At 46.5% G+C, this 72,089-nt stretch overlaps 1 protein-coding gene and 1 non-coding gene across 2 annotated transcripts; both read left to right on the plus strand.

Annotated features, from left to right (window-relative positions):
• Positions 1 to 14,275: 14,275 nt before the first annotated feature.
• On the plus strand, positions 14,276 to 14,382 carry LOC119620411 (U6 spliceosomal RNA). Its single transcript, XR_005236938.2, has one exon. It is a non-coding gene; the product is annotated as a U6 spliceosomal RNA (small nuclear RNA).
• Positions 14,383 to 27,839: 13,457 nt separating this feature from the next.
• Positions 27,840 to 29,057, plus strand: LOC103242248 (short transmembrane mitochondrial protein 1-like). The gene has a single exon (XM_008010038.3). It carries the CDS (start codon positions 28,609 to 28,611, stop codon positions 28,750 to 28,752), a length of 144 nt encoding a protein of 47 aa, XP_008008229.3. The 5' UTR covers positions 27,840 to 28,608; the 3' UTR covers positions 28,753 to 29,057.
• The last annotated feature ends 43,032 nt before the right edge of the window (positions 29,058 to 72,089 follow it).

Genomic DNA, 72,089 nt, shown 5'->3' on the forward strand with positions numbered 1-72,089 from the left:
TCCTCTCTGCTCCTCCACCACAACCCTGAGAACTTGCCCGGGCTTGCCTGCAGAGAATGAGATTCACATGAAGGAGAGCCAATGCCATTCTAGATGGGCCAGCAGCCCACCAGCTGCCAGACACATGAATGAGCCCAGCCTAGATCAGCAGAGCGGCCGGGCCTCCTGCAGCTGACCCCAGACACATGTGCAACAAATGCAATGCTTGTAGGTTACAGAGGATGTGTAGTAATTTTATGCAGCATTATATGGCAATAAATAATAGATCTACTCCTCCAGGTTGTGAAGCGATTGAGTAATAGAGACAAGAAACAGGTAACAAAACAGTTTTTGTTTTGTTTTGATTTTCCTAGTAAGACTTGGTTGGAAAATGCTACTTGAAACTTCTGAACAAAACCTGGATTTCTACCCAAATTGAGTATAGCCACCCGTGACTGCCCAGGTGAGACTATCATATACAGGGGAGGAAGAAAAACTCCTGCAGCCATAGTCAGGCTGGTCAAAAAGAGAGAATGATCCAGAGAAACCCAGCAACTCATGCTCAATCCTTTAACAGAACCTCACGCCAGTCAAGACACTTCTCCCCTAGGGAGGAGTGAGCAGGGGGGTGGAGACAAGGGCAAAAACGATGTGTCCACACTTCCAGGAGGGCTGAAATTCCTATTTTCATGTTTAATGGGCCATGGCAGAAATTTAGGGCAAGAAAGAAAATGGCTCCTGCTAGACAAGTGCTGATGGAGGTGGTGGTGATGGAGGTGGTGGTGATGGAGGTGGTGGTGATGGAGGTGGTGCTGATGGAGGTGGTACTGATGGAGGTGGTGGTGATGGAGGTGGTGCTGATGGAGGTGGTGCTGATGGAGGTGGTGGTAATGGAGGTGGTGCTGATGGAGGTGGTGCTGATGGAGGTGGTGGTGAGGGAGGTGGTGGTGATGGAGGTGGTGGTGAGGGAGGTGATGGTGATGGAGGTGGTGGTGAGGGAGGTGGTGCTGATGGAGGTGGTGGTGAGGGAGGTGGTGGTAATGGAGGTGGTGGTGAGGGAGGTGGTGGTGATGATGATGGAGGTGGTGGTGATGGAGATGTTGGTGACGGTGATGGTGGCAAGGATGCTTCCTATCCACAGGCTACATCCTCTGGTGGTCTTTACAGGTTGGCCAGTCCCATGCAGATGCTTGGCTGAGCAGTGGGGCTTTTTTCCTATTACAGCCTTCTTGGAGTTGCCCAATCACACTAGCATCCCATGCACCTCTGTCTTGGATCATGCCTAGGATATTTTCCCCCATCTTGCCCATCTAGAAAACTGCCACTCATCCATCAAGCCTCGGTTCAAATGCCACCTTTTTGGTGGAGTCATCCTAGGTTCTACTTGACAGACTCAGGTTCTGTATCTCCAATGCTCCTGCTCCCCTTCCTGCATCCCCCAGTTGGAACACACGTTACACTGCCTGCATTCTGGTTTACCTGCTTCCCCACAGGACTCTTGAGGGCTAAGAATGTATCTTACCCATCAATAGATAATTTGTGCCCAGCATTGAACCTGAATCATAGTTAGTGCCTCATACATGTTTGTTAAATATATACATCAGCCCCTCTGTGATCAAGCATAGAGGGAGACAGAGGTAAAGGAAAGGGGTAAGTACCAGAGAGGTTCCAGGTATAAATGTGGAGGCCAGCAGAGTCTGGAATGTGTACTAAAGGACTGGATCAGTGGCTACAGCAACACTGACTCATCAACCAGCTTCTATATTTTTCTACGAATTAGCTTTTTAAAAATGTTATTTTAACAGAAGGAAGCAGGCAGGTCTCACTCGACAGGGTATTGACTTTCTGTAGCACATTTTATTAAGACTCATCAGGACTGCAGGTCTCTGCATCCTCTGAGGGTGCCTGTGTGTTCAGGAGGCAGAGTGATAGGGAAATTAAATGCAGCAGCTGCATCCTTTGGAGCTTTTTTAAGCAGGCAAGGCCAGCCAACTCCACAGCATACAGGCTGGAGAATACCAGATACGCTCCCTTCTTAGCCTTCTACCCAAGCAGAGAAAGATATTTTCTAATTAGCCAAGTTAGATAAATATTCTTCTACCATGCTCTTGTTTGGAGAATAGGTGGATGCTAAGAAACATGGCTGTAGAGTGACTTTGTGTAGAGTTACTCTTCTGCTTTTAGTGGTTTCCAATATTTAAACACACACACACACACACACACCCCACACACAGCTCTGATGCCACACAGCTGGGGAAATTGAAATAGAGGGAATGAAAATAATTTTAAAAGTGGAGACTTAGGTGGTGGTAAGATCCATCACATACTGTGTGGCCAGGACCCCCAAGGAGTTTCCTTCCGTGCGTATCTTCCCCTCTCCATAGTGGACTCTCAGGTACATTTCCCTTTCAGTGGGCTGTGCCCCATTTCATATAGCAAGTCCCAACTCAAACGAGCCTTTGATGACTCCTTGGGATACCTGGAGTAACGTCTGCCTTTGGGGGTGGCGTTTATGACCCTTCACAGTCTCACTTGAACCTGTCTTTCCTTTTGTCTTCTCACGTTCCTCTTCGACTGCACACATCCTGCACCAGTCTCCTGCTGAAACCAATAATCGTCATCACTGTCACCTCCATCCCGTGCATTTATTGAGTGCTGACTCTCCAGGGGTCCCAGAACAGGAGCCTTACGTTCCTTAGCTTATTTCGTCTTCGTAATTCCATGAAGCCGGCACTGGGATGACCCTCAGCTTGATGATGAGGACATTTGGGCTCAGATCTGTTAAGGGACTTGCCCAAAGCTACACAAGTAATAAGTGGCCAACGGTCCCCATCCTGACCTCTTTGCCTTAGCAAATGCTGTTTCTCCCGCTTAGTGGCTTCCTCTCTCCACCTTCTTCAACTGACAGTCTCCTGCGTTGGAGCCCTGGTAACCATTTCTTTCTGATTTCCGACCTCACCTTCTCTGATCAAACTCCCCTAGCACCATGAGCCATTTCCAAACAAATGCCACGTGGTCAAATCCCTTTTCTCAATTGAGTAAATGGGATTTGACCACGTGGCATTTGTTCTGATATGATTCTGAATGGAGCAGTTGTAAAAGGAGTCTTGACAGAATGAAAGGCTGCTGTTCTCCAGAGTTGTAATTCTGCTCTGCCAGTCAACACATCTCTGTTGGGGGCCTGCGCTGTCCCAGGCTCTGTGCCGTGACCTGTGGGAGTCTACATGGAATCAAAGAAGCACCCTCCAGGGTTTCAGACAGATTGGCACATGGTGTTCAGAGCACTCATTTATGGTAAAACATCTCTAGTCTATCTGTGGACATTTTCTTTTTTTTTTTTTTGAATATTGTTCATGTATGCCTTCTCTCTCTTTTTCTGAACTACTGTTACCAAAATTGGTAAAACATTGGCCTTTCCAAGCAACCGCATTTAGTTTTGCTGATGTCTTTATTTTATGTGGCTGTTCTATTATTTGTTTTATTGTTTATTCATTTCTATCATTACCTTCATTATTCCCTTCTTTCTAGTTTCTCTGATTCTTTTTCTAGATTCTTGAGTTGATTGCTTGGATTGTGGGTTACATACAGCTGTTCTAATTTCCTAATAAATGCATTCAACACTATAAATTACTCCTCTAAGAACCAGTGAAACTGCCTCAGACAAGCTGAGATATGTAATGTCTTTATTACTTTCAATTTGAAATACTTGTTAATTTCTGTTATGATTTTCTTTTTTAACCCCTGGATAATTTAGATGTGTGCTTTTAAATTTCCAAACATACACTTAGAACATCTCTTTGTTGTTGATTACTAATTTTATTGCACACTGGAGAGAGAAATTGTAAGTAATGAAAATTCTTTGGAATTTATTGATACTTCTCTTATGGTCTGTGCATAGCCCATTTTTCAATGTGTATCCTCTCTTTGTCAAGTTTAAATTTACATTTATGCAGACATAATTATACATTATTTTTAATCCATCAGCTTCTGGAAAAGATTTGCTAAAAATCGCCCACTATATTTGTTTATTTGTCAACTCTTCTCTCTAATTATTTCAGTTTTTGCTTTGTATATTTCAAGGTTAGTATTGACGGATTCATACAATGCAATACCTGTCCCTAATACTTTTACTACCTTCCATCTTAAGTTCAGTTTTGTCTGATGTTAATACAGTCATGCACCACATAATGACATTTTGGTCAATGGTGGACCAAGTATATGATGGTGTTCCCATAAGATTATAATGAAGCTGAAACATTCCTATTGCCTAGTGAAGTCATAGCCATCATCACATCAGCATAGACAATGCATTACTCATGTGTTTTTGGTGATGCTGGTGCAAACCAATCTACTGTGCTGCCAGTTATATAAAAGTATAGCACACACACAATTACGTACAGCACATAATACTTGATAATGATAATAAAAGACTGCATTACTGGTTTATATACTTACTATATTGTATTTTTCATCGTTATTTTAGAATGTACTTTTGTAGCTTATAAAAAATAGTTCACTGTAAAACAGCCTTAGGCAGGTCCTTCAGGAGGTTTTCCAGAAGAAGGCATTGTTATCATAGGAGATGACAGCTCTATGCGTGTTATTACTCCTGAAGACCTTCCAGTGGGACAAGATGTGGAGGTGGAAGACAGTGATATTGATGACCCTGACCCTGTGTAGGCCTAGGCTAGTGTGCATGTTTGTGTCTTTGTTTTTAACCAAAAAAAAAAAAAAAAGTTTAAAAAGGAAAAAAGGAAAAAGAAAAAGAAAAAAAATTTAAATAGAAAAGATCTTACAGCATAATAATACAAAGAAAATATTTTTAAAGTTGTATGATGATATATATATTTAATGCTAAGTGTTATTACAAAAGAGCCAGAAACTAAAAATTAAAGTTTTTTGTTATTTTTATTTTATTTTATTTTAGAGACAGTTTCACTCTTGTTGCCCAGGATGGAGTTGAGTGGTGTGATCTCAGCTCACTGCAACCTCCGCCTCCAGGTTCAAGCGATTCTCCTGCCTCAGCCTCCCGCATAGCTGGGATTACAGGTGTGTACCACCACACCTGGCTAATTTTTGTATTTTTAGTAGAGATGCGGTTTCACCATGTTGGCCAGGCTGGTCTCAAAGTCCTGACCTCAGGTGATCCGCCTGCCTCAGCCTCCCAGAGTCCTGGGAGTACATGCGTGAGCCACCGTGCCCGTTCTTAAAAATTAAAGCTTATAAAGTAAAAATGTTGCAATGAGCTATGGTTAATTCATGATGGAAGAAAAATATTTTAAAATAAACTTGAGTGTAGTTTAAGTGCACAGTATTTACGCAGTGTACAGTAATGTCCTAGACTTTCCCATTCATGCCCACCGCTCACACACTGGCTCCCCCAGAGCAAGTTCCAGTCCTGAGACCTCCTGCATTGATAGTAAGTGCTGTTCTCTCAGAATGAGGACATTCTCATCACTAGTCGTGGTAATATTCTCAGTTCACAAATTCAGCTGGGCAAAAATATAAAACTTAATTTTTCTATAATTCAACCTAATTTCTGTTTCAAGCTTCCCATTCAGTTGGTATAGACATTTATTTCCTGTATAGAAGTGTCATTTTTTTTGCGGGGGGGGGGGGGGGACGGAATCTCGCTCTGTTGCCCAGGCTGGAGTGCAGTGGCATAATCTCGGCTCACTGCCAACTCCACCTCCTGGGTTCACGCCATTCTCCTACCTCAGCCTCCCGAGTAGCTGCGACTACAGGCGCCCGCCACCACGCCCGGCTAATTTTTTGTATTTTTAGTAGAGACGGGGTTTCACCGTGCTAGCCAGGATGGTCTCGATCTCCTGATCTCGTGATCCGCCCACCTCGGCCTCCCAAAGTGCTGGGATTACAGGCGTGAGCCCTCGCGCCCTGCCAGAAGTGTCATTTTAAAATAATCTTTCATGTCATACTTTTACTGTCTCTCTTCTATGTTTAGATACACAAACGCTTACTATTGTGTTACAGTTGCTGATGGTATTCAGCACGCTGCCACGCTGTCCAGGTTTGTAGCCGAGGGTTAATAGGCTCTATGCTATAGCCTTGGTGTGTAACAGGCTATACCATCCAGGTTTCTGTAAAGTTCACGCTATGACGTTCACACAACGAAACTGCTTAATGGCACATTTCTCAGAGTGTATCCCAGGTTTTATTTTTTTTTATTTATTTTATTTATTTATTTATTTTTTTGAGACGGAGTCTCGCTCTGTCGCCCAGGCTGGAGTGCAGTGGCGCAATCTCGGCTCACTGCAAGCTCCGCCTTCCGGGCTCACGCCATTCTCCTGCCTCAGCCTCCCAAGTAGCTAGGACTACAGGCGCCCGCCACTGCGCCCGGCTAATTTTTTTCTATTTTTTAGTAGAGACGGGGTTTCACCTTGGTCTCGATCTCCTGACCTTGTGATCCGCCCGCCTCGGCCTCCCAAAGTGCTGGGATTACAGGCGTGAGCCACCGCGCCCGGCCTATCCCAGGTTTTAAATGATGCCTGACTACATTTCTTTTGCAGGTCTGTTATTGCTATTCATCGCTTTATTTGTAATATTTTGGTGTCATTTAGTTTTAACTCCTTTACTTTCAAATAGCTCATGAGCTGCTCTTATGTAAATAGTTACACAGATGCCCTTAAATAGCAACCATTTTTCAAAAAAATCAAACTTAAGAATCCCTTTTAATTGGTAAGTTTAATAAGTTTGCATTATTGTAATAGACAATGTATTTATATTTATTTCTGCTGTTTTATTTTGTTTTCCTAACTTTCTATTTTTTCTTTATTTTCCTTTCCTTGTTTTTCACGGGGTTGATCAAGTTTTTTGTTGCTGTTATTGCAGATATGATATTTTTCCTGTGCTGGACTTAAAATTACAGTTTCTGTAACTTTATTAGCAAACACACATTTTTTTTTTTTTTTTTGAGACTGAGTCTCGCTCTGTCGCCCAGGCTGGAGTGCAGTAGTCGGATCTCAGCTCACTGCAAGCTCCGCCTCCCGGGTTTATGCCATTCTCCTGCCTTAGCCTCCTGAGTAGCTGGGACTACAGGCACATGCCACCTCGCCCGGCTAGCTTTTTGTATTTTTTAATAGAGACAGGGTTTCACCGTGTTAGCCAGGATGGTCTCAATCTTCTGACCTCGTGATCCGCCCATCTCGGCCTCCCAAAGTGCTGGGATTACAGGCTTGAGCCACCGCGCCCGGCCCAAACACACATTTTTTAAGCAACTCCAAGCATAAATCTGTAAATACATCCCTCTGGTTGACTGAGATGAAACCTTATCATAGTTTTACTTCCTCTAACCACCCACCCATTTTTCCCCCACCCCACCTTGGTAACATCACCTAGGATTTTTATTTTAAATTGTTGACCACATCCCTTCCACTGTGTCAGCCCTCTGGAACATGGATATACAACCATGAAGACAGACAGGGAGACAATGACAGATTTCTTAACTCATTCAGGCAGCTATAACCAAATACCATAAACTGAATTTTATTTCTCATGATTCTGAAGCCTGGGAAGTTCAAGATCAAGGCAACAGCAGATTCAGCGTGTGGTGAGGGCCTGCTTCCGGGACAATAGATGATGCCTTTTCACTGTGTCCTCACATCGTAGGAGGTGCAAGGGATCTCCCTGCAGCCTTCTTTGTCAGGGCACTAATTCCATTCATGAGGGCTCCACCCTCCTGACCTAATCACCTCCCAAAGGCCCCACCTCCTCATACTATCATCTTGGGGGTGAGGATTTCAACATACGAACACAAATATTCAGACCATAGCAACTGAAAATAAGTTTCTATCCCAGCTGAATGGGACACTTGAGACAGAAATTAGGTTGAATTATAGAAAAATAAAGTCTAATTTGTTTTTGCTCAGCTGAGTTTATGAATTGAGAATATTACCACAATTAGTGACAAGCTTGTCCCCATTGTAAGATGAGAGCTCCCCGGGGTGGAACGATGGCTGTTTCCTCTCTGGACTCCCAGTGCACAGGCCATGGCACAGAGTGGACAAAAGGAAACATCTGGGAATGCTTTCTGGGTAGGAAAGAGGAAAGTGCCCCAGCAGCCGAGAGCTGGGCTGGCCTGCTCAGCTAGGCCTTGGTGCTCTACTGTTGAACACGGGCAATTTTGCAGGACATCAACATTGGACATGGAGACTCTGGGACTGCGACGCCTTAAGACCCAATCCAGACCCCTCATAATCGTGTTTGAACACAGACAACATGAAACTTACCCAAGGGTGCCTGAAAATCACCAAATATCTCCTAATCTGGGCTGCCATGAGGGACCGCTACGTCTTTAGCCATCACAGCCTTTGTCTCTCTCTATTCTCCTCACCATATAGAAAATAATTATTAGATACCAAATACAGAATTACCTTCACCAGCATCCAATCCAGAGCAAAGCTCCACTCCCTTCAACTCTGTCCGCTGTCACCTAACACAAGCCCGGTTCCTGTAAGTCCTCTTCAACCCTCCCTTACTGGGATGCTTCATAGTTTCCTGTAGTGGATCTTCTCCCTTGTTTCAGCTTATGTATTAAACCCAACGTTGTTAAGCTACCTGTATGTTTCTGGTGGTCTCTGGCTGGCAGTCATGAGCTATGGGTTAGGTGGGATGCAATAGTAGTCTGACTGTAGTCTGAGAGTGGAAGTTTTCAAATGCTGGTTGAATTGAGTTGAATTCATGAAATGGGTCCTTAGAGTGCCCGGAAAATAGTGTTGTGAGCTTCGTTTCTGACTGCGTCTCCTTTCGAGACCAGACCCAGCCAGGTCTGCCTGTCAGATACTCCGAGCAGCTACAGGAAGGGCTCTCTTCTTCTTGCAAGGAAGCCTCATATACTTCCCATTTCAGCCTAATAAAAGAAGCCTTCACCCAAGCAGGTCTAGTCTCGGCCATTCCCTTCATCCTAAGAGATGAAAGGTTGAACCTAGAGCTAGAAATATGTTCAGAGGAATCTGCTAGTGGCTTGGCTTGTATGCCCAAGGCATGGAGTGTGGTTACTATAAGGTTCTCAGACTGGGTCCTGGCTACTCACAGCCCTGGAGGAGGCTGATGGAGACCAAGCCAAGGATTCATGAGGAGTAGACAAGGATGGAACTGGTTTGGAACCAGATGACTCCTTCCCAGTGCAGATGGACTGGTCTCCAGCCAGCCCCGTGCCCACAGTCTCACCCAACTTCTTCACATACATTGTGACTCTTCTCTGAGCAGCGACATGGGTCCCAAGGCAATGGGAACGAAGCTGCTAGCCACGGGGACTAGCCCTGGTACAGCTTCTTACTGTCAGAAACTGCCAAAGAGGTATTGAGCGTAATGTCTTCTCACCTAAGAGAAATTAAATTAACTGGCAAAAAAATATCGATCTGGGTTTTGGCAAATAAAGATCAGGCTAAAGGTACACTTCCAGAGTGCTCTCCAATCACACACACACACACACACACCCAGGGGTGTATACACAAACACATGTACACACTCAGTCCCACTGAGACATCTACTCTGTCAGACTTGTGGAGATGTGATCAGAAACTGGCTTCTTCCCAGAAGAACTGAGATGTCACTGAGCCCAAATTTCCCTCCATTTTCGGTAAATTGCTTGATTTCTCCAGGACCCCACAATGTGGTCTTTAGTCATGGAGACTGTGAGAACATCACACAGAGCCAGAAGGGAGTGACTCTCAAATTCACGCACCAGGTCTCGAGGGAGTGAGGGAAGATGAGTAGACCTGCCATCCTTCCCTCCCAGCCTGGAACACCCAGTTCCTTCATAGATGTTGCTCAAATGTCACCTCCTCTATGAAACCTTCCCTGACCTTTTCCAAGTAGATTTTATCACATTCTTTTCTGGGTTCCAGCAGCAAATTGTAACAACCTCTTGTTGCAGGCATCTAGCGTTTTGCCTGCTGGATCTCTTAGGATTTGGTTCAGCTGCAAGTAACAGAGTCCCTCAAACAACCATGGCTTAAACAGAATAGAAGTGTAGTTATGCCTCCACATAAAAGCCCAGGGTTGGGAGGCAACTACACAATCTTCTGGAATCCAGGCTCCTCTGGCCTTTTTCTTCAATTCTCTCTGGGGTGTGGTTCTCGGGCTCTTAGCACAAGATGGTGGCTGGAACTTCAGCCATCAGAGCATATCCAATGCCATAAGATGGAGTGGGCAGGAATCAAAGAGGAGGTGACAAAGGATTCCGCTCCCTTTTAAGAAAAATTTTCAGAAACTGCCACATGGCACTCTACTTCCATTACACTGGCCAGGACCCAGTGACACAGGCATGCCTACCTGCAAGGAATGCCGGGCAATGTAATGTTTGGTCATAGGCCCATCTAGAAAATTCAACTAATGGCCAGGAGCAGTGGTGGCTCACGCCTATAATCCCAGCACTCTGGGAGGCCGAGGCGGGTGGATCACCTGAGGTCAGGAGTTTGAGACCAGCCTGGCCAACATGGTGAAACCCCATCTCTAGTAAAAATACAAAAATTAGCCGGGCGTGGTGGTGCGCACCTGTAATCCCACCTACGTGGGAGGCTGAGGCAGGAGAATCACTTGAACCTGGGAGGCGGGAGTTGCAGGGAGCTGAGATTGCGCCATTGCACTCCAGCCTGGGTCATGAGAGCGAAACTCAGTCTCAAAAACAAAAAAAAAACAAAAAACAAAACAAAACAAAAAACCAAAAAAACAACTCAATTAATATGGAAGAGTATTGATACTGGAGCCAACCATGAGTCTTGACCGGTCCTTCCCAGCATCTCTCCTTGTCTTGTCCTAGTTACAGGATGCAGATCTCTATAGGGGGTTACTCCTTTTCCTATGGATATAGCCTTGGTGGTGCCATCAGCCAAGAGACCCTGAAAAAGCTAGGGGATGGTCCACATTAGACCAATCAGATTATCTTGCAGGGCCTTAAATTGCCAGCAAGTGATCCAAGATGGAAAATGACTGGGGTGACCTTTGCTCCTGAAACTGGAGTCCTGAAGAAACCGTCCATCCTTTCCTGCTCACTGGATCCTTGGACAACTCACTTTCCTGAGCTTTCCAAAGCCTGGCGCTGCAGTGTATCGTTAATTCTATGAGTCACTCCACGTACTTCCAGTGAATTCCTCCTTTTCTTGCTTAAGTTACCCAAAGTTCATTTACATTGCTTGCAACTCACAATCCCTAACTGATTCTCCTCTGTTATGTCACTAATCATGTACCATTTACACACCTGTGTCTTTTTCATATGATTTTTTATTTGCATAGAATTGTTGTATGTATTTTGGGGGTATATGTGATGTTCTGATACCTGCATACAATGTATAATGATCAAAGCAGGATAATGGGATATTCATCACCTCGAATGTTCACACTTGTGTCTTTAACGAGATTAAACTCTCCAAAGTAGAGAGCACATTTGCTCATCTCTGTGCACCTGCCCCAAAGATCAACACTCTCCCATTAGGGACTCTGTAAATGTTTGTAGATAAAATGAATGAGAGATTCTGTGTGATTCTAAGGACACGCTGTGTGAACTTGCAGAAGCCATCCAACTTCTTTGCCTCGCTGTCCCTAGTAAAATACCCATTAGTAAGTGTTATATAGTGAGGGTGAGGGGAATGTCTCGTGTATTCCTGATCTCTCACTTCATTCTCGGAACTCCCAGAACAGAAGGAGTAGAATGAGTTCCACTGGAGAGCAGAACCTGCTGTCAAAGTTATAACTAGCTGCCGGATGTGGTGGCTCACGCCTGTAATCCCAGCACTTTGGGAGGCTCAGGTGGGCAGATCATGAGGTCAGGAGGTCGAGACCAGCCTGGCCAACATGGTGAAACCCCGTCTCTACTAAAAATACAAAAATTAGTCTGACGTGGTGGCACGCGCCTATAGTCCCAGCTACTCTTACAGCTGAGGCAGGAGAATCGCTTGAACCCGGGAGGTGGAGGTTGCAGTGAGCCAAGATCATACCATTGCATTCCAGCCTGGGTGACAAGAGCAAAACTCCATTTCAAAAAAAAAAAAAAAAAAGTTATAACTACCATTGATTTTATGATCATTGCCGAAGAAAGTTTTTCTAAAATTTACCTACTGATACGATGTCAGATTCACACCCTCCTAATTTTTCAGTTTCTTTCTTTATCTCCCTCACTGAACTCAGATGCGTCAGATTTATCTCAAATGACCGATGCGTCAGATTTATCTCAAATGACTGATCACTGCCTGGTAGCCAGGGACCATGAGACCACTTTCTTTCTCAGCTCCTGTCCCAACTCATGGGACAACCATGCTAACACTATGTGATTCTCAGTCCCTGGTGTTAGCTAATTTGAAGCAAGAGGATGCCTAATCCATTGCACATCAATCAGATTCTCTCTCGCAAGAAATTGTAATAGCCCTTGAGAGATGCTGGTGTGAATCCCAGATGCTCTCAGGAAGAGAGAATGTGTAAATATGAGAGGGATCAAGCTTTTCTGTCTGGCAGCCACTGTGTCAAAACATAAAGAAAGTCAATCTGTAGAGAAAGGGGACTGCAGAGGCTGCACAGAGGGAAGCTGAAAGAGAAACCCCGTGGTCCCAGGGAGAGAAAACCAAGAGAAGCCCATCCTTCTGACAGTGGTGGTACAAATGCCAAATCTGATCTCCTGAGGAGTGCAGTGGGATTTTTGCCTTTGAGTTAGTTCTGCAACATGCCTGAATCCATGTACTAAATACTCCTTGATTTTCCTGAGCCACTCTGACATGGGGTCGTACAACCAAAAACCTAACAAAGACAGCTGCCCTAGGTCCGGCCTCATCTTCTCTCTAGAAGACGCTTGTTAGGCTTCCTCACTGACCTCCCTGCCTCCAGTTTGTCCTGGCTCCACCACCAATCCACCTTTCACATGGGTTTCCAGGCAGACCTCACCATGTTAGTGCCCCTGTGGGCAGAAAAGAGATGGCGTTACCATTTTTTTTTTTTTTTTTTTTTTTTTTTTTTTTTTGAGGCACAGTCTCGCTCTTGTTGCCCAGGCTGGAGTGCAGTGGCACCATCTCAGCTCACTGAAACTTCTGCCTCCTGGGTTCAAGCGATTCTCCTGCCTCAGCCTCCCGAGTAGCTGGGACTACAGGCGCACGCCACCATACCTGGCTAATTTTTTGTATTTTAGTAGAGATGTTGTTTCACCGTGTTGCCCAGGCTGGTCTCGAACTCCTGAGCTCAGGCAATCTGCTCACCTCAGTCTCCCAAAGTGCTAGGATTACAGGTGTGAGGCACCGGCATTCCAAAAAAGGCCTGTTGCAAGCTAGTCCTTGGCTGGTGTCTGGGAATGTAGATGAGAGAAGGGTCCCCATCCTAACCGATGTGAGTGGCTTACTCCGCCCAAAATGTTTGTGCAAACAGCTTGGTTTAAGCTAAACACCTGCTTTCCCTCTGGGAGTCTGGACATTTAGTAAGCATTAGACCAAGGGTATCTATGTGACCATCCCCCCAATAAAATCTCTGGGCATTGAGTCTCCAATGAACTCCTCTGAGAGACAGTATTTCACACTGTTGTCCCGACCTGTGGCTGAGGCAACTGTGCACGATTTGTGTGGCTTCTTTGGGAGAGGACCCTTGGAAGCTTGTGCCTGGTCTTCCCCAGACTTCACCCAGGAGCCTTTTCCCTTTGCTGGCCTTACTGTGTATAGTTTTGCTCTGATGAATCATAGCCATGAGTGTGACTGCATGCTGAGTCCCACGAGCACTCCTGGCCAATCATTGCACAAGGAGGTGGTCCTGGGGACTCCAGACACACCGTGCTGGAAACACAAGTATCCTTCCAGGATAAAGCCCACCTCTTCGTTTGACACCAGGACCATTGTGAGCCGGCTCTAATTGACATCTCAGCCTCATCTCTCCTGTTCCCAACCTACCACCTTACGTTCCCATTACACCCCTGCCTCTATTACTCACCACTGTAGGCACCTGTGTTCCATTCACCAGGGCCCATCTCAGGAAGCCCTCCTGGAGGATCCCTTCTATCAGAACCCAGCTGGTCCTGCCTCATGCTCTATCCCACTTCCTAACACAGAGCCTGGAGTCCTAGAAGTTTCACCACACCCATGTCCCCAATCAGGGGTGATTCCTGGAAATCAGGGGCACAGCCCATCTATGGCTTGCATCTCCAGGGACACCACAGGCTCCAGCACACAGTAGGTGCTCAATAGAGGTATTGCAAGCTTTAGCCTCCCTATACAGATGTCTCTCTCCTCTGAAATCAGGAAATCAACCCCCCCGAGACCTGAGACATGTGGCCTTGTACACCTACGATCCTTTCCATAAAGACACTTGAGGGCTCCCTTCAGCAGCACATAGACTGAAATTGGAATAATACTGAAAAGATTAGCCCGGCCCCTGCTCAAGATTGACACAAAAGTTTGTGAAGCATTCCACGTTTTTTTAAACTACCACACTTTAGTCATTATACAATGCATGCATTGAAACATCACACTGTACCCCACAAACATGTACAACTATTATGCGTCAATAATAAACAACAAAAAAGATACCCAAATTCCCCGACTAGGTCTAGATTCCAATTCAGACTCAGCATATACGATGGAGAACCTGGAAGTGGGGGCCATGCACTGAGAGTCCCTGATCTCCATGTTACATGACACTCTCAGAGAAGTAAAGCGACCTAACCGAGGTTGCCCAGCTGGTGAGTGGCAGAGCTGGGACTCAACTCCAGAGCAGGCAGGTCCAGAAGTCCACCCTGTGAACACTGTCCTCGAATCATTGCTCAGGGTGTACAGACCTGGCCTGGGGAGCTGTCCATTGAGCTCCGGGGCCGCCCTGGGTCACTGTCCTGCTCACCAGTAACCTCCCTGAAGGCCAGGACTCCAGGGCTCCTCTTACCCTGCTCCCAGCTCAGGGCAGTGCAAACTGGTGATACCATGTTTACCCCCTAAGCTGCCACTAATTCTCTCCTCCCACGTGAGCCTGCTTCAGACAGGTCTGAAGGTTCTATTCTCCCAGGAGGAGCTCCAACTCCCTCCTAGCTTTAAAGAAATTCACATAAATGGAATCCACGTGGAAAAGAGGCACTTTCACCTCCTTCATGGCAGCCTGAGAGCCAGCTTCAGGGTCCTGCACCCCAGAAAGCTCCAGATTTCCTTTTTTTCCTTTTTTTTCCTTTTTTAGTAGAGATGGAGTTTCACCATGTTGACCTATATTGATTAGATATCAATTAATTGTGAGACGAGGACTAAAGATTTCATAAGCAATCAATCTCACTGTCATGTAATGAACTGAAATTGGGGCAAGTAGTAAGTAAATGCTCAGTGATAATGACTTTCTTATCAATATCAGATATTTAAAACCTTTCAGGTTTTACTGATAATTCAATATCAAGATAATTAGGTATCAGTCAGGCACACTAAATATTGTTTACATTGGCCGTTGTTCTTTAAATCTACGGTAAGACGGCTATGGGGTCCCCAGCCAATGGCTCTTGCTTATTTGGGATGACACATCTAATATATTGACAAGTATTAGGTAAGATAACCTCTGAGGTATGAACTACCATGGAAAGTAGAGAATGCTGAGTTTATTTCAGCTTCACACGCTGGTACCAGAAACGGAAGTCTAGTCTAATATGTCATCTCGGCTAAACTGAGCTGTGGAAGAACTACTGCAAAATCCCTTCCCCTTAATTACATTTTACTGTTAATTAATCGAATTACTTTATCATTACCTTGATGCCAACACCTATGAACCAGATTACTTTAATCATATCGAACCTCTACTTCCTTGTAGGTGTTTCTGATGTATGGAAATCATGATGGGGCCAGAAGCACTTGTGACTCCGGCATGAAGGAAAAAAAAACTATTGCTTCCGACCATCAGGGTTTACGGACATGGACCCAAATCATCTTAATGCGTCCTGAGGAAGGCAGAGGAGGCAAGGCATGAGCGTGTTGAGAAGAGACTTTACGGGAGTAAAAGATGCAGGTGGTAGAGTGGCTTTGATCAATAGACGGAATCATTCCATCGAAAACAAGTTAATCTGGTATATTTAAAAAATTGTTAGAGGTGTTCACATGGGTTATATCCCCAAAAGTCTACATCATAAAGGTGCAATAGGCTCCACAGCAGTGCCAGCCCTGGGTAGAATGCTGTTCTTGCTCTCACGAAGGGGCAAGGAAGAGTGCGCTGGTCAAGAGTGCGGGCTTCAGAGTGGAAGCCTTGAACCAGCTGCTTAAAGTCTCTAGGCCTTGATTTATGCATCTGTAAAATGGGGATAATGATATTATCTACCTTACGGGGCTATAGTGGGGACGACATGGCATCATTCCTTGAACTCCCCAGTACTATGTACACAGCAAGAGTTCAGTAAATGATGCTTATTTCTATGCTTCCTTTTGCTTTCGTTGTGTCATTGTCTTGACCCCATTCAATGTCTTTGGGCCTCAGTCCCACTTTGATATTACTATTTCCACTCCTTCTTCTATGGTTGTGGTTAGGGCTGAGGCACTTTTCCTGACATCCTTTTGCCCAGACCTTTATTTTTTACCTTTCTTAATCATTTTATTCTAGATGAGATTCTGGTAAACAGGATAGAGCCAAGTTTTCTTTCTGGACTCAGTCTGGGGTCTCTGTCTTTTAATCAGGGGATTCAGTCAATTCCCTCTCATGGGAATAATGGGCACCTTTGTTTCATTTCTGCCCTCTTAAGTTATGGTTACTGTTTATCTTACTTCGCTGTTGTTTTATTTTTCCTTTTCCTTCTTACACCTGCTTTGTCAAGTAACCATGTATTCCTGTCCTCTCTACTCCATGATTTTGAAAACTCCCTCTGGCTTCTCAGCTATTAGCAATGACCATTCTCATCTTTACATACATGAAGCACCCTGTATTCTTCTCGTTATGTTAAACATCCCCGTCCTAGCACAGAAGTCCTCTCCCAGCCCTTCACTGAGGTCTACGGAATTTCTCTTCTTCACTCTCTCTCCCTGATTTTTCTCTCTTTGCATTTGGGCCCTAGGTTTTGAGATACTTCTACTCCTGATCTCCTGTCATTATTTTAATTCTCAATAGAGACAATTCTCTAATTAATGTATTCATTTATTATGTCCATACCTCAAGCTTTAAGAACCACTTCTTTTAAGTTTCAAAAAATCTTTACTTCACTCCCACTGGATCTCTTTAAGAGTATTTCTTTTTTGTCCAAGTTGTCTCCTGGATCTTGCCCAGATCTATTTCAGACAGAGACACCTGTCCCAATTCTTCCACTGGGTCAGCTTCCCTCTGGTTCCTGTCCCCTACATCTGTGGATTTTTTCTTTGCCTGCTCATGGCTCCCTGTACCTTCAGCAGCCGACTCCAGCTGTCATAGCCCAACCAGAGTGAGAGGCACATGGGCTTCTGCTCCTCTGGACTGGCAGTGACTGATCTGGCCGGCCTCTGCTAAGACCCTGGAGGATGCCTCCCTGCTCCCGGAGAACCCTGTTAATGGTAGCGTTCCCCCAAACTCAGCACCTGTGAGCAATTCAGCCAGTGGAAAAGGAAAAAAAATGGCAAAATGGCTACAGCAAAATTTAAATTTTAAAAATAATTTGCAAATTGGTCATTGACCAAATTGATTATATGATGAATTGACTGATGTAGACATTGTTTTTGGTAAATTTGTTTGCTTCCTCACAAAAGCACTGGCAACCCAGTTTGCCAGGGTGCTCACCAAAGCCCCTTCCCCGCTTGCTCTGAAGAGGGTGTTGAGAGGCAGTGGGCAAGTGGGAGGTAGGGACAGGTGTTCATGTCACCATCTTCCAGAGTTCTCATTGTGTTGCCACTGGAGTCATCTGCCTCTGCTTTTTTTTTTTTTTTTGAGATGGAGTCTCACTCTGTCGCACAGGTTGGAGTACAATGGCACGATCTTGGCTCACTGCAACCTCCTTCTCCCAGGTTCAAGCGATTCTCCTGCCTCAGCCTCCTGCATAGCTGGGATTATAGGCACATGCCACCATGCCTGGCTAATTTTTCTATTTTCAGTAGAGATGGGGTTTCACCATGTTGGTCAGGCTGGTCTTGAACTCCTGACCTTGTGATCCGGCCTCCTCGGCCTCCCAAAGTGCTAGGATTACAGGCGTGAGCCGTGGTGCCCAGCCTGTTTCTGCTTTAAACCAGGTGAAGTGTACTTGTGGACTCGAAGGTGCAAGTGAGAGTGTGTGTTGATACTGGTGGCTGTAGCTGCAAGCCCTGCAGAGCCAGCTCATAACACAAGTGCCAGCTATTGCTAAGGAGAAGCAAGGCTGACTTGGAGTGTATTTTCCAGAACATGATTGGCAGCTGTGATGCCCTGCTCTGCCCCGTGGGGTGGGAGCCAGGCTGATGGGCCATGTCCCCAGGATGCCAGTGTGGGGAGGGACTAGAAATATCATACTGTAGAAGACTGTGGAGTGCTTTGAGAGGCCAAGGCAGGTGGATTGCCTGAGCTCAGAAATTCAAGACCAGTCTGGGCAACACAGTGAAACCCCATCTCTACTAAAATACAAAAGAATTAGCCAGGCATGGTGGCAGGCACCTGTAATCCCAGCTACTCAGGAGGCTGAGGCAGGAGAATTGCTAGAACCCGGGAGGTGGAGGTTGCAATGAGCTGAGATCGCACCACTGCACTACAGCTTGGGCAACCGAACGAGACTGTTTCAAAACAAACAAACAAAAAAAGACTGTGGACTGGGCTTGTGGACTGGGCTTGGGGGCTGAGGGGTAGGAGGGTGGGGAGTGGGAGTCAGAGTGCTCAGCCTAGAGAAGATGCACTTCCATGGGGAGATGTCCTGGGAAGAGCAGTAGCCTTCTGTGTGTCCCCAAGGGCTGGGACTGAGGCAGCGTGGAGGCTAGGAAGACGATTCTACCATCAGAGCTTACCAGTGATGGACCTGTCTAGAAGGAGGGAGCTCTCCATCATGAAAGGCATGGAGGTCAGACCTGAGAGGTCATTTGATGGAGACAGACTGGGTAATTCCAGAGTTTCTTCCTACCTGGGAGTCTCTAACTCCCAAAATGGCTGCGATGTAATGGTTGGGGGAGCCCTGCTTCTCATCACAGGCACTAAAATTCGTGAACCCTGAGTGCACTGAGCAGAGGAATGGGGAAGCTTTGCTATGGAAAAAGCCACAATACCCTTATCTTTTCTCCTGAGAGTCTTACATCCATCTTGAGGGAATAACCTCTTTCTTTATTTTAGGCAAATCATCATGATGTGCTTTTTAGTAATATAAATACTCACCAGTTGTTCTTGGAGAAAACTGTGAGATCACCATTGACCAGCATACAAATCTTTTAAATTAAAATTGTTAGGGTTCTGTTTGACCCCTCAAGTTGGGGAATGGTGGCACCCAGTCATGCAGCTCTGAGACTCTCTTATCTCCCTCCCCCATTTGGGAAGATATGGAAGTTATAGAGAAATACTTCCAGCTTCTGCCTGAACTGTGCTGCAAATGGGTGCAGATTACCCATTTTCCTGGGGAAATGGGAGTCCTTTTCTAGGGACTTTTTTTTTTTTTTTTTTTTTTTTTTTTTGAGACGGAGTCTTGCTCTGTCACCCAGGCTGGAGTGCAGCAGCGCAATCTCGGCTCACTGCAAGCTCCACCTCCTGAGTTCAAGTGATACTTCTGCCTCAGCCTCCCAAGTAGCTGGAAGTACAGGTGCACGCCACCACATCTGGCTAATTTTTTTTGTATTTTAGTAGAGATGGGGTTTCACCATGTTGGCCAGGGTGGTCTCGATCTCCTGACCTTGTGATCAGCCTGCCTCTGCCTCCCAAAGTGCTGGGATTACAGGCGTGAGCCACAGTACCTGGCCAGGACTTCTTTATGGAAAAGGAAGATCTGACTTCAGAGGGCAGGCTACTGTTACCTGCTCCACTTGCCCGCTGACCCTTCATTGATTCCTACCAGAAGAGCCTGGTGGCCTCTGGATAGCTAGATGTTTATTGCCAAGAATGGGCTAGGTCTGACACAAGGGCAACTGATAACTCCATCCAGGCCCATGGAGTCCAAGGGTGTTCCAGACATCACACCAGGCACAGAGGAAACATAGAAGCAGCATAAGTGAATGATGATAAAGGGAGATACAGGTTTTGACAAAGGTGACCTGGGGACACTGTTGGCCCATAGAGAGCAGAGGAGGTAAGGCCTGGAGGAACAGGGTGGATGCTGCCTCCTCCGTGCCCCACTTGCGAGGCCCATTGATCAGGGAACTAAGCACACGGGAGCAAGGATCTCTGTGTCGTTGTCCTGCGTCAGACGCTGAGCTGCCCAAGAATGGGACCCTCTCTGGTTTCTCTGCTCGCTCCTCTTCATAGGGAAGGGTCAGTCACATTCAAGGTATGCTGTGAGCAGAAAGTGATGGGAGAGAGCAGAGAAGTGGCAGTAGCTCCATCAAGGAGGTCTTGCAATTCCAGTTAAGGAGCTGGAATTCAAGCAGCAGGTGCCAGGGCCAGGGGAGCAGGGAGCGGATCTGAGGGCATGGCGGGAGGCAGCTATGGGGCAGTGGGCTCTGCTGCATCCGTGGCCGTGGTGGGCCATCTTGGAAGGGACCAGCAGGACAGTGGCTGCTCCAGACCCATCCCACCCAAATATGTCTCCTAGAGCAGGAGAGCGACCTGTGGGAGAAGCAAGCCGATATAAATCAGAGCTCACCTGTGCTGATCCCCGGCTCCCTAAATCAAGAACCTGACAGGTTTTCTGGGCGAGAATCAATCTTGCTGTCCCCACAGTAAATACCATAATCCTTTTTCCAGTGTGTTTTAGAGAATGTAACTGCCATGCTCATGATTTATTCGAAAATATTCTGCCAGGTTATGTGAATGAATGGGGGGAGTCGACGTGCTTTTAAACAGGAGTTCAGGGAGCTCCCAACGGGACTGGCACCTCCCTCTTGGGGCAGCTCCAGCAGGCAGCCAGCTTCCACTCCCCCCTGTGGCAGGCCACCAGGACCAAGGACATGGGAACTGAGGGCGGGCAGCAGGACACCAGAATGACCACTCTTTAGCTGGGACGGCAGAGCAGAGGCAGCCAGGCAGCAGTAGGTGGCCGGTCCTCTCAGGGCTTCTGTCCATGAAAGCCATCACTGGACTTCTCTTTTCCAAGTTTTTTGTAATTTATTTGTTACACAGCTAATATAAGAATGCATTCTTGGTCAGGCGCAGTGACTCACGCCTGTAATTCCAGCACTTTGAGAGGACGAGGTGGGTAGATCTCTTGAGGCCAGGAGTTCGAGATCAGCCTGACCAACATGGAGAAAACCTGTCTGTACTAAAAATACAAAAATTAGCTGGGCGTGGTGGCGGGCGCCTGTAATCCCAGCTACTTCGGAGGCTGAGGCAGAATTGCTTGAACCCGGGAGGCAGAGGTTGCAGTGAGCTGAGATCGCACCACTGCACTCCAGCCTGGGTGACAGAGTGAGACTCTGTTTCAAAAATAAAATAAAAGGAAAAGAAAAAAAAAAAAGAATGCATTCTTGTTATGCCTAATTCAAATAATTCAGAAGTTTCCAGAGCAAAATGTGAATCTCCCTTCTATACCCTCCCATGACCCAACTCACTGCGTTCCGGTTTCTTCTTCCAGAGATAGCAGTGGCAAACAGTTACCACCATCTTATATTCATAAACACATATACCCTTTTCACACAAATAGGTTCTTTTTTTTTTTTTTTTTTTTGAGACAGAGTCTCGCTCTGTCACCCAGGCTGGAGTGCAATGGTACAATCTTGGCTCACTGCAACCTCCGCCTCCCGGGTTCAAGTGATTCTCCTGCCTTAGCCTCCCAAGTAGCTGGGACTACAGACACATGCCACCACGCCTGACTAATTTTTTGTATTTTTAGTAGAGATGGGGTTTCACCATGTTGGTCAGGCTGGTCTCGAACTCCTGACCTCGCAGAGGTTCTTTTTTTATGATATGTAGTTTACATTTATAGTTTATGTATTTATATGATATTTTTATATATGCATGCATACATAAATATATATACACACATATACAGTATGTATGGGTTTATACTGCTTCCAGTTGTTTTTAACCTTTGTAAACAAAATCATGATGCATTTCTTTATAACTAAATGCATCTTGGCACATGTGTATGAGTTTTCTTTTAAAATAGATTCTAAATGAGACAGGGCTGGTTAGAGTTCTGACAAACTCTACCAAACTGTCCTCCAAACATAGTATGCCAACGGGATATAAGTGTCTGTTTCCCCACATCACCAGGAATGCTTTCATTTAATTTTTGCCAAGGTGGTGGGCATAAGCCCCTCATTGTTGATTTACCCATAACGGGTTCCTAAGCACGTGGAACACACCTCCCTGCGTTTAGTGGTTTGGTGTGTCTGTTTTTCTGGGTATTGTCTAATCATTCCTTTGTCCAGCTTTCTACTAAGTTGTCTTTTTTTCTTATGGAATTTAGGGATTTTAATCTTTGTCTTTGGAACATATTGCAAATCCTTCTTTTCAGTTTGCTTTGCTGTTAACTTTGTGGTGTCTTTCTTGTTGAGAAATTTTAAATTTTTAAAGCATTCAGATTTGATTGTCCTTTCATTTATGGCTTCCAGGTCTCGTGATTTGCATGGGAAGGCTTTCCTTTCCCAGAAATATAGTTTCATTTTATTTCCTCTATTTTCTTCTAACGTTTTCGCGTTTCTGTATCTCACATTCACTCACAGTTAGCCTCCAGCATCTCTGCTTTCTCCATCACTTTTCTCCTCTGAACCTACACTTCCCCCAGGTAATCATATTCATGCTGTGACTTTAATCAGCACTTTTAGGCTCATAATTCCCTCGTGTGTATCTCTGATCTTGCTTTCCTCTGGGCTCCTGACTTGCATATCTGCCTATCTACAGGATATCACAAAAGTACCACAGACTCTGCAAACCCAAAACTGAACTCACGATCTTTCTCTCTAAACTTTGACTTCTTTTCTACCCTCGTGGATGGCTCAGAAACTTGAGCCTCACTCTTTGCACTGCCCCGTCCTTCATACTCCATGTTGATGCCCTGCCAAGACTTTGGCTGGGACCTGGTCAGTTGCACCTACCAAATTCTTGGCCACTGTTCTGTCTCTCCACCCTCACAACCCCAGCCTAAGCTGCCTTCATGTCTGGTCAGGTTTCTACATTAGCCTGCTAACCTGTCTCTTCAGCGTCACTCTCAACTGCTCTAACCTTTCTCCACACAGCAGTCTTCAAGATACAAATGTGATCATGCAACCCTCTTCGTCTCAAAACCATTAAGAGGACGAACAAGGGTGGCTCCGTGGCGCAATGGATAGCGCATTGGACTTCTAAGAGGACGAACAAAATCTTTCTTGTGGCCAACAGGACTTTGCATGACCTGGGCCCTGCCTGCTTCCCCGATCTCAGTCTCAGTCTCTGTGCACCAGCCATGCTGTCATGTTCTGTTTCTCCAACCGGAGGTCCTTTCCACATGCCTCTCCCTCTACACGTTATATTTTCTCCCTTTTTTTTTTTTTTTTTTTTAGACAAAGTTTTGCTCTTGTTGCTCAGGCTGGAGTGCAATGGTGTGATCTTGGCTCACTGCAACCTCTGCCTCCCAGGTTCAAGCAATTCTCCTGCCTCAGCCTCTCAAGTAGCTGGGATTACAGGCACCCACGACCACACCTGGCTAATTTTTGTATTTTTTAATAGAGACGGGGTTTCATCATGTTGGCCAGGCTGACCTCGAACTCCTGACCTCAGGTGATCCTACCGCCTTGGCATCCTAAAGTGCTGGAATTATAGGCGTGAGCCACCATGCCTGGCCTATATTTTCTCCTTTTTCATACCCCACATCTATTCCTCACTTGAATCCTATTCCTCCTTGCTCTCTCAGCTCAAATGACATCCTTACCATCCCATAGACTAGGCCAGGCCCTCATGCTATATTTTTTCATAGCATTATGAAGCTTTTTCTCATAACACTCATCCCAGCTTATGTTTACGTATTTAAGCATGTGATGCATGTCTGCCAAGGCAAGGCCAAGAACGCTCCCTCTTCTGAGTTGCAACAAAAAGCGAGGACTTGGCCGGGCGCAGTGGCTCACGCCTGTAATCCCAGCACTTTGGGAGGCCGAGGTAGGCAGATCACGAGGTCAGGAGATGAAGGTCATCTTGGCCAACATGGTGATACCCCATCTCTACTAAAATACAAAAAATTAACTGGGTGTGGTGGTGTGTGCCTGTAATCCCAGCTACTTGGGAAGCTAAAGCAGGGGAATCGCTTGAACCTGGGAGGTGGAGGTTGCAGTGAACTGAGATCGCACCACTGCACTCCAGCCTGGCAACAGAGCAAGACTCCATCCAAAAAAAAAAAAAGTGAAGACTTGTTTCTCTTGTTTCTCTTCACCAAGAACCTAGCGAAGCTCTGATCCTGTCTTGGGGGAGAGAGTTAGAAGAAGTAGAAGGCATGGGAGCAGACAAGAATATTGTTTCTTTAGGGAGAGGCTGGAATGGGAAGATGATGTATTGGGATGCACTCACCTCCCATCCTCTGACAAAATCAGCCAAGGAAATTGTGAGTGTGTAGTTGTCTGAGTGAATAAAGGAGAAAGAAAGTATCTGTGAGTGAGGGCCGGGCACGGTGGCTCAGGCCTATAATCCCAGCACTTTGGGAGGCCAAGGCAGGCGGATCACAAGGTCAGGAGATCAAGACCATCCTGGCGAGCATGGTGAAACTCCATCTCTACTAAAAATACAAAAAAAACCCCAAAAATTAGCTGGGCATGGTGGGCACCTGTAGTCCTAGCTACTCGGGAGGCTGAGGCAGGAGAATGGTGTGAACCCAGGAGGCGGAGCTTGCAGTGAGCTGAGATCGCGCCACTGCACTCCAGCCTGGGCAACAGAGCGAGACTCCGTCTCAAAAAAAAAAAAAAAAGAGAAAGAAAGTATCCATGAGTGGTCCTGGCAGTTTGTACTTAAACATCAGACAGAGCCTTCACGGCACATAAGCTGGACTAAGCTAAGATGTATGCTTACAATAATGTCCCCAACCTAACAGTAAGTGTACGACCTGGTTGGGCACAGTGGCTCACACCTGTAATCCCAGCACTTTGGGAGGCCGAGGTGGGCGGATTACCTGAGGTCAGGAGTTCGAGACGAGCTTGGCCAACATGGTAAAACCCTGTCTCTACCAAAAATACAAAAATTAGCCAGGTGTGGTGGCAGGTGCCTGTAATCCCAGTCACTTGGGAGGCTGGGGCAGGAGAATTGCTTGAACCCGGGAGGCAGAGGTTGCAGTGAACTGAGATCACACCATTGCACTACAGCCTGGGCAACAAGAGTGAAACACTTAAGGGAGAAATAACATGAATTCAACTCAAACTCTCAGAAAATTTAAAAGATTATTCCTAATTTATTCTATTAGGCCAACATTACCTTGATACCAAAAACAGATACAAACATTAAAGAAAAGAAAACTACAAATCAATATTTTTATGAATATAGATTCCAAAATTTCTTATAAAATTTTAGCAAATTTAATCCAACTATATATTAAAAGGATAATATATGATGACCAAGTAAAATTTATCCAAGGATGCAAAATGGTTAAGCATTTTTTTATAAAAACAATTATTTATCATGACAACAAACACTTAAAAAGTAAAACTCTATGATCATTTCAATGGAGGCAGAAAAAGCATTTGACAAAATCCCACATCTATTACTGATTTTTAAAAAAACAACCCTAGAAATAGAAGAATATTTCTTCAATCCAATAAAGGAATGAGGCAAAGATGACTGCTTTCACCATTTTTAGTAAATATTCCACTGAAGGTTCTAATCAGTGAAGTAAGTCAAGAAAAAGATATAAAGGCATCCAAATTGGAAAGGAAGAATTGAAATTGTCTTTAGTTCCACATGACATTATTGTCTGTGGAAAAACATGCTATGAAAATCTACCCAAAAAAGCAAGATAACTGAAAAGCGACTTTAGCAAGGTTGTAGGATATAGTCAAAATTCAGAAATCAACTCTATTTCCATATACTAGTAACAACCAGAAAGAGAAATTAAGAAATAATATTACAATAGCATCAAAACATGAAATATAGAGAGATAAATTTGACAAAAGACGTGCAAGACCTGTACACTGAAAACTGCAAAACATTCATGAGAAATATTAAAGATGACCTAGATAAAAGGAGAGATATATTATGTTTATAGATTAAAAGACTCAATATTGTTAAGATGTTAATCCTCCCCAAAATGAACTTTAAAGTCAATACAATCCCAGTTAAAATTCCAGCAAGCTTTTTAAAAGAGAAACTACCAAAATGAATCAGAAATTCATACGAAAATGCAAAAGACCTAGGGGAGTCAAAATAACTTTGAAAATAAAGAACAAAGTTGGAGGGCTAATATTTTCTAATTTCAAGAGTTATTATAAAGCTACAGTCATCAAGACACTATGGTGTTATAAACAGATCCACAGAACAGAATACAGAATCCAAAAATAAATGAACACACATGTGGATAACTGAATTTTGACAAACGTGCAAAGGCAATTCAATGGATAAATGATAGTCTTTTTAACAAGCAGTGCTAGAACAATTGGATGTACATGTGCAACAAAATGAACTTTGATGTTTTTCTTGCACCATATTATGAATGTTTGTGTTGCTTAAAATTTATATGTTGAAGCCTTAATCCCCAGTGTGATGGTATTTGGAGATGAAGTCTTTAGGAGGTTATTAGGTTAAGATGAGATTATGATGATGGGGCCTCCATAATAAGATTAGTGCCCTTATCAGCTGAAAGAGGAAGAGACCAGAGCTCACTCTCTCTCTTTGCTATGTGAATATACAAGAAGAAGGCAGCTGTCTTCAAGCCAGGAAGAGGGTCCTCACCAGAACTCACCATGCTGGCTCTTTGATCTTGGATTTCTAGCCTTAAAACTGTAGATGTAAATGTCTATTTTTCAGCCATTTACAATGTATACATTACAAATGTTCATGTACACATGTATGCATTTATGTTTGTACATTATTAGCATGTAACACACATCACATAGTTAATGTTTAGCCATTAGACATTAACATTATAACATTAGTTAAATGTCTAATACCCTGTCTCTGCTGTTTTGTAATAGTGGCCAAAGCAGACAAAGAGACACCATATATAAAAATTACGCATAATGAATCAAGAACCATAAGGTAAAATCTACAGCTCCAAAACTTTTAGGATAAAATCTTTGTGACCTTGAATTATTAGGCAAAGATTTTGGATTAGTAGGCAAAATATCTTCGCCTATTAATCCAAGGTCACGAAGACTTTTTTAGATATGACACCAAAAGCTCAATCCATTTAAAAAATTGATAAATTGAAATTCATCAAATTAAGAACTTATGCTCTTCAAAAGACGCTATTGAAGGAATGCAAGTGATGTACTGGGAGAAAACATTTCCAAATCATATAGGTAATAAAGAACTTATGTCAGACTATATTAAAGATTCTTAAAACTCAATATTTTAAAAATGAACAACCCAATTTTTAAAAATGGGAGATTTCTGATCAGACAAAATGGCCATAGACTCATTTTTCCCTCCTTCTCCCCACTAAGTACATCTATAAACCCTGGAAATAACATAAGAGGCAACCAAAGGAGAACAATGAAACGTGCAAACAGAAAGAATTGATTTGGGAACCCTGGAAAAACACAGCAGCAGAACATCTGATCATTCCTTTGCCCAACAAGAAAGATAACTCATATCTGATATTTCCCAAACCCCAAAATAGCGACAGAAGGCATTGCAGGTTGACTCTTTCCACTGCTAAATCAAAGTCCCTCCAACAATATGGGTAGCAAGCCTGGTACCACCCACAAGGGAGATCCTTTGGAAGACCTGCTAACAATAATTGACCAGGAGAAGTGCTCTCTTCCCACTGAGCCTGAGACTCCTCTCCTGCCAAGAGATACTGGGGTAGTCAGCAGCACCAGCAAAGGAGTCCCTACCACAACAAACAGCCCAGCCCAGAGAGCCTTTTTATCCTCATGGGCCTGAAACGCTGCTTTTCACTGACAGACATTCAGTAGCCTGGCCCAGGGAAATGCTTTTGCACCATCAGGCAGCTGTAGCAGGAACTAGTGGGAGCAACAGCAGGACCAAATAAACCAACCGACCAAAAAAATACCACAAAAGTTCTGAAAGTTAAACCATCACTGGAACTGTATCCCACAAAAAGTAAGTTAGGACCAGCATGCTAATCCTAAACAGAGTGGCACCTGTTAAAAAAAAAAAAAAATTTAAATAGGACCCAGTGTCTCCTAACATAAATGATGAAATGTGCAGGGTACAACCAAAAATGACTCATCCCACCAAGAACCACAAAAATCACAATCTGAGTAAGAAAAGACAACCAACTGATGCCAACAGTGAGATAAGTCATATGGCAGGATTCTCTGACAGGGATTTGAAAGCAGCCATCACAAAGATCTGTCAATGGTAAATTACAAATTCTCTTGAAACAAATGAGAAACCAAAAAAAAAAATCTCAGTTTTAAAAAGTTATTTAAGAAACAACCAAAAGGAAATTATAGAACTGAAAAATACAATAAGAAATATTTTCTGAGGCTCGGACCAGCCCACGGAGCTGCAGCAGTCCTTCGAGCCCTCCTCGCCCTCCCCACCAACATCATGCTCCAGTTCCTGCTTCGATTTACCTTGGGCCACGTGGTTGGAATGTATCTGGCTCATAACTATGACACACCAAACCTGGCTAAAAAACTTGAAGAAATTAAAAAGGACTTGGATGCCAAGAAGAAACCCCCTAGAGCATGAGACTGCCTCCAGCACTGCCTTCGGGAAACACTGATTCTACTGCTCTTGAGGGCCTCCTTTACCATCTGAACCAAAAGCTTTTGTTTTTGTCTCCAGCCTCAGCACTTCTCTTCTTTGCTAGACCCTGTGTTTTTTGCTTTAGAGCAAGCAAAATGGGGCCCCAATTTGATAACTACCCTACATTTCCAACATACTTACCTCTTCCCATATTCCCTTTCCAACTGCATGGGAGGTTCTAAGACTGGAATTGTGGTGCTAGATTAGTAAACATGACTTTTAATGGAAAAAAAAAAAAAAGAAAGAAATATTTTCTATATGGCCTCAGAAAGTCGAATGTGGATGACAGAGGATACAGTCAGTGAACTTGAGGAGAGATAAATAGAATTCACTCAATCTAAACAACAGGTTAAAAGCTAGATGAAAATACAATAAACAGCCTCAGAGACTCATATGACAATAACAAAAGATTATCAGATGTGAACATTTGTATTATGAGAGTCCCAGAAGAGAAGGACAAGAGTGAAGAAATAATGGAGATTATTTGAAGAAATAATGGCTGAAAGCTCCCCAAATTTGGCAAAAGACGCAGACTTTCTAGTTTAAGAAGCTGAATGAAAACCAAATAAGATAAACCCCCGAGGAAATAAAAAACATCATAATTAAACTTCTGAAAAGTAGAGACAAAGGGAACTAATCTTGAAAGGAACCAGAAAGAAATGACGTATTACTTACAAGAAAATACCAATTTAAATGACAGCAGATTTCTCATCTGAAACCGTGGAGGCCAGAGAGAGTGGCACAAAATTCTCAATAGTAAAAAGAAAGAACTGTCAACTGCAAATTCTATATCTGGTGAAACTATTCTTCAGGAATGAAGGGGAAATAAAGACGTTCTTAGACAAAGAAAAACAAAAATAATTTGTTGCTAGGTGACCTACCCTTAAAGATTGGCTAGAGAAAGTTCTTTTAACACAAAGAAAATTATTTTAAAAATGATTTTAGATCACTATGAAGGAAGAAGGAACATAAAAAGGAGAAATGCATAGATTATCCTTTTAAAAATAAATTTTATAAACCATATTTAATGACCAGGCACCGTGGCTCACACCTGTAATCCCAGCACTTTGGGAGGCTGAGGCAGGCGGATCAAGAGGTCAGGAAATTGAAACCATCCTGGCTAACACGGTGAAACCCCGTCTTTACTAAAAATACAAAAAAATTAGCTGGCCATGGTGGCGGGTGCCTGTAGTCCCAGCTACTCAGGAGGCTGAGGCAGGAGAATGGTGTGAAACTGGGAGGCGGAGCTTGCAGTGAGCTGAGATTGTGCCACTGCACTCCAGCCTCCATCTCAAAAAAAAAAGAATAGAGTGAGAGAGATTACCCTATTCAATATTATTGTTACAGTAATCAAGATAATGTGGTGTGGGTAAGGAGATAGACACACACATCAATGGAACAGAAAAGAGAATCTAGAGATACACCCACAAAAATACGCTCAACGGACTTGTGATAAAGGTGCCAAAACAATTTAGGGGAAAAAAAAGACATGCATCAGCAAAATATTGAACCTCAACCTAAACATCACCATATACAAAATATAAAGTCTATACAGAAATAAACTCTAAAGTTATGGAGATGAGTTTGGGATTGAATGTAAAATTCTGAACTATAAGACTTTTAGAAAACAATGGAGAAAATCTGCAGAATACAAGGCTAGACAAAAATTGTTGGAGCTGACACCAGAACCATGATACAGAAAATTGATACAGAAAAAATGTACGTTGAACTTCATCAAAATTGAAAATTTTTGCTTTGTGAAAGACTTTGCTTAAAGGATGAAAAGACAAGATATGCACTGTCTTTGCACACAATGTATTCAGTAAAGGACTGTTATCTATAATTTATAAAAGAATTTCAAAACTCTACAGTAAAACACAAATAAACAATCCATTTAGAAAATGAGCAAAAGGCATGATTAGACATTTCATCGAAGAAGATATATAGATAGCAAATGAGTACATGAAAAGATGTTCAACATCATTAGCCATTGGGGAAATGCAAATTAAAACCACAGTGAGATATCACTACACATCCATCAAAATGGCTACAATTAAAAAACGGTGACAAAATATAAAGTTCATACAGACCAACACCAGTGCTGGCAACGAACTGGAGAAACTAGCTATCTCGTGCGTTGCTGGTGGAAATGTAAAACAGTACAGCCACCCTAGAAAAAAGTTCAGCAGTTTCTTATAAAATTAAGCGTGCAATCACCACACAACCTAGCAATTGCACTCTTAGACATTTATCTCAGAGAAATGAAAATGTGTTCACACGGAAACCTGTACACACATGTTCACAGCAGCCTTATGCACGACAGCCAAAAACCGGAATCAGTCAACCCAGATTTCCTTCAACAGATGAGTGGATAAACAAGCTGGTACATTTATAACAAGGAATTCCACTGAACACTAAAAAGCAGTGAATTCGGCTGAGTGCAGTGGCTCACACCTGTAATCCCAGCTACTCAGGAGGCTGAGGCAGGACAATCGCTTGAACCCGGGAGGTGGAGGTTGCAATGAGCCTAGATCACACCACTGCACTCCAGCCTGGGCAACAGAGTCCATCTCAGAAGAAAAAAAAAAAAAAAGCAGTGATTTTGCAGTGGATCATGCCTGTAATCCCAGCACTTTGGGAGGCCAAGATGGGAGGATTACCTGAGGCTAGGAGTTGGTTAACATAGTGTGACCTCCATCTCTATTTAAAAAGAAAAAAAAAAAAAAAAAAAAAAAGGCTGGGCATGGTGGTTCACACCTGTAATCCCAGCACTTTGGGATGCCAAAGCAGGCAGATCACCTGAGGTCAGGATTTCGAGACTAGCATGGCCAACATAGCAAAACCCTGTTTCTACTAAAAATACAAAAATTAGCCAGGTGTGGTGGCACACACCTGTAATCCCAGCAACTCAGGAGGCTGAAGCAGGAGAATGGCTTGAACACAGAAGGCAGAGGTTGCAGTGAGCCACAATCATGCCACTGCACTCCACCCTGGGCAACAGAGTAAGACTCCATCTCAAAAAAAATTAATAATAAAATAATTTTTTTTTAAAAAAAAAAATCAGTGAATTACTGATCACAGGCCACACCTTGGAAGAATCTCCAGGAAATCATGTTGAATGAAAAGATCCAATGCCAAGAGGGTATATACGCATGATTCCATTTATTTTGCATTTTTGAAATGACAAAGTTTTAGAAACAGAGAAAAAATGAGTGATTGCCTGGGGTTAGGAATGGGGGAGGAACAGGAGAAAGGAATGTGTACTTACGGAAAGACAAGACAGGGATCATGGTTCCGATGGAATTACTCGGGATCTTGGCTATAGTGGTATCAAATCTCCACGTGATGAAATTGTATATAACTAAATACACACACAGACACACAAATTAGTACGTCTAAAACTGGGGAAACCGCATAATATCGGTAAGTTAGATCAATGTCAATATCCAGTTTTTGATATGGTACCATAATTTTACAAATTGTTATTATAGGAGAAAAATGAGTCTTAAAAAGTACATGAGAGCTCTCCATATTATTTCTTAAAACTGTATGTGATTCTACAATTACCTGAATACAAATTTCGATTAAAAAAATTAAACAGAGAGTCGGGCATGGTGGCTCATGCCTGTAATCCCAACACTTTGAGAGTCCAAGGCGGGTGGATCACCTGAGGTCAGGAGTTCGAGACCAGCCTAGCCAACATGGTGAAACCCCGTCTCTACTAAAAATACAAAAATTAGGCGGGCGTGGTGGTGCATACCTGTAGTTTCAGCTAGTCGGGAGTCTGAGGCAGGGGAATCGCTTGAACCTGGGAGGTAGAGGTTGCAGTGAGCCGAGATTGTGCCACTGCACTCCAGCCTGGGTGACAAGAGCAAAACTCCGTCTCAAAAACAAAACAAAACAAAACAAACTTATCAAACTGTGCTCTTTAATGTGTACTGTTTATTGTGCCTAAATAAAGAAAAGAGTAAATGGATGAGTATATGAATGAGTAAACAAATCAAGAATGGATGTATACATTTAAAAATTGACAAAGGAGGCTGGGTGCGGTGGCTCACACCTGTAATCTCAGCACTTTAGGAGTCTGAGGCGAGAGGATCACCTGAGCCCAGGAGTTTGAGACCAGCCAAGGCAACAGAGTGAGACCCCTATCTCTACAAAAAACACAGAAATTAGCCAGGCATGGTGATGCGTACCTGTAGTCCCAGCTACCTGGGAAACTGAGGCAGGAGAAACGCTTGAGCCTGGAAGGTCAAGGCTGCAGTGAGCTGAGATGAGCTCACTGAGTGAGCCACTGCACCCGCCCCAGGCCCCCAGGTCTATCCCGAGCTGAAGGTGCAGGGAGCAACCTGCCAGTGAGGCGACACACAACTTAGGGACAGCCTCAGATACACGAGGCATGGCACAGATGGAGGATTCCCGAGTGAGGTAAGAATGACGACAGAAGGGAGCAGATGAAGGGGAGATCCTGTGGGTAACAGAGGAGCAGGAAGGGGAATGTCAGGAGGGGTCATTATGGAAGTCAGAGCAGCAGACAGGGAGATGGCTGTGCAGGTGGGAGCAGCTAGGACAGAGACACCCCAGACTGCAACAGCGGGAGGGAGACTTCCAGGACACCAAGAAAAAGAAAAGTGAAAAGGGTCTCCTCTGGGCCAGGCGCAGTGGCTCACGCCTGTAATCCCAGCACTTTGGGAGGTCGAGGTGGGTGGATCACGAGGTCAGGAGATCGAGACCATGCTGGCCAACATGGTGAAATCCCATCTCTACTAAAAATACAAAAAATTAGCTGGGCATGGTTGTGTGCACCTGTAGTCCCAGCTACTTGGGAGGCTGAGGCAGGAGAATCGCTTGAACCTGGGAGGCGGAGGGTGCGGTGAGCTAAGATTGCACCACTGCACTCCAGCCTGGCAACAAAGCAAGACTCCGTCTTTAAAAAAAAAAAAAAAAGAAAAGAAAGAAGGGAAAGAAGGAAGGAAGGAAGGAAGGAAAAAAAAGAGGGAAGGAAGGAAGGAAGGAAGGAAGGAAGGAAGGAAGGAAGGAAGGAAGGAAGGAAGGAAGGAAGGAAGGAAGGAAGGAAGGAAGGAAAGAAGGAAGGAAGGAGAAGATTGTCTCTGCCTCTTTCCTTCCCCTGGGGGAGAATATGACTGACCCAGCCTTTGTCACCTTCTCTGGTTCACACATTCCCTCTACCGGAGACCTCCAGCGTCTAGAATCGATCTGTTTATCACTCAAGCATTGATGACGAGGTCACAACGCAAGCAGTCACTGGTCTGAAGACCCTCCAGCAGCAAGGGAGCTTAAATACTGCCCAGCCCACCTCCTGCTGACATCCGCTCAGCCCGGCCTCCAGTCTCAGGCGATCTGGCCTCCCGAAGCCCCCGGTCCCCTCCCAGGACAGACCTGACCGACAAAGATTTCCTAATGCAAATCTCTTATGTAGAGAAACCTCTCTCTCTGGCCCCTCCAGGCCCCGAGCCTCCCCATGAAGTCCTTCAGATACACGGGGACATTGGCCCTAGGCGCCCCGAGCCTGGGTCTCCTTCCCTTCAGCCAAAGAGCAAATCGGTCAGCACCCCGTGGTCTCCAGCATCTTCTCTACCTCCTGCTATGGGGAGAGGAGCGTGCAGGCTCTGTCTTCAGTGCCCTGGTGTCTGATGCATGCTGCGCACAAGGGATGAATTCACAAGGAAGACGATTTAGAGGTGCGATGTCTTGGTCAAGGTCCTTCTAGCTGCAGATAAGGAAACTGCACTGGAACTGGTTTACACAAATAAAAAGGGCTGATTGGGAAAATACAGGGTGTCTCTCTCTTGGAATAAAAAATGAGGAACATACGGGCCTCAAAAGGAACTGAAACTGCCAGGTGCGGTGGCTCATGCCTATAATCCCAGCACTTTGGGAGGCTGAGGCAGGTGGATCATCTGACATCAGGAGTTTGAGACCAGCCTGGCCAACATGGTGAAATCCCATCTCTACTAAAAATACAAAAATTAGCCAGGCATGATGGCTTGTACCTGTAATCCCAGCTACTCCAAAGGCTGAGGCAAGAGAATCACTTGAACCTGGGAGGCAGAGGTTGCAGTGAGCCGAGATCACACCACTGCACTCCAGCCTGGGCAACAAGAGTGAAACTCCTTCCCCCCCCTCCAAAAAAAGGAAAAATATACAGGCCTCAAAAGGAACTGAAACCAAGAAGCAAAGAGCTGCTGGGAGCTGAGATCACTATTCTCTTTCCTCATGTCTCCAGGACCTCGTGGTCTCAGCTGCCTTCTGTGCATCTGATGTTTCTCTCTCCCCTCCCCTCATCTCCCCTTCTCTTTTATCCTCTCTCTTTCTCTCTCAGTTCTAGTCTGCCCCCGCCCTGGCTTTATATTACCCCCTATGCAAGGACCCAGCTAAAACTGATCACTGACCACTGTCTGCATAATTTCATTTTCTGGGAGGCCATCTGATTGGTCTAGCCTGGGTCAGGCATCTACTGTGCTATGGCTATGACCAGGAAGGCAGCTACACAGGACAGGGCTGCCCAGGGCCCTTACCTGTGGATACTGTTTGCGGCAGGATAGGGTGCTCCAAGAAGGGGAACAAGCTGAGCATCTACACCAGAGCTGGCACCATGGCATGGATGCCTTGTCTGGAGGCCGCCCACTCCCATATCACAATTCTGAGAATGCCGCATTCCCATCCCGGCCTGGGACCTTGTAACGTTAATGCTGGATCCTGGTCTCCTGTTTTTATTCAGTCTGTGTATTATGTCCTGCAGAATGAGGGGAATATGAACATAACTTTTTATTTCCCTTTAGAGGGCATATCTGCAGCTGGCTCCTATCTCAAGGAAATCCTTTGTTGGGGGAGTCTGCAGCTTAGAGGAGGAAGCGCCCTTCTGCGGAAAAGATGGGCTTGAGAGGCGGCAGGGCACGGTGGGAAGCCCCCCGGCTTTGGAGCCGGGCTGCGCAGTGCTGAACACCAGGGCGGTCACTGTCCTAACCTCTCTGGGCCTCGCAGGACAAACCTGCCCATGTTGTACAATAAACCCAGTAATATAGGTCAAGTGCCTAGCTAGCACAGTGCCCGGCTCGCTCATCACAAGCCTTCCAGACCCTCCGGATAGTGACGGGGTAGAAGCCTGTGGACATCGCGAATGTTCTCCCTGAGGAGAGGATATGGCTGAGCAAAGTGTGGATTCTACCTCCGGTGCTGAGAGCCCACCGCATCCCAGCAGTAGGTTTCTCGTTTGAGCACCTAGCTGGGGGTGTTCTGGTGCAGGGGACCTGGAGTTCAGTTTGAGTCATGCAGTCTGCGATCCAGACAAGGCATTGATCGTGAGGAATGAGCTGCCAGGGGCTCCAGCAGAGGAGAGGGGCTGGGGAACGAGGTGTCATGAGTGGAGTGCTAGCCGCTCTCTCTCTGTCCCTTCCCTAAGCTGTCTCCTCGCTGTTCTAGCGGCTCTGACCGCCCCAGTGGAAAATTTTTCTCCCTCCCAGACAGGACCCACCAAAGGCCCTTGGGAGGCACTCAAATGTGCAACTTTTTTATAGTTCACATTTATTCTACTGGAGAAATCAGCCCTCGACCGCAGCGGTGCCCAGGCATGAATCATAATGTCCATGGTGTACAGAAAATGCAGTAAGTCAGCAGTTATGGGGTGGGGCCCCAGGGTTTTCATTCACAAAGAGATTTTTCAATTTTATTAAAATCAATACGAGTTTTATTACAGTATAAATGAAATGAGGTCCCCTTGCTTCTGGGATAATGAACCACATCGCCATGGCAGCGGGGTAGGAGAACCCCTGCCTGAAAGAGACCCTGCTCGGGAAGGCGAATGCTTTGATTCAGGCACCCAGAGTGGTGGCGACCCTGCAGGCCCGGAGAGAGAAGAGCTGCAGCCGGAAGAAACAGGTCTACTGGGAAACTTCCAGCAACATGCCACGCCCCCTACTCTGTGACTCCTTCCTATGTTCTTGCAAATCTTTGCGAATCCTATAAAAATCGCGACATAACGGGTGGGGCAAAATTTTCCGTGGAAACCAGAGGTAGAGCTGATTTTATCATTGAGGTTGACATGGCGCTGAGATTGTCCTTCTATAGGAATAAAGGCAGGCACAGAGAGCAAGCTGGTGTGGAAGCATTCTGTAAACGGTAAAGTGCTGATGGTTTTAACCTTATCCTTGTAGTTACCATCCATAACAATGGGCGCTCTGGTCCTATAAACAGGCTCTTGGGGAAAGAATAACAAGGGCCACCATCTCTGAGTTAATGGTCAAGACCCAAAGACAGTCCCCATGGAAACCAGAACAGAGACGATCACTGAACGCAGGAGATAAGGCGTAAGAGGAGTCCGCCCATGTGTACACACACACGCTCTTCACACTCACATGCACACACATTGCACACTCACATGTATACCCTCACATTGCACACACATTGCACGCTTACATGTGTACACTCAGATTGCACATTCACATTGCACAGTCACGTGCACACACATTGCACACTCACATGCATGCACATATACTGCACACTCATATGCACACACATATTGGACACACATTGCATGCTCATATGCACACACATTGCACACTCACATGCACACATTTTGCACACTCACATGCACACATTGCACACCCACATTGCACTCACATGCATACCTACACATATTGCACTTACATGCACATACACTGCACACTCACGTGCATACACACATATTGCACACTCAAATGCACACACATATTGGACACTCACATTGCACACTTACATGCATACCCACACATATTGCAAACTCACATGTACACACACACACTCTTAAGCAGCTCTCTGGGTGGGTTGTGGAGGGACCTCAGAGCCCAGTCTGGAGCCCCCGGTGCAGACACGGGGCAGGGTCGGGTGGAGTTCTTCTCTGGACAAGGCCCCAGGGCCTAGGTAGCTTGGCCCCCAGGGGTGGCCTAGCTCCCCAGAACAGCTGTGGGCAGTCCGCTCCTGGCTCCTGCAGGAGCTCCCAGTACCCACGCGCTGGCCAAGACTTGAAGGGAGCTGAGTTTGGGTCAGAACCTCAGACTCCTCTAGGTTGAGCCCTAGAAGCTCCTCTCCGGGCTCTAGGGTTGTAGTCTCAGTCCAGACTGCTGAGATGTCCTGGCAGCCCTGGGAACTAGACCAAAGCTGCTTAATTGGGGTTCTGCAGTCATCATTTATCCGGGAGGACAGGTTCTGCCCCCTGGGGCCTGGTGCTATAGAGGTGGCTGGCTCAAAGGCCCCAAAGCTGCTTCAAGTACTGAGGCAGAAGCTTCTGCCAGAGCTCTTGGAAAGCTGCCGGCCTGGATGTCCACCTTCAGAGGGGCGTAGACGTGCCCTTGTTTCATAGGGGCCGGCAGAGCCCAGACCCAGAGAATGGGGCCCCCAGGGTGACCCAGGGGACACCGATTTCAGCCAGGAAAGGGACTTTGGTTGAGAAAGTGCCTGTGATGTGGATCCTACAAGCCTTGGAGGATTTCCTCCCAATTTTTTTTTTTTTTGGCGGGGGGGACAGGGTCTCACTCTGTCACCCAGGCTGAAATGCAGTGGCATGATGTTGGCTCGCTGCAACCTTGACCTCCCGGGCTTAAGCAATCCTCCCACCTCAGCCTCCCGAGTAGTTGGGACCACAGTGGGTTGCCACTATGCCCAGCTAATATTTTAATTTGTAGAGATGGGGTCTCGCTATGTTGTCCAGGCTGGTCTCAAACTCCTGGGCTCAAGTGATCCTCCTGCCTCCGCCTCCCAAAGTGCTAGAATTACAGGTGAGAGCCACTGTGCACAGCCCCAACTTTTAAAAATGAAAACAACAATAACAGCAAGTCATCCCCAAATCTCAACCCTAACAAAGCGATTTTCATTCTTATGTATCTACTTCTTATCCTCGTCTACAAAGACACACATTTTTCTTCATTGAAATGATAATATGTACATGATTTTTATCTACAGGTGGGTTTTTTTGTCTACTTAACAATACATAATATTTTTCATTTTTCCATGCAGTTTTGATTAAATTTAATATCTATATAAAATTGAAATCGTGAAGATGTTTCCCCTATTACTGAGTTTTTGTTATTGAATAAGGCTGCACTGAACATCTTCAAAGGGATTTTTTCTTTCTGGAGGTAAACCAGTAGGTAAATCCCAGCACTTTGGGAGGCCAAGGCAGGCGGATTACCTGAGATCAGGAGCTCGAGACCAGCCTGGCCAACATAGTGAAACTCCATCTCTACTAAAAATACAAAAAATTAGCCGGGGGTGGTGGCGGGCGCCTGTAGTCCCAGTTACTCGGGAGGCTGAGACAGGAGAATGGCGTGAACCCGGGAGACGGAGCTTGCAGTGAGCTGAGATGGCGCCACTGCACTCCAGCCTGGGCGATGAGCAAGACTCCATCTCAAAAAAAAAAAAAAAAAAAAAAAAAAAAGTAGCTGTGTGTGGTGGCACATGCCTGCAATCCCAGCTACTCGGGAGGCTGAAGCAGGAGAACTGCTTGAGCCCAGGAGACAGAGGCTGCAGTGAGCCAAAAGTATGCTATTTGCACTCCAGTCTGGCCGACAGAGGGCCAAAGGACATAAGTATTTTTTGATTCTTATTGCAGATTGCTCACTTAGAGTAACCCATGGTGCCCTCACCCATATCCCACATCCCACACCCCAACCTTGCCGCGGTGGTTTGTTACATGTGTGTGTTTGGAGGTAGGTGTTTCTGCTAGTTTGATAAGCATCAAATAGCACCTCAAGACTGCTTAATTTTAATTGCTCTGATTACTAGCAAGGCTAAACAGTTTCCCAGGTGTTTGTTAACAGACGGGATGTCCCTCATGTGAATACCTGCTTAAACGTGTTGCCTGCTTATCTACTGGGTCACAATACTTTCTCTCTCATAAATTTTAATGAACTCGTTGTGTAACATTGCTATCAACTCTTTCTGTATCAAAGTTGGTGCAACTATCTTTTTCCATCTAGCATTTCATTACTTTTTTTTTTTTGACATATGGGAGTTTTTGTTTTGTTTTTGCTGTCTTCTGTCTGTTTTATCTTTTGTGGTTTCTTCTGTTGCTGCAAAGCTGACACCAGTCCTTCTTCGTAGAGGTAATAAATATTTCATTTTCTGCTAACTTTTCTATTTTTAAAAATAAATTTAGCTCTTTCATCCATCTGTAGTCTATTTTAGTGGAAGGAGGAAGCTCGATTAAAATTATTCCATGCTATCCGGTTTCGCAACATCATTCATTTTAAATTATTATTTTATAAAACATTCTAATGTCTAACAGGTTCAGCTGTGGGATTTACTCTTTTTTCTTAGACTGTCCTTTGAAATCCTCATCTGTTTGTTTTTCCTGAATCAGTTGTGTTCAGAGACGTACTGTTGGGATTCATTTGGGGTAGGCTATGTTTGCGAATTCACCTAGGGTAGTGAGACATTTTCACAATAGCAAGTGTGCTCAGCTTGTCTCTCCCGGCCCTCACTCTATCAGGATGTGCAACTTTCCTGATAAAGATCAGGTGGCCGGGCGCGGTGGCTCACACCTGCAATCCCAGCACTTTGGGAGGCTGAGGCAGGCGGATCATGAAGTCAGGAGATCAAGACCATCCTGGCTAACACGGTGAAACCCCGTCTCTACTAAAGGTACAAAAAATTAGCCGGGCATAGTGGCGGGTGCCTGTAGTCCCAGCTACTCGGGAGGCTAAGGCAGGAGAATGGCGGGAACCCAGGAGGCAGAGCTTGCAGTGAGCCGAGATCAGTGAGCCGAGATCCCTCTGTCGCCCACGCACTCCTGCCTGGGCGACAGAGCAAGACTCGGTCTCAAAAAAAAAAAAAAAAGTCAGGCATATGTTTATTCCTAAGTATATTAGATCACTTGTTTGTGTTGTAAATGGTTTTTTCCATTATATTTTCTAGCTAGTGTGGTGTTCAGCACTATCAATTTTTATGTATGTAGCTTGCATTTGTCCTCTCCCTTAAACTCTTTAATTTGTGAATTTGTCCTGATTCTTTTGTATTCACTATCCATACAAATGTTCTCATGTTGTCCCTTTTTCCCCCCAATTTATTTTATCTTGCCTTACTAAGTGACTGGGATGTCCAAACAAGATTAAATTGCACCACTACCTTAAATCCTTTTAGGAACTTGGTAGGGTTTCAGTTAACTTGGTGTTTGTTTGTTTGTTTTGAGACAGAGTCTCGCTCTTGTTGCCCAGGCTGGAGCGCAGTGGCACAATCGCAGCTCACTGCAACCTCCATCTCCTGGGTTCAAGCGATTCTCTTGCCTCAGTCTCCCAAGTAGCTGAGATTACAGGCACCCATCACCGCACCTGGTTAATCTTTTTTTTTTTTTTTTTTTTTTTTTTTCAGTAGAGATGGGGTTTCACCATGTTGGCCAGGCTAGTCTCAAGCTCCTGACCGCAGGTGATCCACCCGCCTCAGCCTCCTAAAGTGCTGGGATTACAGGCGTGAGCCACGGTGCCCAGCCTTAACTTGTTAATGAAGTATCAGTGTGATAACAGGCTTTCTTTTTTGTTCCTAAAGATACTTGTGTTTTACTGGTGCAATTTTTGCATTGAAATAGCTATGTTTTATCCTGTTGAAAAATACTTGAATTCTTAGGTTGTAATTTGTTTAATGATTGAATTTTATCAAATTATATTTGGGGTGATTATTAAGATGAGTTTAACATCTTCCATTTTGGCCTTCATTTTTTTCAACAATCCTTTGTGGATTGAATATTGAATGAATAATGAAATTCTCCCCTAGTGACAGAGCTGGAATTGCAACCCAGGTATTCCAGTTCCACCTCCCACGTTGCTTGGCAAAATTAACATTTCAGAAGGTATGTTTACATTTTCAAAGGCTTGAACATTGCTTATTGCTGGAGGATCAGCAAACACAGGGAGATAAATGGTGCGTTTCCGATAGAATTACCTGTCTTGAACCCTTTTCAGGGCACCCAGGTTTTAATCGGAATTAGCAAAATAGGCCATACCCAAGCATCTCCAAGAGTGACTTTTAAACTTTAAAAACTTATTAAGGCTGGAGGGTTCATTGACAATGATTTTTGAAACCTCACTTTGAAAGGGGAACTAGATGATTTTGACCGAAATTTAACTGAGACCCAAGTACATGTGCCAAAGTAAAACACTCTTTGGATATTCATTTCCAGATCCTCAGCACAGCCGCCACCGCAGAGCGGCGGAGCCCCTTCCCTGGTGTCCCCGGGGCTTGCTGTCTGCTCTCCCTGCAGGCTCATCCCTGCATCTTCCTCTGTGTACCCCCGCAGCAGCCGGCCCCCGTCGGTGCTTTCTCTCCTGGCTGCTTGCTTTCTGCTGCACTGGGGGAGACTTTTATTCTGCTCCAATTAGCCAGAACAGTTACTGCTTCTGTGGGATTCAAGCTGAAAACAGAGCCCACGCTGCACAGCACCGCGCCTCCTCCGGCAAAAAGGCTGCTCAGGTGCTCTGCGAGCAGCACCCGTGGGGAGCCCAGTGACCTTCTCGCTCCCATCATCCCTTGAGCCACAGTCGCTAAAGCGCCCCCACAAACACTCATCTGATTTCGACGTCAGTCCTATGAGGGAGGGGTTCTTCCTAACATCCTCGTTTTACAAATGGAAACTGAGGCACAGGGAGGGTGACTAACCAGCCCAAAATTCACGCAGCTAGAAATGTAAATGCCGATATAATTCCAAATCTGAGTCTTTTTTTATTTTTATGAGACAGAGTCTCCCTCTGTCTCCCAGGCTGGGGTGCAGTGGTACAATCTCAGCTCACTACAACCTCCACCTCCGGGGTTCGAGCGATTCTCCTGCCTCGGCCTCCCGAGTAGCTGAGATTACAGGTGCGCACCACTACACCTGGCTAATTTTTGTATTTTTAGTAGAGACAGGGTTTCACCATGTTGGTCAGGCTGGTCTCGAACTCCTCACCTCAGGTGATCCACCTGCCTATACCTCCCAAAGTGCTGGGATTACAGGTGTGAGCCACCGCTCCCAGCCGGAAATCTGAGTCTTTCCTACCACACCGCATTGTCTTCCTGCAAGATAAGCTGCTCTCCTTTCAAGCTTGCATTAGAGAATTCAGATGTCTGCAATTGAAGGAGTTAAGTGCGCATTTGTTTAAATAACTTGAAGCTTCCAGGCATGTGGGAATTTGCAGGGGCTGCTGCAGGCTGGGTGGGGGATGGGGAATCCTTTGCTGTCCCAGGTTTTTTAATTCTCACGAGAGGATTGTTCATTCTGATCCTCTTGGTGACCCACATGCTGAGCAGAGCGGTGGGTGGGCAGAGGGGAGAGGAGACGGGGCCCCCTAGGCTTGCCTTTGGAGAGGGCTTTGGTTCTCAGGTGGGAACTGTTGGTTTTAGCAGCTTGTTTGCTCCACTCCTAGTGTGCTCAGGGGAAGTCGGGAGGTTTTGTGCAGGTTCCAATGCCTGTGGGATGTAAGAAAAAGATTCTGGGTCCACCTGCAGCTCCAAGCACCAAAGGGCAAGCTCTGCTTGGAGGGAAAGTGGGGCTCATCTGCCTGGCCAGGTGAAGAGGGGCTGGAAAGTGGGAGAGAAGCTAACTGAACTCATTCTGAGTCAAGAGGAAACAGATATGAGCCATCCTGGAAGCCTGTAAGGGACGCAACTTATTTATTTTTTTTTTTTTTTGAGATGGAATTTTGCTCTTCTTGCCCAGGCTGGAGTGCAATGGCGAGATCTCGGCTCACTGCAACCTCCGCCTCCTGAGTTCAAGTGATTCTCCTGCCTCAGCCTCCCACGTAGCTAGGACTACAGGTGCGTGCCACCATGCTAATTTTTTGTACTTTTAGTAGAGATGGGGTTTCCCCGTGTTGGCCAGATGGTCCCGATCTCTTGACCTCGTGATCTGCTCACCTTGGCCTCCCAAAGTGTGGGGATTACAGGCGTGAGCCACCGTGCCTCGCTTCGCATCTTAAGAAAAATCATTCTTCAGTCTCACCTTTCCCTCTAGCCACCAGCCCATCTCCCTGCCTCCCCCTTTGCCCCCACAATAGAACTTAAAAGAGTTCTACCCTGGCGTTCCTCATTCCGTCACCTCCTACTCACCCTCTGACCCACTCTGGTCTGGCTCCACCCCCATGTCCACTGGAACTGCCTCTGTTCTTGACCACGTGTCCACTGTTGCCCACCACTGACCTCTGCTTTGCTTGGCCAAGCTTTTCTCAAACTTCTATCTTTCCTGTGGGCCTCTAAACTCAGCTCACCCCCATCCCTGGGCACGCACAAGAAAGTGGGAATCACCTCACAGCAACCAACCTCTCCCAGGAATTGTTGGCCAGAGTGGACATTTCCCAGACCCACTGCGCATGAGCTCTTGTGTGTCCGGCTTCCCCTTGGAAGAATCTGCCTCTCTGTTTGCTCCTGCTTTGCTCAATGAAAGATACCCTTCTGTTTGATCTTGAGACGCTTGCAGATTTCTGGGCTCAGAGTGTTCTCCCTATTGCAACAGTCTTCCTTTCTATCTGGCGTCATGATCAGCAAGTCACGCCCATATTTTCAAATCCAGTGGCCACTTAGGTGCACACCCAACTCCTCCTCCCGATGGCATTTAGCGTATTTCCGTCCTGCTGGAAACACTTTCCTCCTTCCCTGCCATCGCCCTGTCCTCTGGCCTTTCTCCTGCCACGTTCGTCTCTTTGCTTTTCCCCTTCCAAACTTTGAGACTCTTTGAGACTTGTCCTGAGCCCTCTCTGCTTTCTCTCGGCAGGGGGTCACACCCCTCCCCATTGTCTTGATGGGCATCTGTATGTTGATGGCCCTCTAAGGACGCTATCACCCTTCTGAGCTCCCAATTCACGTACCTGAGGTTGGCCTGACGTTTGTACTTGGTTGTCTAACGGACACACCAAACCTGACAGGAACTCTTCGCTTGTAACCTTAAACAAGCTATTCTCCGGGATGATGGACTCACACCTGCCTCGGCCCTGCACCCCATCACAAAACCGGAGCCTAGGAGGGCTCCTGTCATCTTGCTTTTTCTCTCACATCAGTGATTCCAAAATAAGGACTTAACCTCTGTGCTCCTCTTCTTGCTGCTCCCGCCCACCAGCGTCTCCCACTGGACTGTTCCCATTGCCTCCTAACTGACCTTCCTACGCCTGTCACCATCTGCCCATTTTCAACATGCCTTCCAGAAAACAAAATGTATATTTACCAGCTGGTGTTTGCATAAAATGCTCCAGTGCCTTCCCCTTGCATCCAGGATTCAACCCAAGGCCCCTCCCAGGGCTGCCCAGGCTGTCTCCCCAACCTCCTCAGGGCCGTCTCCTCCTGGCTCCCACCCTCCTTGGATTACACTCAGCTCCTCCCAGGACCTCAGCCCCGGCTGCTCCAGACCTTCCACTTGGTCCCTTGCCTTCTCTCAGCTCCCAAAGGTCCTCTTCCCAGAGAGGCCCTCCCTGACCCCGGGTAAACTGCATCTCCCTACGCTGCTCCAGCCAGCACCCTGTTGACTCCCTTCACAATGCTAACAAGCATCTGCATTCCATTTGCATTTGTGGTTGTTTGCTTGTTTGTTCTGTCTCCCCGACTAGACGTTCCAGGAAGGTGAGGGCCATGCCTTGCCATTACGTAGCTAACATTCAATGAATGAATGAATGAATGAACTCAGGGTGGTGCTTCACCTGCTGGTTTACATGCCTGTCTCTGCCCGCCCTGGTAGAGTCTCTTAACTCTTAAGGGAGGGACCCCCTCTGACTACCTCTGTTCTCAGAGAGCCTGAAGAACAGAGGCCCCTGGAGAGTGAGGTCAGGGTATTCATGAAAGAGGACGAGGGGCTCCTCCAGCAGGCCTTGTCATGCACAAAGGACAACAGGGCAGGGGTCCTTCTCCATGGCTTCAAGCCTCCTGGCCACGTGCAGACCCCTCTCTCAGGAGCTGGGATGGCTGCAGACCGCAGCATCTCTCAGCCACCCCATGCCTAAAGCCCATTGGAACTGCAGCACAGGGCTTAGCAAGAGACAGGGGTGCTGCCTTGCCTGGAGAAGCCCCCATTCTGGGCACCTGGGCACTCCAACGGGACGTGCAGGCCAGAGGCCAGCTGGCGGGCCTCACCAGCTCTGGACCACAGGGCCAGCCTTTTATAAAATGGGAGACATAGCTCTGGGCCAGCATGGGAGCCCTTCTGGCTCAGGGGACAAATCCTAGCTGTCATCCTCTGCATTACAGTGCCCTAGAAAAAGCCTGCTGGGGAATCCCTCGCCTAGACCACAATGGTAGCAAAACACCAGCATCCACCGCATCAGCCAAGGCTCCAGGATCATCCAAGCTGTGCAGTTTAACAGACAGAAGGTGGCTTTGATTGAGAACCAGCTGTGTGCAGTGTCTGATCCTGTGCTGAGGGTACGGGAGTCCAGAGAAAAAATAATAATAACACCCTCTACTTTTAAAGGACCAAAGACTCAACCTCTAGGTTACAATGCTTCCCCTTCACACCAAGTGGAATCGAATGAGCTCAGGATGAACGGGAGAGACGAAGTTGGGATTTGTAGAGGGCTGAGATGGACCGGAGGGTGGGTCGTTGTTAGAGCTCTGCCCGGACCTCTCAGGCCCCTGTATGCACAGTGCATCCTCCCCAGCTCCTTTCTCTGTTCTTCCTTCTTCAACCACCTGTACCTGTGACTCCTGAGACCTGCTCTCTGGCTACCGAAGCCACAGCCCTGCCCGCATATAGGGAGAGACAGTGCCTGAAAATTTCTGGCACTTGTCAGGGCAGCCCATAGCCAATCCCTGGTGCAGGAATAAGAATGCCCAACCGGGAGGCCGAGACGGGTGGATGGGAGGCCGAGACGGGTGGATCGCGAGGTCAGGAGATCGAGACCATCCTGGCTAACATGGTGAAACCCCGTCTCTACTAAAAAAAAAAAAAAAAAAAAAGAATGCCCAACCGTGGAGTGTAATTTATGCGCCAGAGCTCCTCACAGGATCAGCCCAAGAAGCTGGGAGTTCACTTGGAATCTGACTCTTGCCTGGCTTCTTCCCTTCCTGTCCCGCCTCCCCGACACCCAGTTAAATCTATACTGGACTTTCTTCCTTCCCATTCATTGATTTCACAACTCAATCCAGGATCAACAGTTCAGTCCTCGTGAAGGCTCTCCCCAACCCTCCCAACAGGTCCCAGCCTCTCCTGGCCCACCCCACAGGAAAAGGAGGGGATCCACTGCCTTGGCTGAGCAATCAGTGGTCGGTAGTGGGGGGAGGTTCCCCACCTGGACCTGGTCCCCTCTGCTGGCAGCCACTGCTGATAGAGTGGCTGTTGTCGCTTGTCACCTGCTGCTGCAGCCCAGGCAGAGCACAAGACTGCTCTGAGGAGGAACAGCCATGATTTCCTCATGGACTCAGACCCTACCTCAGTTCTTACTACCATGTCTGACTCCTCAGTAGGGTAGCCAAGCCTCATGACCACCCGTTAGTGGGGAAGCACCATGCTGTGTCTCTGGTCCAGCGTCTCTGTGCCTCAGGCCATGGGGATGCCAGCAAGCCTGTGACTGTTCACTGTCGGACACCCCAGCTCCTGAAACCCAGGGCTGGAGGAATGTTAGGAAGGAACACTTTCTGCTGCCATTCAAGAATGGGGAGGGTCCATGGGCATTTGTGCTGCACGCTGAGCCCTTCACTGTCAGCCCTGCTGCCTCCCAGTGCCGTGGCCAAAGAGTGTCGATGAGCTGCTGTTCTTGCAAAGGACCCCTTCAACGATAAACTGGAATATGGCATATGCACCAGGCCAATGGCTCAGAGTCACAGATTACATTTATTTCTAGAAATAGAGACAATTCCTCTGTTGGACATCTAAGCGTGTGACTACACAAGTAGTACCCATTCCAGAAGAACTTGGGGAATGATCTATTTAATGTCAATTTCCCCTACTGGACCATTAACCTCACAAGGATAGAGATACCGTCAATCCTGTTCACCCCTCCATCCCTGTTATAGAGGGCAAGAGATATAGATAGCAGGATAGATATCTCTGTGATAGATAGCAGGAGTTGCCTACATGTTTACTCAATGAGTAAATGGACAACCACTGGAGGAGGGATGGGAGGGGGGCTCATGCATCAAACTAGATGGGTTTGAAGGTCCCTCAAGGTTTCAAGGCTGCATGATGCTCAGCCAGAGCTGGGCATCCCCTGGAGGGAGAGACCTTGCAGAAGACACCATCAAACCCACGGAGATGAGGATCAGTAGTAGTATAGACATTCTTCTGTCCTGTTGCCTCCTTTTTGATTAGCAATGAAAATGTTGACCTTGCTGGGCAAAGCTCCTCAAGAGTCAGACCCAGAAGAAATGCTGGAGAGTTGATACTCTCATCAAGTGTGCTGATGGGAGGACTAAGACCCTGAGACCATGAGGGCAGAGACTCTTCCAAAGGCAATCAGGGTGTCAGTGACAGAGTCAGGACTAGGTCTCATGTTTCCTGCGCCCAGCTCTGCTGGCACTCCTTCCAAGATTTCATTCCCCCTGGACACATTTGCAGATGAGAACACAGAGGTGCCGAGGCCAGGTAGGGAAGCTGCAGGCAGAGACGACGCCTGCCTCTCCAGGGGAGAGCCTCGGAAGGGTTGAGTTCCAGGCTTCCTTGTCTCCCCTGAGCCCCCATCCCTGCTTTGTTCGTGCCGTTAGCCATTCTAGTTAATGAGCAAACATTCTTTGCAAAACAATGTTTAAACACCTTAGCATTAATTTAATCAAATATTTAATTGCCCTGTAATTAATCATCTAAGCTTAATGAATTGAGCCTCCATCCCTGGGAGTTGGGTTTGTCCCAATGACTTCTGAAAATAAGTCTGTGATGGGGTCTCTTGGAACCAGACTTCCTGCTGCCATTTGGAGCTGCTGGGTGATGGGGCCCACCCCCTCACAGCCTGTAGGAGGTCTCCTGCTCCCTGTCCCCAGCAAACAGCCTGAGCTCAGCTCTCTGGGGCTGAGGAGCCACAATGCTCACTGGGAGAAGCTGGTGGGTTAAGAGTCAGAGCCTGGGGCCAAGTCTCTCTAGAGCAGGGGAAGGCTGAATAATCTGGGCAGCTGTAAGACAGGTCTCACTGTCCTACTTGTGTGCCCTCAGGCAAATCACACCCCCTCTGCAAATCTCAGCATCTTCGTCTGTGAAATGCCTGTCTCCCTGGGCTCTGGAGACATTCAAAAAAGATCTCAAAAGCGGGTAAAGAGGCTTTGTAGACTGTAAAGTTCTATGCACCAGTGAGAAGGTGCTTGAACCCCCTCTCCACTGTCTTCAGAGTCCTGGAAGCATGGAGCCCAGGAGACACTGTGAGAGATGACCCTGCCCAGAAGACTCGGCCCACTGCCTGTCACAGTGCAGGCTGGCAGTGACCCACCATCAGCAGAGCATCTGAGGAGCTGAAGGTTGACCCCCTGCCTGTGCTGGGGCATGGAAAATCCCAGTCAAGCTGGCAGGAGCCTCAGTGCCTCAGCAATGGGGTCCCTGTGCACCTACTTCTTAGCCCTGCCCGTCCCCTAGGATGCTGGAGGGAAGGCCAGGGCATCCATGAGCTGCTGCAGATGCTTCCCAAGAAACCAGGACAGACGAGGTCCCCCGAGGATAGAGATCTAATAATAGCTAATACTTAGTGAGCACTTCTGATGTGCCAGGCCCTGCCCCAAGACCTTACGTGAGGTCACTCATTAAGTCCATACAATAAGCCCTATCGTTGGGTAGGGTCAGCCTAGATTGTTGCCCTCATTATTCCCCACCTATCCTACAAATGAAGAAGTAGAGGATCCGAGGGCTAGGCAACGGGCTCAAAGTCTCAGAGCAAGTAAGAGATGAAGCCAGTGTCTGAACTAAAGCAATCTGGCTGCAGGAGTATGTTGTAAACCCTGTGCATTCCATCTCTTGGAGGAGACGGAGGCTCTGATGGGGCCGGAGCAGGTCAGCCATTGGCTAAAGGGCCACACGCAGAGAACAGAGATGGGCAGCACTCCTCTGGCAGGGCCCCTGCCCCCTGCAGTGGGAGGATGAAGCAGCCTCTCCCAGGAGCCTGGTGGAACCACCAGACGCAGTGTTGGCCACCTTAACTCACTCACGAGCTGGCTTTTATCTGTCTCTGTGCCAAGGAGAACATCAGAGGACAGTTTTGTTGTTGTTGTCGTTGTTGTTGTTGTTGTTGTTTTTGATGGAGTCTTGCTCTGTCACCCAGGTTGGAGTGCAGTGGCATGATCTCAGGTCACTACAACCTCCGCCTCCCGAGTTCAAGCGATTCTCCTGCCTCAGCCTCCCAAGTAGCTGGGATTACAGGCGCCCGCCACCCCACCCAGCTAATTTTTGTATTTCTAGTAGAGGCCGGGTTTCACCATGTTGGCCAGGCTGGTCTCAACTCCTGACCTCATGATCCACCTGCCTCGGCCTCCCAAAGTGCTGGGATTACAGGTTTGAGCCACTGCGCCTGCCCCAGAAGACAGATTCTTAACTTCCCACCGTTGCCTTCTTCTGACCTGGACTTTGTGTTCTTCTGAACCCACCTAGACTTTCTGGAGTGATATCTGTTAGGAGAAAATTCACCCACTGACAGACACAACCTCTGACCTAACATCTGAGCCTTCAGCTACACTCTAAGCAGAGGATTGATTAACTCCAGCCTGACTTAGCAGCTGCCAGGCCTCATGCTTCCCCTGGAGTTATTTATGCCACCCCATTAGCTCAGGAAAGGCAGGATTCATAGAGCCATCGTGGCCTAGGAACTCAACAAAATTAATATAACTGGGACTGAAATACACATGAGGCCGGTGCCACATCCATTTAATTAGGAATGAGGGGAAGGAAGGAGAGTGCCAGGGTCTGGGTTAGAGGGGACAGGCTTCTCCTATCACATGGGTCCCACATTTATCCTGTGCTCTCCATCCACACAGCCCATCCCCCTGTCTAGTTCACATCATCTCAGTAAGTCCTTGCCTCAGCTCCTTTCCCTGGGCTCCCAGCCTCTGGCTCACCCAACCCTGACACCCTCATGAAGTTTCAGGACCTGGGACAGAGCAACAGAAGCTCATCGAGCCAATCAATGAATGCAGAGATGGAGCCACCCTTTCCTTTTTCAACAGCTCTTTGAAAACTCCTTTCTAATAAACGCCTTCACAGCAGGGCAATACGAGCCTGGTGGTGTGCTCCAACTTTGCCAGCTCTCTGCATCAGGTCAGGGCATGGGATATGAGCTGCTCGTGCAACTCCTTTTCAAGTCAAGGGTTTGCATTAGTTTGCTGGGGCTTCCGCGTCAAAGCACCACATCACATGGCTTCAACAACATGCATTTGTCTCACAGTTCTGGAGGCTAGCAGTGTGCAATCTAGGTGTCAAAAAATTGTCCTGTCTGAGGGCAATGAAGGATGGGCTCTGTTCCAGTCCTCTCTCCTTAGCATATAGGTAGACACCAGTCATACCGGATTAGGGCTCACCCTAATAATCTCATTTTGACTTGATAACATCTATAAAGACCCTATCTCCAAATAAAGTCATATTCTGAGGTACTAGTGGTTAGGGTTCCAACACATATACACATACAGATACACATATGCATGCACATACACACACACATATACACACATATACATACATGTACACACACACATATGCATACATACACATACACACATATATTTATGGCAGGGAATACAATTCAGCCCATAATAGGCTTTAATTTCCATTCTGGTTGTGTTCCTTGTCTGCATAGCTCCTCCCAGAAACAGTCGGGTAAGAGGGGTGAGTATCAGGGCAGGATAGAGCCTCCTGTTTCCCCGCCATATGCATCCAAATGGCACCACAGCCTCGACTCCCCTCCAGACAAGCCAGGAACAAGGAGCTCTGGATGCAGGAACTTTCAGCCAACGGACCTTCTGATTCTCCACGGCAAGTGTCACCTCGCACCAGTCTCCCCCTCTTTCAACCAAAAGGCTGGACTCTAAGTCCTCTAGACTTTTTATTCCCACTGCTGGAATTCACGAACTCATTCATTTATTCATTTGTTCATTTATTCGACAACGCTTTACTGAGCAAGCGCTCAGGTCCAGTGTGGTACTACTCCAGGACACAACAGTGAACAAGGTGTGGACTCTGCCTTCAAGGGGCTCCCAGCCTTGCTGTGCAGGCAAACAGGGAAAAGGACAATTCCAACGTGACATGATAAGGCCTAAGACAGGGGGAAGCAGAAGGTGACTCCTTCAGATGCTCCAGACCAGATCCTGGGAAAATTCTAATCTTTAAATGAGGGCTAGGCAAACTAGGGCCTGCCTGTCTGCCTTCATTTACAAAGACAGCCTACTACCTGTCTCTGTAAATAAAGTTTTATCGACACAGAGCCACACCCACGCATTCATTTGCATTTTGACGATGGCTTCTTTTGCATGACAAGGACAAAGATGAGTATGTGTGACAGAGACTGCAGAGGCTGCAAACCTAAATTATTTACTGTCTGAACCGTTACAGAAAAGGCCTTGATTTAAACCATGAGAACTGCAAAGCTGTAGTCACCTCCAAGAATTTGATGCCGTGATTGTGACCAAAGATGCCCAGGGGACCATCCAGTGGGGAGATAGGAAGTACACCCTGACCGGGTTCTGGTCTGGTTTTTGTTGCTGGGTGACTTTTGGTAAGCAGCTTTTTCCCTCTGAGCCTCAGTTTCCCTATCTGAAAGGGGAAACAAGTGGAGTAGGTGATTTTATAATCCCCATCAGCTCTGAGCCACTGGGTTTGGGTTTAAGCAGTTCTTTATCCTGTTGGAGGCTCTGTGACCCTACAAAAGCTCTATGAGTCCCGCAGGTGAGCTCTGTGGTCTCAAAGAGGCCTTGTGATTACTCTAAGGAGCCCAGAGAAAGGAGGCCATGAGAATTATTAGGGCAACCGAGGCCCAGCCATGCTAAATTGCTTCCCCTGGTGATGTCCTTTTGCACAGAATTTAGCCCTGGAAATGAAGACCACATGTGCCCAGCAACAAACCATCCCAATGAAAGATGGAAAACAAAGGCGCTGCTTTGCCCGTTAAATACTAAACATCCAGGACTTTCCACATAACCAGATGCTGACCATCACCCTGTAGGAGAGAGGCTCGTGGAGTAGAAAGCATGCAGGACTGAGGCTGGGCACGGTGACTCACGCCTGTCATCCCAGCACTTTGGGAGCCTGAGGCGGGTGGATCACTTGAGGTCAGGAGTTTGAGACCAACCTGGCCAACATGGTGAAACCACATTTCTCCTAAAAACACAAAAAATTAGCCGGGTGTCATGGTGCACGCCTGTTGTGCCAGCTACTCGGGAGGCTGAAGCAGGAGAATTGCTTGAAGCCGGGAGGCGGAGGTTGCAGTGAGCCGAGATCATGCCACTGCACTCCAGCCTGGGCGACAGAGTGAGGTGCTGTCAAAAAAAGAAGAAGGGAAGGGAAGGGAAGGGAAGGGAAGGGGAGGGGAGGGGAGGGGAGGGGAGGGGAGGGGAGGGGAGGGGAGGGGAGGGGAGGGGAGGGGAGGGGAGGGGAGGGGGGGAGGGGGGGGAGGGGAGGGGAGGGGAGGGGAGGAGGGGAGGGGAGTGGGGGAGGGGAGGGGAGGGGAGTGGGGGAGGGGAGGGAGTGGAGTGGGGGAGGGGAGGGGAGGGGGGGAGAGAGAGAGAGAAAGAGAGAGAGAAAGAAGGAAGGAAGGAAGAAAGAGAAAGAGAAAGAAAGAGAATGGAAGGAAGGAAGGAGAAAAAAGAAAGAAAGAAAGAGAGAGAGAGAAAGAAAGAGAGAAAGAAGAAAGAAAAAGGAAAATATAGAATAAACGAACTGGTATGAAAAAAATCCAGGGGTCAAATGAGAAAAAATACTTCAGAGTTGTGTAACATATCTAGACAGCGGTCAGTTTGCAGAGCAGAAATCTATGAGTTCCAATGGGGTAAAAAAATTACTCAAGGAGAGAGAAGGCTTTCTAAGCAATGTTTGTAACATAAGCAACAAAGAATTTTAACATCTGTAACAAGCAAAGAACTCCCATACATCAATAAGAAAAAGAGAACTAGGCAGAGATTATGAAAAGGTGATCTCACTGGGCGCGGTGGCTCACACCTGTAATCCCAACACTTTGGGAGGTCGAGGCAGGTGGATCACCTGAGGTTAGGAGTTCGAAACCAGCCTGGCCAACACGGTGAAACTCCATCTCTATTAAAAATACAAAAATTAGCCAGGTGTGGTGGCAGGCACCTGTAATCCCAGCTACCTTAGGAGACTGAGGCGGGAGAATCTCTTGAACCTGGGAGGCAGAGGCTGCAGTGAGCCAAGATCGCACCATTGCACTGCAGCCTGGGTGACAGAGGGAGACTCCGTCTAAAAAAAAAAAAAAAAGAAAAAGAAACAGAAATAAAAGAAAAAGGAATCTACTCACAGCACAGGGAACTACAAATGGTCAATGGCACAGGACATGTTGTTCAACCTCTTTAGTAAGCAGAGAGATACACCCTAAAGCAATGACAAGGGTCCACTACCCACCTATTAGTTTTCAAATGTTGTAACATGAAGTGCCGGTCAGGGCGTGGAGAAATGGGCATTTCTCTCCTCCCTTGCAGTGGAGTATATACCTGGGTACAGGCTTTTTGAAGGACAATCTGTCGGTGTCTGATGAAAGTTTAAACAGCGTGGCTCTGTTTAGAGGGAGGGAGGAGGGCAAGTGTTGTTCCCCTCACCTTCCAGTCTCCTACCAGTGCCCCACTTTTCCGGACACCAGGTGCATCGGAGCTGGGAAACCCTGTGGGCCAGGGTCAGCCTCCCTGGCAGCCTTCCCTGCCAGGAAGAAGGGAGCAAGGCGGGGAACAGATGTGATAATAAACCCGCACATGACCAGCTCAGTTGTGTTCCTTTGTTTGTGGTTTTTACACACACCATTCATGTTACCTGTAGAGCGGTAGTCTGGTGTGTGATTAGACCACAGTTGGTGGAAATGTAAATTAGTTCAGCCTCTGTGGGAAGCAGTTTGGAGATGTCTCAAGTAACTTAAAACAGAACTACCATTTGAACCAGCAATCCCATCACTGAGTTTATACTCAAAGGAACATAAATTGTTCTTCCAAAAAGACACATGCACTCATACGTTCGTTGCTATGCTATTCCCAATGGCAAAGACATGAAATCAATCCAGGTGCCCATCCATGGTGGATTAAACTTTGAAAATGTAGTACATATCCACCATGGAATACTACACAGCCATAAAAAAGAATAAAATCATGTCCTTTGCAGCAATGCGGATGCAGCTGGAGGCCATTACTGCACAAATACTGCACATTCTCACTAGCAGTAGGAGCTAAACATTTGGTACCCACAGACACAAAGATGGGAACAATAAATGCTGGGGTAGGGAGGGAGAAGGACAAGGGCGGAAAAACTACCTATCAGACACTGTGTTCGTTACTTGGGTGATGGGATCCTTGGAAGCCCAAACTTCAGCATCACACAGTATACCCTTGAAACGAGCCTACACGTGTACACCCTGAATCTAAATATTTTTGAAATTAAAAAATAAAAAGACCACAGCATATGTGCCCATATTCCTGTTTCTGAACACTAAGACTCACTTCTAGCTTTGTGGCATTTCAAAGTGCTTCAGAAAACCTGACTGTGCACCATTCCCTGTGTACACAAATACATTTCTGTCTAGGACGGGTGCGTAGACAAGGGACTGCTAGGTTGAGAAGATGGAAAGGCAAGGCAAAGGAAGTGCCTTGGTACTGAGTTCATGCTGTCTGCTTTGGACAGAGTCTCTAGAAATGGCTGATTCCCTTTCTCTGTGGCTCCAGCTTCTATCAGGCATCCCCTTCCATGGGCCCTGCTCCCACCAGGTGACCCTGGCTCCTGGGCTCCAGTCACACCAGCTGCTTCCTTTGTCCACAGCTGTGGGGTGGAGCGGCTCTCTCCCTTCTCTGGGCCATCTCACCTTCCCTGTTGCTCTTTCAGCCCCTTGCACACCTTGGTAGCTTGCTCCCTGTATTAACGTTTTCCTGTTAATATCCATCTGGCATGGATTTTGTTTTCCTGGATGAACCCTGACTCATACATAGGCCATAGTCAGGAGTTTGGATGGTAACCACGTGCCAAGAATTTTATGCAGAAGAGTGTCATGATTTAGTATCTGACCTAAACCAATGATGCTGGCCATGGTGTGGAGGTTAAATTGAACGAAAGCATGGAGCTCTGTGAGGAGGCTGATCTAGCAGAGGCTTGCACAAGGGCAATAGCAGGGAATGGAGACAAACAGAGGGCTTTGCAGTATTTTACAGTGATAGATGTGGCAGTGAGAGGAGGAGAGGAGTAAGGAATGAAGCCCAGATTTCTGGGGGAGTGGCGCTGCCATTTACTGAGGTAGGAAAGGAAGCGTGTTTTGTTTTGCTTTGTTTTGTTTTGTTTGTTTGTTTTACATGGAGCACTGAGAATATATGAGTTTTTCTTTACTAAACACCTAACACCTCTCTCTCTTTTTTTTTTTTTTTTTTTTTTTTTTTTTTTTTTTTTTTTGATAGTTTCTGCTCTTGTTTCCCAGGCTGGAGTGCAATCTCAGCTCATTGCAACCTCCATCTCCTGGGTTCAAGTGATTCTTCTGCCTCAGCCTCCCAAGTAGCTGAGATTACAGGCGCCTGCCACCACAGCCAGCTACTTTTTGTATTTTAGTAGAGACGGGGTTTCACCATGTTGGTCAGGCTGGTCTCGAACTCCTGACCTCAGGTGATCCTTCTCTCTGTCAGTGCCCTCCAGTCTTATCTCCTACAGCTTCTGGGGCTGCAGGGGTACATAAATACCACGTGTGCAGGCACCTTTGTAAACCAGGCAGCACTTTCCTTAAAAAACAAAACAAAACAAACAAAAAACACAGCGACCACAGAGGGGAGCTGGGAAGGACGGTGAGGGGCAAGGGCATTTCTGGGTCCCATCTCTCCTCTCTGTGGCTCCAAGGGCAAGATTCCACACTAGCTAGTACAACTGCATGACAGCACAAAACACCACCAGCTGCCCCATTGTGTGCCTTCTAGGCATCAGGCCCTATGCTGGGTATTTTATACACATTCTCTCTGATCCTCTGAAGTGGGAGTCAGAAATCTTAATTTGATTTTCAGAGTCAGAACTGGTGGAAATTCACTTCGGTCTCTCGTATGGTTGGATCTCGTATTTCTGAAGGCCCGTGCTGGGTGGACTATTACATCATGTTGACAATATAAATTAGACTGATCAGAGGCTGACAATATGATTAGGAATGACATACTATTTAGTAGCTGGCATTATTGCCGGTTAAATTTATACATGACAAAGTGATTTCTATCTTTGCCCAGTGACACTTTTGACACTAACCCAAATCATAGAAAATGCTGTGGTGAGAGCCATAGGCCAATTATTAACTGTCCCTGGGAGGTCACTCAGCCCTTCCAGCCCTGCTGACAGATTGGTCTTGGGTGAAATTATGAAGTCTTGGGAGAAGCTTATTTTTCTATTCTTGGGAACCCAGGGATCTCCCTCGCTCCCAGGTAGAGAAGCCGTCATTGTACATGGGGTAAAAAAAAAAAAAACCTCAGCACTAAAAGCCTAGGTTCTATCTCTGATTACCTTCATGCCGTTAATAAGTCATTGATTCTCTCTAAGCTTCAGTTTCCTCATCTAAAAAAAAAAAAAAGAGAGAGAAACAAAAATACTTAACCTATCTCTATTATAGGAGTTTCCTGCAGATAGAATGAGTCAGTGGATATGAACGGACTTCGCGTCAGTCAATCTTTGCTGTGTAACAAACATCCACAAAAAATTCCAGAGTCAATAAGCATGTATTTCCTTTATGTATCTGGAGGTCGGTTAACACTTGCCTGATCTAGGCTAGACCGGATGAGTGGCTCTGCTTTACGCTATGGGTCTGGTTAGAATGGGTTCCTTGCCATACATTGGGCTCTGGTGTGCTCCTTGTATGTTTATCCTGGAGCCTGGGATAAAAGGGAAGCACCTGCTGGTGAGAAACTCTTCTCGGGGTGATGGCAGAGGCGCAAGCGGGTGAGCCCAGCTGCACAAGCACATTTCACGTCCTTGCTTGCATCATGTAGGTTAATCTTCCAAAGTGGGTCACATGACTAAGCCCCAAGCCAAGGAGTGAGGAAATAAACTCCCATGTATGTGGAGAAGAGGGAGGGAATGTTTTTAAACAATAATCCAATCTACCACCTCCTTGTTCCATATATACATAAGAAAGGACTGTTCCTTATCATTATTTTTTCAACCCCAGTAAGGACAGAGATGTCAAATATCCTGTTTTTCATTGATTGTTTTGGCCTCACAGCAACTGGTTTGGCTGTAGTTAATCAATCCAACTGACCATCAATCCACTGGACAAATTGGCTGCTCGGTTGTGTTCAATGGAGTTGATTTCCACAGGTGCACTGAGCCCCCTGAGTCCTGTCTGGCTGTGTGATGGGTTAGAAAGTAGCCAACTTTGGCCGGGCGCGGTGGCTCACACCTGTCATCCCAGCACTTTGGGAGGCCGAGGCGGGTGGATCACAAGGTCAGGAGTTCAAGACCAGCCTGACCAACATGGTGAAACACCATCTCCACTAAAAATACAAAAATTAGCCGGGCATGGTGGCATGTGCCTGTAATCTCAGCTACTCAGGAGGCTGAGGGAGGAGAATCACTGGAACCCAGGAGGTGGAGGTTGTAGTGAGCTGAGATCGCACCGCTGCACTCCAGCCTGGGTGACAAAGCAAGACTGTCTCAAGAAAACAAAAATGAAAGGAAGTAGCTAACTTTAGCTGCTTACCTCTTTGCAAAAGGTAGGGTACTCCAGGGAGCTTGCTTTCTTATTCCTGCTTTCTCCCAGTTCAACGTCCTCGGGCTAGCAGCTACGTAACATAATAACCACCGACATGTATGCGGACCTTTACTGATCGCCAAGTGCTTTTATAGATATAATCCATTTTGCATCTCTAAGATAGCCCCTAATCATGCCCATTTCACAGATTAAGATCCCCTGGGTCACATCAATAGGAAATAGGAGACCCGGGATTTGAACCCCTCCTGCCTGATTCTGGGGCTCGGGATCGCCCCTCCCACGGTCCAAGGAGGGGTTTCCTTCTCTCCAAGTCTTGATCTCCTCCTGCCTGACTTCACAGCACTCCCCAATGTAATGTCAGCTCCGTGTGACGGCCTATCTACCACATCCACAATGGTTTAATTTCTGCCGTTTATGTGAAAAGAAATTACTCACTAAAATTTAATTTGGTAAATTTCAGTCTTGGTAAGCAGTGAATTCAATGACGACACAGCCCAGCAAGTCAGCAGTTACTCAGACGATTTCCGAGCCACCAGCCCTCCCCACCCCAGATAACAAAGAACGCCCAGCCTCTCAGCCTGTTTTAAATTCACATTCCTTCATTATTATGTCAAGGGAAGTCATTATGGGACTGAAGAAAATGCTTCCTGTCTAGAAAAATAAAACGCAGTCTTGTGCGGCGGATTAGCGTTTTCTGTCGGGCATTAAATGGAGAACTCTCAAGAAGCGTGGTTTCTGAATTATGTGGTTTGATGATTATTTAACCACGTTGGCTGGTGGTAACTATTTATCTAGTCCAGAGCAACGCAGTTCAATAGGCCTGTCCTTACGTCCCCCTTGGAGGCTGCTGCCAGGAACCTGGCTCCCAGAATTTTCTAGGGAAGGGCAGTGGGTAGGGGGTGTGGGGAGGTGACGGGAGATGAAGGCAAGTTTCTCAGGTTGGCATTGATGCCTGGAATCTGCACAAATGTGCCTACATAGACTGGACGCTGGTAGATTTTCTGCAACTGATGCGTGTGTGTGTGTGTGTGTGTGTGTAAAAGACAGACAGAGACAGAGAGCGATTGAGAAATTCAACCTAGACATGTTATAATCAGCTTGTTTAAGTCAATGGGGCTATGGGCTTTCAAGGCAGGAACAATATTCTGTTTATCTTTGCACCCCCAGTGCCTAGCACAGTGCCTGGCACTTGTGTATAACCATGATTTTGAGGCTGATTGTCAAAAACACGAGTTAGGGAGCAGACTGCTGTGATGGTAGCTGCAGCTGGCCACCAGGATGTGAGTTTCACCCGGACTTCTGTCTGTTAAATTTACTGCTGCATCCTCAGCTCCAAGGCCAGTGCCTGGCAAAGAGATGGTGCTCAGTAAATACTTGCTGCATTTTTTTCTGAATCTGCATCAAGGTGTGGAAGGTAAGAAGAGTTGCTAGGACAAAAGAAACCGGGGCACCTTTTGGGAAAGAGACCAGGACAGAGGAGTAGATGGGGGCTGAAATACAGGGTGGAAAAGTTGTGTGGTCTGAAGAAGAGCAGGCTCGGGGTCAGGACCATGGCTTCCCACCTCTGAATGCTGCCCTGATGCAGGATTGGCCCCATTCTGGGTGGCCTGCGGGGAGAGCAGGCTGTTGCTGGTAGGCACATTCTGAGGTGGGGGGAAAGGAAAAAGTTTACAGGAAAGCTGTCCAAAGAAGGAATGACTTTCCCTTAAGAGTTAGGGAGCCCCCAGGTGTCAGGAGAGGCTTGACTTGGGGAGAATGTTGGAGTGGAAAGTGTAACAGAGGGATGTCTGGTCTTTTGGCTTCCCAGGGTCACACCGTAAGAAGAATCGTTAACGTAATACATTAACACTAACGATAGCTGATGAGCTAAAAAAAAAAAAAATCACAAAAAACCATAAATTACAAAAAAAAAAATCTCATAATGGGCCTGGTGCAGTGGCTCACAGCTGTAATCCCAGCACTTTGGGAGGCCAAGGTGGATGAATCACGAGGTCAGGAGTTCGAGTCCAGCCTGGCCAACATGATGAAACCCCATTTCTGTATTTTGTAAAAATACAAAAATATTAGCTGGGCCTGGTGGCAGGTGCCTGTAATCCCAGCTACTTGGGAGGCTGAGGCAGGAGAACTGCTTGAACCCGGGAGGCGGAGGTTGCAGTGAGCCGAGATCATGCCGCTGCACTCCAGCCCGGGTGACAGTGCCAAACTCTGTCTCAAAAAAAAAAAAAAAAAAAAAGAAACTCATAATGTTTTAAGAGAGTTAACAAATGTGTGTTGGGCCACATTCAAAGCCATCTGGGCTGCAGGCCTCAGTTTGGACAAACTTAATATGGCATAAGATAGAAGGTAGAAGTAGGGGACCTTCGAGGTCCCATGAGAATTTGCAACTTACAGTCCATACTTGATTGATTTGCTTCTGCTGAATCAGAGAAAGATGAATCTATTCTCCTGAGCTAAGGAGGGATGTTGAATTGGACCTTGAAGATGCTGAGACAGAGGTAACTGTGGTCAGAAGAGTTACTATGGACGGGACCATGTGTGAATAATCCCATGTTGTAGGACTTGGTGGAGTGACATGTGCCATAGGCACACGACAGATGAGGGAGAAGAGATTAGAGCTACTGCAGTCTGGAGACCCTTGGAGAAGGGCAGGGAGACCAGAGAAATCAGGGAGGCCTCCCTGGAAGAGGTCAGGTGGAGAGATCGGCGTGCTCAGGAAGCCCTGGGGAGGTGGGACTGAAGAAATTGTGAGTAACTAGCCAAAGTTGTGGAACGGTCGATCCGGCTCTTACCAGCAGAGAGTGGTTAAAGACAGACCAAGGGCCGGGCACGGTGGCTCACACCTGTATTCCTAGCACTTTGGGAGACTGAGGCAGGTGGATCATGAGGTCAGGAGTTCCAGACCAGCCTGGCCAACATGGTGAAACCCCGTCTCTACTGAAAATACAAAAATTATCTGGGCGTGGTGGTGGGTGCCTGTAATCCCAGCTACTCGGGAGGCTGAGGCAAGAGAATTGCTTTAACCCAGGAGGCAGAGGTTGCAGTGAGCCAAGATCATGCTGCTGCACTCCAGACTGGGCGACAGAGTGAGACTCCATCTAAAAAAAAAAAAAAAAAAAAAAAAAAAAAAAAAAAAACAGGAGGCAAAGAGGCCACCGGTGAGCCACGTAGTTAGAAAAGAGTGAAAAGAGTACGATCTCTCAGGGGAAGAGCCGAGCCGAGGCTGGGGAGAAAGTAGCACCTGGTTGGCATCTTGAGGAAGCGCTGCCAGCAAAGAGCTCTCACATCTTAGCAGCAACCAAGGCAGCTGGCCATGAACTCTAATAGAGGCAGAGGGTTTCTTAAGATTTTAGAAGCAGACACTCCTGGTTTGAAGTCCTGACACGACTATGTTCCGAATGTGTGATCCTGGACAAATGGCTTAACCTCTGAGCCTTAGTTTCCTCATCTGTAAAATAAGTCTTTTAAAAAATCTCTCCAACCCTCCAAGAGCTGGTGTGAAGATTAGATGGGGTCATGGATGTCTGCGTGATATGTAAACTCTGACGTGCCCTGTGCTTATGGAGGTGGCTGCTAATGGCATGTTATGGCAGAATCTGTGCATTGGAGAGTGACGGGAACTGCCTGGGGCTCCAAGTCAGGCCTTGAATTTACCATCAAGCTGGAGAAAACTTCGTTCTTCAATTTAGGGGTTGGCCTGATGGGCCTGGCCGTGGTCCCACCTTCGAGTGGCTGTCCTGAGGACAAGTCCATGCGAGGATGTTGGCTCTTCTTCCATTCTGCAAGTCAGCGTCAGGTCAGTGTTGGGAAGTGACCTTTAGGTGTCCACCTGCAGCTGCCTGCAGAAGGCAGACTGATCAGAAAGCGCTTCCATGGCGTTAGGATGGAGAGGCTTAGGCATGCTAAATGCTGAAGGGAAGAACCGTGGAGAGGAGGGGGTGGTGATTTGCAGCTGGCTGACAGCCCCTCCCTGATGGCCACCATGAAGCCAATGTGTCCATGACGCCCCGTGGCCTTGTTCCCAGCCTCCTTTACCATGTCGCAGTGAAGTCATGTTTCAAAGCTAACACTTGTAGAGGCTCCTCCAGGAGGCAGCAGCTGATGACTTTGAATTCAACGTCTGGATTTCGATCTTCAGCCCTGACCCCTTCTCTAAACCCCAATTCAATATATCTAACCTGCCTAGATAAGGGTCTCAAAGTATGACCCAAACAGAGTTCCCAGAAACCTCCTTCCCCAAATTTGTTCCTCTTTGAGTCCTCTCCTGCCACTGCCATCCACCCAACTCTTCAGGCCAAGACGCCCATGTCATCTGTGACTGCTCTCCTTCCTTTATCCCTCCATCTACCCCAGAAGGCCCTGCCAGCCCTGCCTTCCAAATATATCCCCAGTCTGCCTCCTTTTCTCCAGGTCCCCGATGCCACTCTGTCCACACCAACATCCTCTCTCAGCTGGTGATGCAGCAGCCTCTTACTGAGCAACCTGCTTCCTTTCTTGGCTTTTCAAATCCATTCCCTGCCAAGTAGCCAGAGGGATCTTTTCAAAATATAACTCAAGTCATGTTCATCTTCTTAAAATCCTTATTCTCCGGTCACGTAAAATAAAAACAAAACCAAATGGAAGCCACACTGCATGAGGGTCGAGGTGTGAATAGGATTTTAGGACACGACACTGAAGAATCTAGAAATGCTTGCAAGAGGCGTGGCTGGGAAAGGAAAGACAGGGAGAGAGAGTCAGAGCTGCAAGCAGGCAGACTGATCAGAAAGCGCTTCTGTGGCGTTAGAATGGAGAGGCTTAAGCATGCTAAATGCTGAAGGGAAGAACCATGGAGAGGAGGAGGCAGCGATTCACTTGGGTAGAAGATGACTCCTGTTTTTGGGAGAAGAGACTTGAAGCTAATTCATATTGTTCATGATGGCATCTCTTCCCCCAGGTAAGCTTGTTTTTGTCAGCTCTCTTTAAACAATAAATAAAATAAAAAACTAAAATAAAATGGGCTGGGCGTGGTGGCTCACACCTGTAATCCCAGCACTTTGGGAGGCCGAGGTGGGTGGATCACGAGGTCAGGAGATCAAGACCATCCTGGCCAACATGGTGAAACCCCGTCTCTACTAAAAATACAGAAAATTAGCCGGGCGAGGTGGCAGGCACCTGTAGTCCCAGCTACTTGGAGGCTGAGGCAGAAGAATGGCGTGAACCAGGGAGATGGAGCTTGCAGTGAGCCGAGATTGTGCCACTGCACTCCAGCCTGGGTGACAGAGCGAGACTCCATCTCAAAAATATAAAAAAAATAAAATAAAAATAAATAAAATAAAATAAAACCTCCTTACTAAAGCCCACAATACCCTCCAAGATCTGACCCCTGTCCAGTCTCCAGCCCCAGCCTGTGCTATCTCCCCCTGCCCACTGGCCACCAGGCTGGGGGCTTTAAACTGCATAAGAATTATCCAGAGGCCGGGCGCGGTGGCTCACACATGTACTCCCAGCACTTTGGGAGGCCGAGGCAGGCGGATCACAAGGTCAGGAGATCGAGGCCATCCTGGCTAACATGGTGAAACCCCGTCTCTAATAAAAAATACAAAAAATTAGCCAGGCGCGGTGGCGGGCACCTGTAGTCCCAGCTACTTGGGAGGCTGAGGCAGGAGAATGGCGTGAACCTGGGAGGCAGAGCTTGCAGTGAGGTGAGATCGCGCCGCTGCACTCCAGCCTGGTGACAAAGCAAGACTCCATCTCAAAAAAAAAAAAAAAAAAAAAAGAATTATCCAGAGAGTTTGTTGAAGCACAAATTCCTATTCTTCCTGCTCCTCATCTTCCCCTTCATCTGCCTTCTTCTATGCCCTTCCTTCCTGACATTCAGTCCTAAAGCCATTAGGTGTAGCACAGGAAGGGAGGCCTCTGCAGTGAAGGGAGGGCAGCCATCATGGCCCAGAGCTGGGGCCAGGACAGTGATGGCCCTGGGAGGCTCCCCAACAAAGGGTATCAGAGCGTCAACAGAGTGAGGAGGGCATCCATGTGGTGGGAGGAAGATAGTGTGGAATGTCAGCACCCACGCAAGGGGAGGAGGGTGCCACTGCAGGGGGGACAGCACCAGACTGGCTGAGAAGGACATTCCTACCAGGGGTGAGTGGCCTAACACATGTCAGATCCTGAGTCCCGAGATGGGGGCAGCCATGTTTGGGGAGCCCAAGCCCAAGTGAGAGAGAAGGTCCTCCCTGCAGATGAGTGACTGGCGGAGGTGTCAGAGCTCAAGTAGGGAAAGAACAACATCCACACAGGGTCAATGCCCAAGCAGGAAAAGAGAGTCCCGAGCAGGGAAGAAGGAGGCAGTGAGATGGAAGTTCGGTCACACTGAGGAGGACTGGTCAGCAAACACTAAGGGTAACAGAATCCTGGTGTTATGGGTGGAATTGCATCCTTCTGAAAATTTATATGTTAAAATTCTAAACCCCAGGACCACAAAATGAGTCCTTACTTGGAAATAGGATCATTGACGATGCATTTTTTTTGTTTGTTTTGAGACAGAGTCTCGCTCTGTCGCCAGGCTAGAGTGCAGTGGTGTGATCTCAGCTCACTGCAACCTCTGCCTCCTAGGTTCAAGTGATTCTCCTACCTCAGCTTCCCGAGTAACTGGGACTACAGGTGCCCGCCACCACGCCCATCTAATTTTTTGTATTTTTAGTAGAGACGGGGGTTTCACCATGTTGGCCAGGATGGTCTCAATCTCTTGACCTCGTGATCCACCCAACTCGGTTTCCCAAAGTGCTGAGATTACAGGTGTGAGTCACCACACCCGGCCTGAAGATGCAATTATCAATAGTTAAGGTGAAGTTGTACCAGAGTGGAGTGGGCCTCTAATCCGATATGACTGATATCCTTATTAAAAGGGCAAAGTTGGACACAGAGACAGTCACACAGCAAAGTGTCCAGGTGAAAATGAAGACAGAGATTGCAATGATGTGTCTACAAGCCAAGAAATGGCAAAAAATTGCCAGCAGTCACCAGAAGCTAGGGTAAAGGCAGGCAGTAGATTCTCTCTCATGTCAAGAGAAGGGACCAATCCTGCCAACAGCTTGATCTTGGACACCTTGCCTCCATCCAGAACTATGAGGCAATACATTCTATTTCTGTTGTTTAAGCTACCCGGTTTGTGGCACTGTTTTATTTTACAGTAGCCCTAGGAAACCAATATACCAGAATTGTCATTATTAAGGAAGGGAGTTATGAACATCAAAAGGGAGAAGAAGACTGGAATGAACCTTGTGATGTTGAATTGGAATTGGATGTATCAAGGCAAACTCATGGTTTTTAATGTTTAGAGATAGATATAGAAATAGGTATAAATGCCATGTGTGTATATATATTACACATTTCTTAGCTCTGTGCTCTGAGAAAACCTGAACGCGGCAACACTCTCATAGCAATGAACATGTCCAGCACCTAGATCTAAATGGCATTTTCCACTAACAAGAAAAAGGGTTTCTTGAAGAAATGGTGGATTCCAAGACTGGGAAATTACAGGAGGAACCTGGAAGATCTTACTGTGCCAGAAAGCAAGGAAGTGCTCCAAGAATGGTGGGTACCTGTCACGGGGCACAAAGGGCAGCTGGAAGGAGCTCCCATTGGTGGATCATGAGACAATTCAAGTAGCAAAGTAGACAATGATAGTGGCAGACTATGGCCCATTGAATAGGATTGGAAACCATGCACCCATGCAAATAAATTGAAAATGTAGTGAGAAATATGATAATTATGTAATTTCAAAGTGCCTCTCTGCAAAACACGTATTAATTACAAAGAGGAAAAGAGTAGCTTTATAGTGAAGAAGTCTGGCAGACAGCAACTTAATTAAGTGATCAGCGTGAGCATCTCCAGTAATGGGGCAAATTAAAATCACGTGTCCCTGGATAGGACGTCAGGGGAAGAATGCAGCGTCATTTCTGAGCTATTTCTGCCAATGATCCATAAACGGGATCTAATCATGAGGAAGCGTCACACAGACCCAAAATAACTGTCCTGTAATCTTCAGACGTGTCAAGGTCTTTAGAGTCAAGGAAAAACTGAGGAACTTCTCCAGATGAAAAGAGAGTCACGGGACATGAGAACTAAATGCAACACGATTCTGTGATGGATCTTGCTGCTATAAAACACATTATAGGAACAACTGGAGAAAGTGGAATGGGCCCTGAGGATTAGCTGCATCCATGTGTCATTGTTAATCTCCTGATGTTGATGCTTGCACTGTGATTGTGTAGAAGGCCCTTATTCATAGAAAAGATTCACTGAAATATTAGATGGTGATGGGGCTTCCAGTCAGCACTTTGCTCTCCAGTGCCTCAAGAAAACGGAAGGTTTTGGTACTGTACTTTCTCATCTTTTCTGTGTGATATTTGAAAAAAAAAAAATGTGACCATTGCACAAAAAGCATCTCCCTGGACTCTGTCTCTGGAGTTTCTGATTTAATGGGTGTAAGATGGGACCAGGACAGCTGGGCACGGTGGCTCACGCCTGTAATGCCAGCACTTTGGGAGGCGAAGGTGGGTGGATCACCTGAGATCAGGAGTTCAAGACCAGCCTGGCCAACATGGTGAAACCCTGTCTCTACTAAAAATACAAAAATTAGCCAGGTGTGGTGGTAGGTGCCTGTAATCCCAGCTATTTGGGAGGCTGAGGCAGGAGAATTGCTTGAACCCGGAAGGCGGAGGTTTCCGTAAGCTGAGATCACACCACTGCACTTCAGTCCGGGTAATACAGCGAGACTCTGTCTCAAAAAAAAAGAAAAAAATGGCACTTTGGGAGGCCAAGGTGGGCGGATCCCGAGGTCAGGAGATCGAGACCATCTTGGTTAACACAGTGAAACCCGGTGTCTACTAAAAATACAAAAAAATAGCCAGGTGTGGTGGCGGGTGCCTGTAGTCCCAACTATTTGGGAGGCTGAGGCAGGAGAATTGCTTGAACCTGGAAGGTGGAGGTTGCAGTGAGCCAAGATCGCGCCACTGCACTCCAGCCTGGACAACAGAGCAAGACTCCATCTCAAAAAAAAAAAAAAAAAAAAAAGATGGAACCAGTACATTTGCCTGTGTAACCACTCCCCAAAAGGATGCCAATGCTGCTGGTCCGTGGACCAGGCCTTGAGTTCTAAGTGTCTATATACTGACTTTACTGTCCTGGAGTCACCAGTTCATCATCAGTGCGGGTTCTTTGCTCTGTGCCTTCTACCTGGAAAGCTGTTCTCTCAGATCTTTTAGAATGCCTCTTGTGTGCCATTCAGATCCACCCCTACACACACACACACACACACCTATACACACACACCCCTACACACACACCCCTACACACACACACCCACACACACACACCCCTACACACATACACCCCTACACACACACACCCCTACACACACCCCTACACACACCCCTACACACACACCCCCCCTACACACACACACCCCCACACACACCACTACACACACCCCTACACACACACACCACACACACCCCTACACACACACCCCTACACACACCCCTACACACACACCCCTACACACACACACCCACACCCACACACCCCTACACACATACACCCCTACACACACACACACCCCTACACACACCCCCTACACACACACATCCCCACACACACCCCTACACAAACCCCTACACACACACACCACACACACCCCTACACACACACCCCTACACACACACCCCTACACACACACACCTCTACACACACACCCCTACACACACCCCTACACACACACACCTACACACACCCCTACACACACACACCCCTACACAACACACCCCATTTTGTAATTTTTCTTTTTTTTAACTTTTATTTTCAGCTCAGGAGGTATACGTACACTTTTTTCGTTTTGTTTTGTTTCATTTTTGTTTTTGTTTTTTGAGATGGCGTCTCGCTCTGTCCCCCAGGCTGGAGTGCAATGGTGCCATCTCGGCTCATTGCAACCTCCACCTCCTGGGTTCAAGTGATTCTGCTGCCTCAGCCTCCTGAGTAGCTGGGATTACAGGCGCGCGCCATCACCCCTGGCTAATTTTGTGTATTTTTTTAGCAAAGACGGGGTTTCACCATACTGGTCAGGCTGGTCTCGAACTCCTGATCTCGTGATCTGCCTGCCTCGGCCTCCCATGTACAGTTTTATTACATGGGTAAATTGCAAGTCGCTGGAGTTTGGTATGCAAATGATTTCATCACCAAGATAGATAGCAAGTATAGTACCTGACAGGTAGTTTTTTAACCCTCACCCACCTCCCACCCTCCACCCTCAAGTAGGCCCCAGTGTCTATTGTTCCCCTCTTTGTGTCCCTATGTACTCAATGTTTAGCTCCCACTTATAAGTGAAAACATGCAGTATTTGGTTTTCTGTTTCTATGCTTACTTGCTTAGGATAATGAACTGCAGCTGAGTCCACATTGCTGCCAAGGACATGATTTCATTCTTTTTTATGGCTGCGTGGTATTCTGTGGTGTATACGTATCACATTTCTTTATCCAGTCCACCACTGATGGACATTTAGGTTGATTCCACATCTTTGCTACTGTGAATACTGCTGCGATGAACATACAAGTACATGCATCTTTTGGTAGAATGATTTATATTTTTCTGGGAATATACCCAGTAATAGGATTGCTAGGTTGAATGGTAGTTCTGTTTTTAGCTCTTTGTTCTTTTTGCTTAATATTTACAAAGAATTTCTGAGAATCCATGACCCATGGAAGGAAGCCCTCTTGTGGATCTCAGGTTAGAACTCATTTCTTTCCACCAGTCATGTCTAATCCAAGCAAACTTCTACTCCTCTCCAACAAGTCTTACTTTTTGTTTGTTTGTTTGTTTTACAGAGTCTTGCTCTGTCACCAGGCTGGAGTGCAGTGGCGTGATCTTGGCTCACTGCAACCTCCACCTCCCACGGTCAAGTGATTCTCTTGCCTCAGCCTCCCGAGTAGCTGGAACTACAGGCGTGAGCCACCACATCCAGCTAATTTTTGTATTTTTAGTAGAGACAGGGTTTCACCATGTTGGCCAGGATGGTCTCAATTTCTTGACCTTGTGATCTGCCTGCCTCAGCCTCCCAAAGTGCTGGGATTACAGGCGTGAACCACCGTGCCCGGCCACTTTCTTGGAGGCCATAGAACAGATGAATTAAAAAGTTGAGAGCTTGCTGAATAATGGTTCAGTTACATACTCAGTCCTGTGGATGCTCATAGGAGAGAAGGAACAGGACACAGCCTCACTCAGGCAGAAGAAAGGAAACAAGTCTTTCTTCAGACTTGCCAAAAGTGGAAGGTGTGTGAAGCGAAGCGTGTTGGAAATAGTATTTTTACCTTATATCAAAAAATGTTCAAACGAATTGTATCCTCAACAAATTGAGAATTTTCCATTGTACATCCTGACTTTTTGACTGTAATGAGCAGTTTTCTTTTGAGAGGCCTTAGCTACAAGCTAAGACCAAGAGTTCTAGTCTCTGAGCTGGTTCATATAACCAATATAGTAATTAAATCACATCCATGAAAGAGAACATTTTCATCACAGGATACAAGAGGGGTTCAAAGTTTGACTCTTCTGTGCTTCAGAAAGAATGAATCAGGAAATTCAGAAATGAATTCAGGAAAAATGCCTGATCACCCTATTTTGAATCACAGCTTTACTTTCTTAAGAGCATCTTCTGCACTCATCCACGAATAACTGAACATACACACACTCTCCATTATAACTGGAGACTGAGCATCAACTCTCCAGCCACTTCCACTTCCTACTCCTTAGGGCTTTGAGATCTTAGGGTGCAGCTCAAAATCAGAGAATGAGCTTTGCCTCAGATCCTGCACAAGTGTGTCAGCCGCTGGCCGTGGTGCTGAAAGAAAGCCTGTTCTGCAGGGCTCCAAGTCAGCTCTGTCTACTTTCCCATTTCTGAATGTCGTCTCCAGCACAGGAATACATCAGGTTGCACACGGTATCTTATTTCCTGAAAGCCTGTATTTCCCAGATGTTTAACTTGGATCTCTGATTCACCCTGTCCTCTTCTTACTCTCCCCTTTCCAGCCACTCTCCAACAAGAATCGCATGCCCCAGCCACATGGCCTGACTTGTAATTCCTCCCACACCTCAGTCCTATTAATAGTTCTGGGCCTTCATGCATGCTATTTTTTGAAATTACACACACACACACACACACACACACACACACACACCCCTTCACTTGTCACAGCCCTTACTGGTTACAAATTATTTGAGACTCGCCAAAGTGTCACCCCTTTTAGGAAACCTTCCTTGATTACCCATGAGCTGATTACCCATTACTTTACCTGGAAAATTGTTACCCTCTACTACCTCAAATGAAATAAGTCAGCCCCAACTCTATATTCCCTGTGTTGCTCTCTACCATTGCATTCAACTCTCAATTATAATTTTCTTTTACCTCTGCATTTTTTACTAGACTCTACATTCTTCAAAGTGGCACAAAAGAGACAGCACATGAAGATCAGGTTGGTATCAGTTAAAATAAGTCAGAAATGCCAGAGTAAGAAGTCTAGGGTTTATCCTAGCACCTACACACAAACCGTGCAAAGCACAGGGTCAAGGAAGCCACTGCAATTTATAAAGACTCCACCTTCTCAGTACCTGACCCATTGTTCCAGCAATCAATGATTTAAAGTCTCTTTGAGCTCTTCCTGTCTTATGACAGTAAGAAAAAAAGAATGGTCTGAGTAGACTGGAGACCTCCCACACTGTAATTATCCTTGAACAGTGATTTTCTCAGAAGTGTTCTCTTGGCTGTGGCATGATTCATCTTTCTGCAAACGTAATCTAGCATTTCACCAAAGCAAAGATGGAGTAACAAGGGCCATGTACACTTCCTGGACCACAGGAATGTGCTTAAGGTATTGAATACATCCCAATTAGATTTGGGAAAGGTAGCATAGAAATGAGAGAAAAGGACCAGATGCAGTGGCTCATGCCTGTAATCCCAGAGCTTTGGGAGGCTGAGGTAGGAGGATCACAAGGTCAGGAGTTCAAGACCAGCCTGAACAACATGATGAAACCCCGTCTCTACTAAAAATACAAAAATTAGCCAGGCATGATGGCATGTGCCTGTAATTCCAGCTACTCGGGAGGTTGAGGCAGGAGAATCGCTGGAACTCAGAAGGCAGAGATTACAGTGAGCTGAGATCATGCCACTGCACTCCGGCCTGGGTGACAGAGCAAGACTCTGTCTCAAAAAAAAAAAAAAAAAAAAAAAGAAAGAAAGAAAGAAAAAAAGAAATTAGAGAAAATATAGCCTAGTTGGATAGAGAATATTTCTCCAAAAGGTTATCAACTTCTGGAACTAAAACTAAAGTGTTTCTACCTAAAGCAATCAGAAAGATGTACTGTCTGTGTGGTGGGGTTACCCAATCCTGGCCCCAGTTGTAGAAGCTGGCCTAAAGACAAACAGGGGAATGAAAAGAAAAAATTAAGAGTTGTACTGGGCATCCGCTTCAATCACTCTGCTCA

This window comes from Chlorocebus sabaeus, chromosome 16 (genome assembly GCF_047675955.1).
Source record: "Chlorocebus sabaeus isolate Y175 chromosome 16, mChlSab1.0.hap1, whole genome shotgun sequence".
Classification (NCBI taxonomy): Eukaryota; Metazoa; Chordata; class Mammalia; order Primates; family Cercopithecidae; genus Chlorocebus; species Chlorocebus sabaeus.

What these genes read in the sequence shown, in the direction of transcription:
- LOC103242248 (XM_008010038.3), top strand. Translation starts at nt 28,609, where the DNA reads ATGCTCCAGTTCCTGCTTCGATTTACCTTGGGCCACGTGGTTGGAATG.